Source organism: Papio anubis, chromosome 3 (genome assembly GCF_008728515.1).
Source record: "Papio anubis isolate 15944 chromosome 3, Panubis1.0, whole genome shotgun sequence".
In the NCBI taxonomy this organism is placed as follows: domain Eukaryota; kingdom Metazoa; phylum Chordata; class Mammalia; order Primates; family Cercopithecidae; genus Papio; species Papio anubis.
The window spans coordinates 33410003-33482091 of NC_044978.1; the positions used below are offsets into that span (position 1 = coordinate 33410003).

The following is a 72089-nucleotide window of genomic DNA, read 5'->3' on the forward strand; positions in this document are numbered from 1 at the left end:
TTCCACTCAATCATTTCATATTTATAAGAGCTCGTTCTCTAACAGGAACATGTTCCTGTTTCCAGGACATATTCACAAGGAAGTGCACATAGAAAGCTTGAAATGTGGTGAGGTAACATGTGAAAATTGCATTAACAGAACGCCTGATATAGAATTACGAGCTCACAGAATGTTCAATTATTTTTTAATTATGTACAATACTCTTTCATTTAATGATTAATATTCACCATGTTGGTTAGGCTGGTCTCAAACTCCTGACCTCGGGTGATCCACCTGCCGCGGCCTCCCAAAGTGCTAGGATTACAGGCATGAGCCACTGCACCCAGCCCTATATTCACTCTTAGTCATGGCATGAATAAAGAGATAAAGCATGTTGCCATAACAAATGAGTACCAGTTTTCTAAGCAGTTCTAACTTTATCACTTGTGAGTGTGAATAGATCTATTTGAAGTTTGTAATTCAGGAAAACGTTTACAGGTTTATAACTTTATGTATGACTTCCTGGGATAGATGAACAATTACTGTGTTTTAAATTCCATAAAGGAAAATAAATGGAGTAAGTCAAGTTTTAAAAGTGAGAGGGGCTTATCCACTCAACAAGGCACCCAAAAATATCAGAAGGCGGTGGACAGTAGGAGGCGGGATACTTTGTAAACCCCTGGTTCTCCAAGGGCCAGCTCTGTGATTTTAGGAGCATGTTCATCTTACTAGGAAACTTCTCATCTGCAAATTAAAGAGGTGGGCTATAGGATTTGGACATGCTCTGCTAGCCTCCACATTCCATTTATTTCGTAATCCCAAAAGTCTTAGGTTCTGAGCCACGTTCTTTCCTTGCGCCGCTTTGTTGAATTATACCACAGTCACTCCCTGGCTGTGTGGATTAACCTTCAGAAAGCTCCCATGGGAGGAGGACTTGCGCTTGGTTAGGCTTTGTTTAACTTACTTTCCTATTTCTTAACCACCTCGGTAAGACTCGAAGTTAATGGTCTTATCTCTGCCCATTATAACCGAATGCCAGAGCACGTGCCATTAGAACCTCTTCTTAAAGCACTGTGCAGATACAGGAAGCTAGCAATTCCACCCCAGTTACTATTCTCTCTCCCCAAATTCCACGGCAGAAATCATACGTCCCTCTATGCCATGCACATTACCTCTCTTTTCTATTCCAAAGCCCCAAACCTTATTTCCCAAAACATCTCTAACCTTAGAAACATAACCTTAAACAAAAATTCTCTGAGTCTCCTGGATCAGCGAGAATATCTAAAAAGAAATTATGGCTAGGGATGAATTACTGTATTTATAAAACCTAAACAAGTAAAGTCATTAGAAAAGTACCATATTTCTCCAGTATTAATGATAGCTATCTCTAATATGATATAATTATTAATGCAATGTTAGCAAAGAAAATCTTTAAGAAGCAGAACAGACAGGGAAGGGCTATGATCCTCAAATATAAAATTATTTTTGTCCAAGGACCTATCAATGAAGAGAGTAATGTCTAATAATGTTGATCCTAAATCTTACCACAAAAGGAAACTGTATCGCCAATTATAGTTGCCATTATGAATGAACGCCTATGATGCAAGCATTCTGTATTCATTGTCTCTGACCTTCAGAACACCAACAGAGCTAGAAATTATCATTTCCAATTTACAGGTAATGAAATAGAAGCTCAAGAAGGATAACTAACATTCCGAAGGTCACAAAAGCCAGTAAACAAACAAGCAGAAGAACCCATGTTAATTGGAATTCAATAATGTGTTGTATCTACTATATTATGTTGTTTGACATGACCTGGGGTCTTAGCCCGAAGATTACCTTAGAGACTATGAGGTGGCCCACTATGATATTTAAAATGATGATCAAATAAAAATCATTTAAACCAAATAGTTCTTCAAAGCAATGAAACAAACTTTGTCTTTTTTTTTTTTTTTTTTTTTTTTGACAAGGTCTCACTCTGTTGCCCAGGCTGGAGTGCAGGGGTGCAGTCTTGGCTTTCTGTAGCCTTGATCTCCTGGGCTCAAGAGTTCCTTCCACCTCAGCCACCCGAGTAGCTGGGACTAGAGGTTTGCACCACTATGCCCGAAATAAAATTTTTCTAGAGCTAACTGCATCTGTGGCTCTTTCGCATATGCTGCCTGAGCTACAGGGTTTTCTATAATTGTTAGTTGGAAGGCAGGATTTACAATTAAGATGGGTCACCTTCTTTTATGTGAATTCCATCTAAAGCCAGTTTTATCTATGTGTATGTCTTCCCTGTGAGTCTTGCTTTCTGTTGCATCCCTCCTTTGGAATAATGTGATTTTTGCTCAGGCAACAGAAGTCAAAAGGTGTGTAATTCTTGCAGGCTCCATCTAACTTGAGGGAAACGAAGGGCTGTTAAAGCAGAATGGAGCATTAGCATTAATGACATGCATTAGTGTTAATGACACCTTAAAGATATCGGAGTTGCTTCTTAGATCATGAAAATGACAAATTTTGGCTCTTTAAAATTTTTACATGAGTAGGAAAGGGAGTTTTGGAGCCTACAAAATAGTAGTCATGTCAAAAGTGTTCTTTTTGCCTACTGATCCCAGATTTTTCAGAAGTACTTAAGACTGCGGAATAGTCTAAGTCTATGAGGGGAGAAGTGATGCGATTGTGCTCTGAGTAGTTAATAATGGTTCTAAGATAAACCCATTAGGGCTGTCTCCACAGTGTGTAGTGGGACTGAGCTAAAGCATGTGTCGGCTCACATTTATTCAAATGTCAGCAGAATAGAAATGGATTGAGGTTTCCATAGAAACTGCTCTTGAGTTCAGGTGTTTCTTGGGGCTTTTTGTTCCATTAACTGTTTGGAGAAAGAGGTATACGTTATGGCTTTTCATTTATGCTATTTACTTTGTTGTTAGAAGTTGGCTGGTGGAGTTACCATGTCCTTTGTTTTATGGCATTTTTGCGAACCCCTCTTACAGCCTTTCCTCTCCAGCTGAGAAACCGGAAGGAGCAATTTCTACTACCTGACAAATCCTGCCCCTTAGCAGTGTCTGTTCAGGCAGCATTTCTTCAATTTCAGCCAGAAAGGAAGTTTGAACATCTCTTACCTAGAAATTTATGTAATTCATTTTCTTATTCAAGATTTACATTATCCCTATGGAATGTCACCATTATAAGATGTTAAGAACAAAGCAATGACTATGAACTTAATTAACAACCACAATAAAAAAAGGATTTCTTGGCATTAGTAAAATATTCAGGTGTAAAATCTAAGATTAAAGATAATCAACCTTTTCAACTCACACACAATCCAAATAGCTTCCTGGAGAAATAATGTCCCTTCCCATGATATAGGAAAAAAATTTAAAAGGGGAAAAAAAACCCTGAACAATTCAACTTAGAGGGACTACAATGACTCATGTCTATTACTGAATGTCACGCTTGCCTGTAAATTAAACTAGAACATAAAAAGCTCACAGTGTACTCCCAAAGGTATGTTAATAAAGAAAAGCCAATATAAAATAGAAATAGTAATGACAAATAGCAAGATAGGCCTTGGATTTCCCTAGAGCAGGCTGGTGTAGAAGAAAACCCAAGCATGAGCTCTGAAGTCTGACAGCTCAATTTACATCTCACCATGGCCACTTACTACTTAGGATCTTGAATAAGACCCTAATCGCTACACATGTCAGTTCCCTCATGTGTAAAGTGAGAACAATAATTTCTGCCTTCCTGGGTTGTTGTAAGGATTAGCGGTAATAGACATGGTTCCTTCTTATCAGTGTATTAAACATCTGAAATCCTGCAATCATGAGGTTGTGGGGATGCAAAATTCTTCATATCGTGAAAAACTCACTAAATACCTAATCTCTTATACAATTGGTATTCATTCCAATATTTTCCCCAGATTAACCCTAGCATTTTTCTCAGTTTATGTTTCAAATTATTGAATCATCTCTAGCTGATTGTATGAGGTTTCCAATATCTCACGCACTTAGTACTTAACTTTTCTCTGCCTCGGTTTTCTCGTCTATAAAACAGAAATGATGATAATACTACCTTCTGCAAGGAGGAATTAAGGTTAATATTTGCAAAATGCTTAGTACAGTGGTAAATCATAACAAACACATGAATGTGTTGTGTATCAAGTAAAAATAAAAACAAGGCTGGGTGCAGTGGCTCACACCTGTAATCCTAGCACTTTGGGAGGCTGAGGTGGGCAGATCACCTGAGGTCAGTTGTTTGAGACCAGCCTTGCCAACATGGTAAAACCTCGTTTCTACTAAAAATACAAAAAATTAGCCAGGCGTGGTGGCACCTGCCTGTAATCCCAGCTACCCGGTAGGCTGAGGCTGCAGTGAGCCGAGATGGCGCCACTGCACTCCAGCCTGAGCGAGAGATACTCTGTCTCAAAAAAAAAAAAGGTTAAAAAAGAAACAAAGAAACAAAATAACTCTATAGCAAAGTCACTGAAACATGAAATAGCATGATTAAAAGTAGAAGAAAACCCAGAAGGTGCATAACGGTATAAAAACAACAGTAAATATTGATATGTGTGTCATAAAGGTTGAGAGGCATTTGTGAAAATGGTTAGTCCTGGAGTACTTTAACACATAAAGAAATGACTGCGTTTGTTATGGAGCTTATAATGTCCAACATGAGGTTGTGGTAGTGGGCCTCCAAGATGGCACCTGATGACCCCACCCTACGTCAGCTCCACCTCTCACATCTTACCAAACTGGCTCTGTGTAACCAATGGCAGAAGAGATGATATGTTTCAAGATAAGGTTATAAAAAGACACTGCTACTCCCACCTCTGTCATTTCCTGGTCCACTGCCTCAATTTCTCCAGTCACTTGTTCTGCAGGAACAAAGAGCAGTCTGGAAAAGCCCAGCCTTCTGATAAGATCCTGAGAATTTTGTCCAAAGGCCTAAGAGGAACCGAGGACTCCCGCTAACAGTCACATGAGCTTGAAATTGAATCCTTTAACCCTGGGAAACCATCAGAGAATTGCAGCCATATGCAACAGCTTGTCTGCGACCTCCTGAGACACTTTGAGCTAGAACCACCCAGATAAGCTGCTCCTGCCAGGTCCACAGAAACTGTATAAGAAAAATTCATATGTTTACGATGCTAAGTTTGAGGGTTATATTTTATGTGGTAACAGATATCTAATACAGAGTTGAAGGAAGTTCCATGTGCTATTCTGCAAATTTGATGAAAAAAGTACATCTCCACATATACATGCAATTTGTAGTGTTTATTCTAAGAATTAGCAGATACTTGCCACTTTCACTTTTCAAGACACTTTTCAAAAACTTTGTTTTACTATGTAATAGATGATTCTGATCTCCCTTTTAACTGACCCAAAATTCTTTACAATCTGCGTGCTTCTTATTTATCCCATATTCTACTCTCCTCCCATCCTCTTTTTTTTCCTTTACTCGATACATGCTGACTTCTTTTACGTTTCTGGAACATGCCAAGCAAACTTCCATCTCAAGGCCTTAGTGTTGACAATTCTCTCTATCTTAGCTTCTCTTTCCCTGGATATCTGAATATCCATGTGGGTCATTTTCTTCTCCTTCAAATCTTTGCTCAAAAGTCTCCTCATCAGTGAGGACAGTATTAAACAGCTTATTTAAAATAGCAATACCACCCCTCAAACTCATGACTCTCCTTATCTGGATTTATTGTCCTTTAACACATGTACAGGTTGAGCATCTCTAATCCAAACACCCAAAATGCTCCAAAATCTATAACTTATTGAGTATTGACATGATGTCACACCTAGAAAATTTCACACCTGACTTCTTGTGGTGGTTCATAGTCAAAACGCATTCAAAACTTTGTTTTATGCATAAAATTATCTAAAATAGTAAAATTACCTTCAGGATATGTGCATCAGTGTATATGAAACACAAATGAATTTCGTAATTTAGAGTTGGGTCTCATCGCCAAGAGATCTCATTATGTATATGCAAATATTCCAAAATCTGGAGGAAAAAAGTCTGAAATCTGAAACACTTCCAGTCCCAGGTATTGTGGATAAGGGATCCTCCACCTGTAGTAATTTTATTGCGGCTCTCCCCTCACTGAAATACCAGCTCCAGGAGGGTGGGGCTTTTCATCTCTTTAGTCACTTATGCACTTGATGTGTCCTGATGACTTAGAACAATGCCTGACACTTAGGAAGTACTCAATAAATATTTGTTGATGTAAATCCATTGAAATACCAGCCCCATAAGGATGGGGATTTTCATCTCTTTAGTCACTTATGCACTTACTTGATAAATCCTCATTACCTAGAACAATGCCTGACACTTAGCAGGTACTCAACAAATACTTGATGCGAGCTCATGAAGTGAGTTTAGTTCAAGTGGTTTTTTACAATAGCAATTATCCTACAGTAAGGATGACTGCCTATATTTAAATTTCCTGACTCGGTAGGTTGTCAATAAACGGGGACTATGATCTGAAAGCAAACCTCAGTTGAAAAAGAAAAGCATGTGCTTGTATGAGTTACAAGAAAGGGCTAAGTGCAAAAGAACTGCTGAGGTTAACATGAACATTGTTCTGTGAACTTATGGTTTAAATAAAATCTTTATCATCACACTTTCCAAGAGCAATATTTCTTATCATGGATGTACATAAAAAACTCTCGTGTCTTTCCTCTTAATACCCAGAACATTATTTTTATTTTATTTTTATTTTTATTACCGATTTTGCATCAGAGAATATTGTAACTCACTGCACCTAGGTAAAAACTAAAGACATAAATCTGATGTTAGTGTTTGGGTGAGGGAGAAGGGACAAGATGGAGGAAGGTGAACAAGATGGAGCAGTCCCTGTTGTTTCCGGGTTCTTCATCACAGATTTTCCCGCGCCCGGGATAAGAACCAAATCAACTGAGCATGCGGAGAGTGACATCAAGCCGGGGACACCGAAATACAAGAAGCCACTCCTACACACACGCCCCAAACTCCTCCCCTTCCACCTCCCAGGCAAAAAAGTCAGCCGCTGGTAAGTGCCGGTGTGACTTCTTCGGCCCCCGCATTCGTGGACTGGAGAACATCACCGGAGAGCGCCGGGGGGGCTTCCCTGGCCCCCCACACCTGAGGACCAGAGAACCTAGCCGGAGAGTGTGTGCATATTTGCAATAAAAGACTGCCACTTTCTTACGTACTTTGGCCTCATGTTTAATTACTTAGCTCTCCTAAATTAAGTTACATTAAATTAAATTAAAACAGTTAGTTCTAAAAATCCACAAGGGTAATGATATGAATTTCAGAGACATGGAAGCCTTGTTCAGAATAGATTATAACAGAAAGGCTCAGTAGAGTCAGGTTCATGAGTGTGTGACCTGTTCAGAAGTGGTTGCTTAGAAGGATCATGGCTTGGGTTAATGCTCTGCTGCTACCGTCTTGAAATCCTTAACAATTTATAAACAAGTGAACTTCATTTTCAGTTTACACGGGGCCCTGCAAATTATGTACCTGGCTCTATCTTCCTTTGTAAATGGAGAAACAGACTCCAAGAGTTTTGAAACTGCCATAATAATAGATCCAACAATTGTGTAGGCATTTCACAACTGTACAATTTTGTTACGTATTTATAAACATCTGCTGAATGGATGACTATGTATTGGCCCTCCTCACTTCGGAACCAGGTCTTGAACTTAGGGATTGTGGCAAGAAGGAACAAGGCACGTTCCGGGGGCTCACAGGGCAGGCCAGGTGGCTCACACTTGTGATCCCAGCACTTTGGGAGGCCAAGGCGGGCGGATCACTAGAGGCCAGGAGTTCGAGACCAGCCCGGGCAATACGGCAAGATTCTATCTCTACTAAAAACACAAAAATAGCCTGGCGTGGTGGCATGCGCCTGTAGTCCCAGCTACTCTGGAGGCTGAGGCAGGAGGATCACTTGAACCTGGGAGGTCGAGGCTGCAGTGAGCCCTGATCTCAACACACACACACACACAAAGAATGACTCTCGGGCTTCTTTTTTTTCTAATGGATGGAGGTAAAACCTCGAAAGCCCATGGTCAAGTGCCTTCCAAAAACAAAAACAAAAAACTAGCCTCAATGAGGAGGTCCATAGCCTCCAGCTAACCGCATTTTCAGTCACAGTGCACCGGGGACCTAAAAAAGGGTCAATCTCAGCACCATGCACTCCACCGGGTTCCTTCCGCCCCTCGAGCCCAGGATGGGAGGAGCCGAGGAACCGAAAGAGAAAACAGGCCGCGCAGGCCGCGGAGGAGCCGGGCGCCTTAATGGAGCTCCGGTCGCTGCTGTGGCTGCTGTGGCTGCTGTGGCTTCTGTGCCGGGGCGGCGGCGATGCGGACTCCCACGCCCCCTTCACCCCGACCTGGCAGCGGAGCCGCGAGCATGAGGCCGCCGCCTTCCGGGTACCAAGCGCGCGCCTCCCCGGGTCTGTCCCTGCTCCCCCACTTCCTGTCCCGGGTCTGGGCTGCGGAAGAGGGCCCCCGAGAGGCGACCCTGCTAGTGGGCACCCGTGGCTCTGCGATGCGTCTGGGGCACTGAGCTGCAGGTGCAAAAGCCAGCTTCTCTCTCCCCTCCCCTTGTGCCATGGTGTCGCTCCCCCATGCCTTTGCTCACCAAACGATTTGATTTTCCAGAAAAGATTTGCCGCTATGAATTTTTGGGACGCATCCAAATGAATAAATAGATACGTCCAAAGTGTTCTTGGTGGGAAGAAGCACCCCCTTTTAGCAATCCCCTCGATCGTTGCCACTGGCTTCCAAAGCTCCTCTATTTCTCATTTATGAGAACCAGAAACAGGGAGCAGCCTGTTGGTGGAAGGAACCTGTCGTTTTTTTTCTTCCCGAGGAGGGCGCTAGTGATCGGAAGTTAGAGACAAAGAGCCTGCCTTTAGCCTGGTTAAAGAATCCGGATGGTTAATGATTCTCCTTAAACTAACGCACCACCTTAAAAGTTCTTCCTGCCTTGTTGGAGACTGAGTTGGAGAAAAGAGAAACATTTAATTTCCTTTTCTTATTATTATGAAAATCCTTTTATAATAAATGCTTAGATTTGAGTCTAGCATGAAATCTCTGGAAGGGACCGGTTAGCTGAGCACAAATAATGATTTTCCTGAAAGCAAGGAGACTGCAAGAGATGCCGCTTTCGTGCTTGCCTCACTATGTTCTAGATATGTGATACCATTTAACACGTTTTTAAATTCGTGAAAGATGCCATTATCATGATATAATTTATTAGAAAAGAACATTCATTCTGAATCAAACGTAAGTCTGAGTTCAGTAATATTGCTCAAGAGAGTGTATCTTTTTTCCTGGTGTTTGTTGGAATTTCTCACAGGATTTCATAGCTAAGCTCATCCCCCCCCCCCACCCCCGGAAAGCCCCAATGTTTAGGAAGGCCAGCCTTCCCTGATTCTGTCCACTCTTACGTTTCGTCCAAACCGAGATGTGTACTGTTATCTCTACTTTATTATTCTTGAGTTCAGTTCTGGTTTTCAAAACTGGAAGTCCTCTTACTCTTTCAAGAACAAAATTCTGGCCTGTATTCTACCCTTATTCTGAACTTAGGTTCGTTTTCCTGGTAAATCAAACCCATTAGGGGAAAAGTCAGTCTCACCTTTATTGATAACATATTCATTGGCTACATAAATAAACACACTGTCAGGCTCCTAAAAATTAATATTTCAGGACAAAGCTCAAAGAGCTAGACTTATAAATATATTTTAACGGTTATTTAGATTTTAGATAATTTGTAAATATATATGTATATAATTTATGTAGTGACTCATACTGGTCCTGTAAAGAGGCTATACCCAGATGAACGTCTAGAAAATGTAACTTTTCTCAGGAGAAATACAAAGATCCAGGTTGAAAGATGGAAAGTTGGAAGTGGAGGAGGATGGAATTATGAAGACACTTAGTACATTTTAAAAACCTTGGGTTAAGAAATACCGAAAAAGTTTTCAAAGCAATTGCTGCCTGTAGGAATTTTCTTCATGAGAGGGATACACAGAAAGGAGAACAGTGAGGCTTCAAAGCACAGTTGCTGGAAACTGAACATCTCTTGGTGCTTAGTTGGACTTTATTCAAGAATGCTTTAAAACCGATTTTCTACCTTAGCGGTCCCCAATCTTTTTGGCACTAGGGACCGATTTCACAGAAGACAGTATTTCCATGGACGGTGGGGGTGGAGGAGGGAAGTAGGGGGATGGATGGTTTGGGGATGAAACTCTTTCATCTCAGATCATCAGACATTAGTCAGATTAGTTAGCTGGGGATTGCTGTTTGGACTTGGGATAGAGAGCTGGACACAGGGAAAGGTGGAAAGGGCCCTGCCTCCTTGGTAACCATGAAACTTCTTGTTGAAATCAAGTGAATTCATTGGTGAATTGATGACACAGGGGTTTGCAGCTGAAGATCTGGTTCAAGAAAGTCCTTGATTAATTAGTAACGTCTTTCATGATCATGGGTTTAGAGAATGGTGAAGGTTTTTAATTTGTTTTAATCATAGCCTTAGATAGTTTTGTAAGTTTCCTGGGAATGCACCTTACATGAAAGTTAAGTTAGTCCATGACTTTCCCACAGAATATTATATTCTGTTCAGTGAAACCTAGACTCCTCTATAGTTTATTATGGGATGCCTCACAAGATACCTGACTTTGGATGACACCCCTTGTCTCTGCGCTTTCACTACTTTAGAAACTTCTAGTGCTCAGGAAGCTCTTAACTATTGAATTCAGCCTACTACTTTCCTTTGTGCCAAAACCTAGATTTGCCCTTATATTTACTGATACTCATTATTTTACCACAGATCATTTGGCATTCTTATCCTTTGGGAGGCGAAGACCCAATATTGGATCCAATAAAAGTTTGATACTGTCACTTTAGAATAGTATCTATGCCAAAGCACATGTGATTTTACATAAAATTTCAGAAGCTTCACCTTAAGACCAGTTGCCATAATGACACAGGTTATATTATTATGAGATTATACATTTAGGAATGTTTATTTATGTATAAATAGATGGCCGTAGCATCTTTATAACAAGTGATCCTAACTAATGAGCTACTTATATGTGCTTGCCATAATCAGCCCCTTGAAATCTGGAATTAGGTCCTCCAAATAGGCTTTATCCAAGAAAACTTTAAAACCTATTTTTTACCTCAGTGGTCCCCAAACTTTTTGGCACCAGGGATTGGTTTCATGGAAGACAGTTTTTCCACGGACTGAGGTGTGGGGGTGGGGTGAGAAGGATGCGGATGATTTCAGGATGAAGCTGTTCCACCCCAGATCATCAAGCATAGATTCACATAAGGATGGAGCAAACTAGATCCCTCACATGCGCCGTTCCCAGTAGGGTTTGTGCTCCTATGATAATCTAATGCTGCTGCTGATCTGACAGAAGGTGGAGCTCAGGTGGTAATGCTCGCTCGCAGGCCCCTCACCACCTGCTGTGCAGCCCGGTCCTTAACAGGCCACAGACCAGTACTGGTCCATGGCCAAGGGGTTTGAGACCCATGTTCTACCTTATATAAAGATAAAAACATGAATTTGATGTTAGATAATGTTGTTCTGCAGACTTTTTCTGACAATTTTTACTTAAAGTATACATTGGCTAAATGGAAACATAAACTTAAAATCATAGATTATAATTCATTCATTCATTTGTTCATTCATCTTCCCATACATTCATCCAATACTTTATTTAATTTCTATTGTGTCTAAAGAACTGGTCTGGGTTTTCTGAGGGATACAGTGGAGAATAAGACATGTGCTATGCTCTAAGAAATGTACACAAAAAATGACTATCATTATGTTTAAACATTGTATTATCCATTTTCCTGTAAATAGAAAGAAGAATATAAACACTTACACACTAGAGAAATAGATTGTCCCAAGTAGTTCACAAAAGAATGTATTTTTAATTCAATCTTTTTGTGTGCATGCTCACACAAATACTGACTACACAGTTCTTATCATACATAGTAAATATATATCTGCATTATGTTTATACAGAGTTCAGTACACTGTATAGAAAATACTTTGTCTAAGAAACTTTTCAAAAGTGATTTATAAAAATGTATCCTTTAAAAAGCTTTTATTGTTCTAATCCAGGGCTTCTCAACAGTGGTACTATTGACATTTGAGAATGGATAGTGATTTGGTGTGGGGGGCCTTCCTCTTCATTGTAGGGTGAGTAGCAGCATTCATGGGCTCTATGCACCAGATGCCAGTGGCATCCCACCAGTGTAACAATCCCCAGTATGACAAATGAGGGACAAAATTATCCTCAGTTAGAATCACTGATCTAAAGTTTACAACTCCTAAGTCTTCCAAGAAATTCTCGGCAATGCTTTAATATTGTATACAAATATTTTACCTTTTTGCTCATCCTCAGATTTACTGCAATTTCCAGAAACTAAAGCACTCCCAAGGAGAACATTTTAAATCTATGTGTACAATTTATGATTTATCCTATGAAACTTCAAAATCTGCAAATGAAAGTTGTTAAAAGTCTGAGTAATGGAATGCAAGACAAACAATGAGTTTAAAGTGCCAAAGATAAAGTGATCTTCCGAAGTACCTTAGGCATCTCTGATAATTTCAATATAAAACTCATCCCATGGATACATGGGATTCACTGTAAGGGAATACACACATCTTTGCATATGTTGATAAGGGCAAATAAATCCTCATGATTAGTGGAAGGAAACCTAGATATCAATGGGGAAAAAATAATAGATGTTCACTGCCTTTTCAGCTGATAAAACAGACATGAAGTCCCTTAAAGTTTATGTCCCTTCGGTGGATTTCTTGCAGGCCAAATAACTATACCCCTCCACCAAGTACTAGTTGTGTGACCTTAGGCAAATCATGTATCTGTTTCTCAGATTTTTTCATATGTGAAGAGCGGGTAATGTTAGCAATTACCTTTATACAGTACTAAGTTAATTCATATAAAACACTTGGAATGAATACTTGCATTCAATTTAACAATCCTTTCAACCCTTTGTATTAAGTGCATTCAGTGGCCGAGAACTAACTTTGTAGAGAAATGAAAACAGTTTGCTCGTAAAGGATTCGCTTAGTCCTTTAGAAACAGTTGAGTACATGCAAGAAGAAAATACATGATTCCATTTATTCTTACTTAGTGGCAGTCTGTGAGAAAGATTTCACAGACTTTTCCCCTCAGGGAAGTAGATTAAGGAAATGTCTGAGAACCCCTCAAGCCACCCTCCAGGGGTTTCTGCTCTTAGATGGTTTTGAACATGACCATTTTCCTCTTAACTTACCCTAACCCGAGCATTGTCTAAGACTGTGGTTACCCATAGCTGGAAAGGTAAGAGGGCCAAGATGCCTGAGATTGCTGGAAGGACTTTCTGATCCTGTAAGAAAAATATTGGTTTCCGAGGAATTTTAAAACTGCAGCCTCACCTCCTCATGAGACTGGTTCAAGTCTCTTGTCAATAGTTATTCTGTTTTATGATCAGACTGAACCCATCCTCTGTTTGTTGTTTGGCCTTGCTGGGATGCTTCATGACTGACTACTCTGCAGTTCTTATCAATCTCCTTTGGCGTAGTTATGAAGCATCCTAGCTAGGCTAACAGGCAGGAAATTAGAATATGGAAGACACTGCTTCGAAACATATTACATTTAAATCACAGTTCAAATATGTGATCACCTCCAGTGCATGTGCACACACACACACACAAAGGCAGCTTTAAGAGATTCTACCTCTTAGAAGGATGGCTGCTAGAAGTCATAATAAGGATAGCTTTAGGGACAGAGTCTTACAGGGACAGGGTCCTAGGTATAAAGTTGAGAGGTTGTACCTGTAATAAATAGAGATTTAGTAGCACAAGATCTACCGATGCCCAAGGGACACGTTTTTCCTGGTTTTATAATCAGGATAATTTCCTCAAGCTCTTAGGTTCTGAGTTACCTTCTGTTCGGGAATCTGGTATCTCCCTTTATAACTCATTCAATTAAACACATTTAACAACAACAATAACAACAAAAAGGTGAAGGTAGTTATTTTTCACCAAATCTGTTCAAAGACTGTTCTGACTTACCAGCTCTAATTTTTCTCATGTAAGATCTAATTTTTAAACATCTGCACTTTTCCAAAGCATCAATGAGATGTTTCCTATGTATTCATCAAAACTTTACGTTTTTCCTCTCATAAATGAAGTGAAGGTTCAGGTCTTTAATATTCTATATGACTTTAGAGACGGCTACTCTAAATGTGCTCACTATCATATCCTCTGTTGAGAACATCTGCTCACTGATCCTTTACCTACCGGAGGATGTTGGATGTAATGAGCAGCAAGGGCCTCATACAAACTCTCAGTATGTGATGCTTCTATGAAATCTTTAATAGCTAGAATCAAGAGAGACCGGAAAAGTCACTTAAGAGAATTGATAATTCAAGAAATGAAATATAGGTCTTTTTAAATTTTAAATGATGCGAAACCCAGGTTAGTCAACTTGATAAGTGTATAGCAAATAAAAGAATAAATAAATGAGAATAAATATTCTTGGATATACTGATAGTATTATTTTACCATGAAAGCAACAGATTGCTTTCAATAGATAATATTGATCCTCATTTCTAATGCCATGAGAAATACTTGCTCCAAGTGAATCTGAAAGTATGGTCTTTGAGCGCCATTTCTATAATCCAAATACTCTGTTTAAAGGAAAAGGAAGATAGAGGATGAGAGTATTTTAACTGAGCATTTATTTTGCCAGTCTGTAATATGTGTTTTCCAATTATTATTTTATTTAATCCTTACATTCTGCCAGATCAGTATTACTCCATTTGTTGACTGAAATAAAGCTCAGAGAGGTTGAGTATATAGCCAAAAGTTGCACAGCAATGGTAAGACATTTCAAATTGTTGCAAAATTAAAAAGAGGCCGGGCGTGGTGACTTATGCCTGTAATCCTAGCACTTTGGGAGGCTGAGGCAGGCAGATCACGAGGTCAGGAGATTGAGACCATCCTGCGTAACACGGTGAAACTCCATCTCTACCAAAAAAAAAAAAAAAAATACAAAAAAATTAGCCGGGCGTGGTGGCAGACGCCTGTAGTCCCAGCTACTCAGGAGGCTGAGGCAGGAGAATGGCGTTAACCCGGGAGGCGGAGCTTGCAGTGAGCGGAGATCGCGCCACTGCACTCCAGCCTGCGCTACAGAGCCAGACTCCATCTCAAAATAATAACAACAACAATAATAATTATAATTATTATTATTATTATGCTGTGTTCAGAAGCCGCCAGGAAAGTACTTTTAATGTTATTAATGGTTTTGCAAAATCAAAACAAGTGGGTAGGGATTAGTGGTAGGGAGAAGAGGAAGCAGAGCATTTAGTGGTTTAGAGTATTTTGCTCTTGGCAAGAAGTCCACAATTCGTATAAAGATTGAGTAGTCCTGACATGGGCTATGGAGAGCTGTCGAAAGACAGGAGTCATTACACCGGAATGGCAAATGGAATTATTTTAGAAGTTGTCTCCTGGTTGAACAAGTGGAAGACAGCAACATTTTCAGAAGTCCTGCAGATACTGGTGCTGCTGACATAAATCAAAGAACAGTATATCAAGTGATAACAAATAGAAAATATATGTGGAGAGATTTGGCTTTTCAAACACATGGCACAAGAGCAAAACCAAGTAACTGTTACTGGAATCATCATTGAAAAATAGGGACATAAATATATAAAATAAATAAATAATATATTAATTTATTTCATTATTAAATTAGTGTTATTATAACTACTTCACAACCAGAACACCTAAACTTTGGATGGTGAAATGACACTCATAAGGCAACACAAAAATTAAGAGAAGTACAGGGGAATTCCCTGACAACGATATATAAGTTTGTTTCATCTGGCATTTGCCAACTTGAGTGGCAATATATTGTTTTACTGGTTGATGTCACAAATGATCTAGTAAGACAAACTTGCATTAGCTCTCCAACTAAATAGAGTATATGGTTCAACTACTGCCTCACCTCGCAGACACATGTGTAGAACGAACATGTATAGCATTGCCTACAATCAAGAGTCTAAAATGCATTCCTAAAATTAGATTTTCTTAATTAAACAATTTGTGTAATTTTAAGGATCTCCAAAGGGTGTACCAGCCTCTACCTCATGTGCATGCATGTGTGTGTGTGGTATATTCCTTTTTGGTTCTGCTAATATGATGTACCATACTGATGATTGATTTTGAAATTTTAAACCAACCTAGCATTTCTGAATAAACTTCACTTGGTCACAATGTATTGTCGTTTACATATATTGCTAGATTTGGTTTGCTATGAAGGATTTTGCATCTACAGCATATTTATGAGGGATACTGGTATGTAGTTCTATTTTATTTAGATATATTTTTCTGTTAGAATCAGGGTAACACTGTTCCTATTTAAGTTGCAGCTTGTTCCCTTCTTCTTGACTTTCTCAAAGGATAATATTGGTATTACTTCTTTCTTCATTGTATAAAGTTCACCAAAAAACCATCTGGGCCTGAAGTTTTCTTTGTGTTTTCACTTACAAATTTAATGCCTTTAGCTGATAAAAGGCTGCTCAAATTTTCTGTTTCTCCTTTCATCTTTGGCAGTCTGTGCCTTTCAAAAAGTTTGTCCATATTGTACAGTTTGCCAAGTTATTGTCATAAAGTTGTCAAAATATTATTCTTCTAATGCCTGAAGCATCTGTAATCATGGCTCTTCTTTCATTTCTAATATTGGTAAATTGGTTATTCATGTCTTCTCATTCTTTTTTTTTTTTTTTTTTTTTTGAGTTGGAGACTTGCTCTGTCATCCAGGTTGGAGTGCGGTGGTGTGATCTCAGCTCACTGCAACCTCCGCCTCCTGGCTTCAAATGATTTTCCTGCCTCAGCCCCCTGAGTAGCTGGGATTACAGGCATGAACCACCACGCCCAGCTAATTTTTGTATTTTTAGTAGAGACAGGCTTTCACCATGTTGGTGAGGCTGGTCTCGAACTCCTGACCTCAGGTAATCCACCCACCTCGGCCTCCCAGAGTGCTGGGATTACAGGCGTGAGCCACCGCACCCAGCCTTTTTTTCTTTTTTCTTTTTTTTTTAATCAATCACAGGAGCAATTCCTGTGAACGAATAGGGAGAGGTCCAGGTAGAGCTATCTGATTGCAATGTAATTCTAACCCTGAGTGAAGGAAAAAGGGAAGGAAGGTTGGGGAAGAGTTCCATGCTGTCTCACAGTCCAAGGAAAGTTTGGTTTGGCAAGGTCATCAGGGAGTCATTAATTAAAAACCAGCTTTCAGGGGAGTCCCATTAGTCCCCCAAATAGCAAGCCTTAGCATTCAGTCATGAGCTAGGTGCAGCCCGTAAGAACTGTGGCTTCCCTTGGTGTGATCATGGAGATTCAACTAGCAGCAACTAAACTCCCTATAGAAAGAAGGCTGAGAGGCATTCTCATGGCTGCCACATTCTCTCCTGTGCATTCTTAACATCCTGCATTCTCAGTGCCTTCCTGACTACTCCAGCTCACAAAGATGGCCAGGCGGTACTTACTAATTGAATGAATCCTCTGCATTCCTTAGCAGTTAATAATTTCTGGCTTACATTTGTCATTTGCCATATACAGAATTACTTTGTATTCTAGTTCTATTTTTACGTTTATATATCCAGGTTATATTGAAAGCTTTGCTTCGTCAAGATTATTTTTAAGTACCTCAAAAACTTTATTAATTTGTTGATTAGCAATCTTCCTAGGTATGCACAGAAGGAAAAAAAAATAAGATTATGACAAGTTCCAGAAATAATTTACTTAAAAATAAACAGCTTACAGTTGTTAAGGGCATGATATGGAAAATTTCACTTATCTACTTATTCACCAACAAATACTTATCAAGGATTTATTGAGTGCCAGGCATGTGCTATGTGAGGGTATCACTGTAAGGAATAAGACATATAAGGAGTCATCATTTTGCTTATAGGTTTTTGAGACAGACATACAATAAACACAGAAGTACATAGACAAATACTTAGAAGCACTAGGGTTGAAAAGGTACCAAATTGATAGCCCCCTGAAATTTTATTTATTCTATGTAATTGGTTAGTATTACAAAACTGAAGCATGTTTATATAAAAGATAAGCTTAAGATAAATTATCACAAAATTCAAAGTTCAGAAATCAGTAAATAATGGTCACATTTCCCCTCCAGATAGAGAAACCAGGCTGTCTTCAAATATTTCCAGAATTGCATCTGTCACAGAGCCGTTGTACCCTACATGAGATAGAGATATCTATAAAGCTTTAATAAAATCAGATTGATTTATTAATTTATTTACTCAGTCTGTTTTTCATGCTTCATTACTTAGTTCTGGGAAACACAAAGGTGAAGAGGACATATTCCATATTCATAATTGTTTAACCACATGAGTGAATGTCTATAGGTGACAATTTGCTTCTAGTGTCCAGTGTTTATTTGCAGTCTATTTCTTTTTTCCCACTATGTCAATACTTTAATAGCTGTATATGGAATGCTTGCAACAAGCCTGGTGATGGGGAATTATAAATGAATAAAATACACTTTTCTCAGCCTCAAAAAATGCCTGAAATTAGATAATAATTCTAATAGAAAATGTTTATGAATTTCCTATGGATATCTTATACAACTTTACATTGTAGTCTGAAGGAAATCAACCTTTAACTTTATAATGGAAAAATATCTCCAAGTTAGTTATACACAAATTTACTTTGGAAAACTGACATAGTAGATATGAAATAGTTTTTGTTTTTCTTCTAGGAAAGCCTTAATAGACATCGATACTTGAATTCTTTATCTCCCGGTGAAAACTCCACCGCCTTCTATGGAATAAATCAGTTTTCCTATTTGTTTCCTGAAGAGTTTAAAGGTATGGTGCGATGGTACTATTTGAGTGATTCCCTGATTTTAATTTGCTTGCTTAACTTTTGATAAATATTTAATTGTAAATCTAATAAATTGAGTAATAGTTAACATTTATTAACTATTTACCTACTAAGTGTCAGGCATGTACCATGTGCTCACATAAGAAAATAAATTCATGGCCACTGTCTTCTAATTACTGCTTAAGAAATGAATATTATAATTACGCACATTTCCATGTGGCTCTTAAGGGTAATTGTCTAATCACTTCTGCAGGTTTCTAGTGCTATTTCTGTTCGGGGCACACATGGTTCCATGGGTTATGATAGAAAAAAATGATGTCAATTATACTTATTTTTATTATTGACCTGGCTTTATCAAACAAGTCATTTTATGTGTCAACTCCAGCCTTATTGTAGGAATTCTCTTTTGTAGTTTTTAATGAATGCATTTTATATTATAGAAAAGCACAAAGGAAAAATCTAAAATAGCAGGTCTACTAGAAGGCTACTGTTTCTTCTTTAAAAGTTCCTCCCAAAGAATCCCAAGGATATAATAAAATATAATATTGGTTGTCTTTTAATATAATATTGGTTGTCTCTCTGTAATATAATGTAATATTGATTGTCTTTATATATAACAAATATATATTACATATAATATGATACATTGTGATATAATATTGGTTGTCTTTTCATTTTATGTTTCTACTCAGCCATTTATTTAAGAAGCAAACCTTCCAAGTTTCCCAGATACTCAGCAGAAGTACATAGGTCCATCCCCAATGTGTCTTGGCCATTAAGATTTGACTGGAGGGACAAGCATGTTGTGACACAAGTGAGAAACCAGCAGACGGTAAGTTTAAATCCCTCTTCTTTTCTAATCATCTAAGCATTGAAAGGCAGCTTTGATGTCAAATTTAATCAAACTTGTAATGGAACCCATCATTTCTCCAGGGAAATCACATCTAAGTCATCCAAAATGACAATGAAAGGAGAATCTCTAGAGGAATGAGAGGCAAATGTTAAAGCCCTGACTTTTATTCCTGAAGCTGTGTCCTCTTACTAATTGTTATTGCCACCAACACAGTAACTCAGGGATACTTCCCAGTAGCTGTATCACAGATACCAAGCTTTCTTTACAATAGCAGATGGAAGACTGGAGAAGGTAAACATGAGCATTAAAGGCTTAAATGGTTCAAGAAAAAAAAAGTGAAAAAGTAAAATGAAAATGGATAAATTTACCAACAGTGTGGCTGAATCTCCTGGGTTCTCAAGCCTCATCTTGCAAGCTCTATCAGAAAACCTGCCCCCATCTTCACAGGATCATATGCCTTTGAATCCGTGGGTCTTTATAAAAGTATAGTCAGTAGTCAGTTCAGCCATAACGTGACACATATATTCCAGAAAATCACCACCTATGCGGAATTGAGCAGTAACATGACAGGGATTATGGGAGAAATGAGGTTAGGTCACGCTACCTAGGAACTTAATCAATGACCTATTTTTTAAAAGACAGAAAGCTAATAGACACAGTAGCACAGTTTAAACATGCTTACTGATTAAGAAATACGTAAATACTGTAATGAATATAGCAATTGACCTTGAAAAAAGACTCAAAGTTTGCTGAGGACATGGGAGTTGGAAGGGCTACAGCTTGTGAGTTATTCTGAAGTGGTGGAAGGAGGTGCCTTTGAAATAGGAAGGAAAGTGGTAAGAGCAGATGTGGGTGGGAATGACCTATAATGCGTAGTGAACCCACCTAGCTGGCAGATGTTTGAGGGGTGCGTGCATGCTTTGCTGACATCCCCTACCTGTCTGCACCCCTCACTGTTGGCATAGGGAATAGCTGCCAACTAGGGAAAGTCAAACCCGTAACGAGAGGTGGATAGTCTCAATTTGTCTGCAGTGGAAACCTCAACAGATCATTCAGCCTTCCCTCGTACGGAAAGTGTTTCTGTCCCAGCAGTTTCTCAGTCAATGTCTAGTTAGAATGATTTTTGCTTCTCAGATTCTATCTTCATTTTTGTACATTAAGTTTTACCACCGAATCATTTGCTTTATTACTGGATTTGTAATAACATGTGAATTAGACATAAATAGAATCCTTTCAAAAATGGTCCACAGTGTATTAAAGAGGGAACTTTTAATTAGGGATCTTTAATTAAAGGAATATTCGAGAGACTCTTTTTTTTTTAAGCAGAAACTGCCCTTGTGGCTTGACTAAAACTGGCCATAGGGGTGGTGTCAGCAGCTTGTATTCACCTTTTTTCTTTTTCTTTTTTTGTTTTTTTGAGATAGAGTCTCGCTCTGTCACCCAGGCTGGAGCGCAGTGGTGTGATCTCGGCTCACTGCAACCTCCACCTCCTAGGTTCAAGCGATTGTCCTGCCTCAGCCTCCTGAGTAGCTGGGATTACAGGTGCGCCCCACCATGCCCAGCTAATTTTTGTATTTTTAGTAGAAACAGGTTTTCACCATGTTGGTCAGGCTCGTCTTGAACTCCTGACCTCATGATCTGCCTGCCTTGGCCTCCCAAAGTGCTGGGATTACAGGCGTGAGCCACCCTGTATTCACCTTTGTTGAAGTTTGGAGACCCTGCTGTATAGTGAGTGTTTTTACTATGCCATAGGCACGAGAGATATAACCTTTAAAAGAGCACTTAAAGCCATAAAGTTGCTCAAAATGTAACTCTGCAAAGATATCCAATTGTCATTCCTTTTTTTTTTTTTTTTTTTTTTTTGATCTAAGTCTGCCACACATGGCCCTCTGGTTATGTCAGGTTCATCCAATCTCAAATCTACTCTCCTCTGCCTTCTCTGTGGATCCTTCTTCCTTTTACGGGATCCTATGATCCCTGATTTCATTCCTTTTGTCTCCTCTCTTTCTTTCAGGACTAGTTCTTTTATTCTTTTGTTCTAGTTTGTTAAGTGAAAGCAAGTTAATAGATCCACTATCAGCATGATCGGCAGCCAATACTGGAGTAATGACTAATATGGGTTTATATCCTTAGGACATTTCATGTGCATCCACTATAAGCATACTTAATAGGGTATCTTTATAGCCTAAAAAGTAATTCATTAATATTTATTAATTCTCTTATCTCCATCAGCTATAATGAGCACAACATACATCTTTCCCCTCCTCACCCTTAGGATGGAAGTGGTATATGACCATGGAAGCAGAGTGTCCTGAAAAAAGCAAGGGGGATGGAAGGATGGAGTGGGAGTCAGCACACGCTCTCCAGCAGAAAAGCCACCTACAAAGAGAAGTCACATATTCAGTGAACTGAATAGTCTTTTAGAAGATCATCAGTTAGCCCAAATATTTCCTCAGTCTCTAAAAATTCACCCTTACCTTGCATTGCCAAATTTAGAATAGTAATAATGCTGACAACATGAACTAATAATTAAATGATGCTCAGAAGAGACTTTTGGTTTTCTCTTTTTTTCAATTTAAAAATCTAGAGGATAGGTATATATACCATGTAGGTTTCCAGATTCTGGAAACCTTACTTGATTTGATAACGTTATATTTAGAGATGTTGGGAAGTTGATTTAAACCCTATAAATACTACCCCTTTTTCTATTTTTAAACAGTGTGGAGGATGCTGGGCCTTCAGCGTGGTGGGGGCAGTGGAATCTGCATATGCAATAAAAGGGAAGCCCCTGGAAGACCTAAGTGTCCAGCAGGTCATTGACTGTTCGTATACTAATTATGGCTGCAATGGAGGCTCTACTCTCAATGCTTTGAACTGGTTAAACAAGGTAACTAGTCTCTCAGCCTTTTAAACTCTTTATTTCCTTTTTTGCTTGTTTACTGTGTGTTCAAAATTCAGACAGTTTGTTCACATATATTAAATAATGTTTCCATGCTCAGAAATGTAGATGATCAAAGTTTGAAGTAATTAATCAGAATATTTAAAAAGAATCATTTCTAGGCAAAGCAATTGTCAAGAAATCAAAAGGGGAAAAATCTGAAGTCTGTCTTCAGAGAAATATTTATATTTATTTCTTGACATTTCTTAGTATATACATGCTTTTTTGCAGATCTGAGTATCTCATAATTCCCCAGAAAGTTGAGAATATATGATTTTTTTATTTTCATGGAATTTCTGAATGTTAAGGTTAAAAGGGAATTAGAGACTAACTAATCTTTTACCTCTTTTTTTTTTTTTTTTTTTTTTTTTTTTGAGACAGCATCTCACTCTGTCACCCAGGCTGGAGTACACTGGCACAATCTTGGCTCATTGCAATCTCTGCTTCCCGGGTTCAAGCAATTCTGCTGCCTCAGCCTCCTGAGTAGCTAGGACTACAGGTGCCCATTACCACACTCGGCTAATTTTTTTGGTGGTTTTTTTTGTTTTGTTTTCTTTTTTTAGTAGAGATGTGGTTTCATCATATTGGCCAGGCTGATCTCGAACTCCTGACCTTGTGATCCACCCGCCTCAGCCTCCCAAAGTACTGGGATTACAGGCATGAGCCACCATGCCCAGCCTGTATCTCTTTTTATAGATGAAGAAATGAAGCCTGAGATGTGAGATCATGTTGCCAAGTCAGTAGCTGAGATGGAGTTGTACCTTCATTCCCCGACCTCTCACAGTAGGATTTGCTCAGTATACCCCAGTGTCCCTCAGTGTTCTTAGGACTTGCCCTGACAGTGTCCCAGATCCGATATCAACTGCATGAAATTTGCCAATAAGGGTGCTGTTGGGTTCTGTAAAACGTCATCAAGCCAGAGTTTCCCAAACCTGAATTCTCTTCCATTATCCATTGGTTGCATTTTTAATCACGTATTCCAGGAGCTGCTCTGTACACATTGTAGACAGCAATGAATTATGAGTCTCCTCCCTTTCATTAGCCTAGCATTCAAAAAGGGAGGATTTTGTACAGATAACTATGAAGTATTTGACACATGCTATATGAATGGCATAAAAGTGAAGTGATAGAAAGAATGCTTGGCTTACCCATTGCCTGTGTATAAACCACCGAATGGAGTCTGAAGGACTTGGCAGAACCAGAAGCACTGGGAGGAAAGTGAGCTGTCCTATAGCACCGTCAGGAGAAAGATGACAAGATTGTTATTAGATCCATGGAGGATCTACAAAAGGATGCTGTAAGATACAGAGAAGTAAGGGAGAAGGAAAGATATTGACTCCAAATGTCTAGGCTATCCAGAACAAGGTGCTTGTTCTGGATAGATTTAATTTATAATGTTAAAAGCCCAAAGTATAGGCTGGGCACAATGCCTCACGCCTATAATCCCAGTATTTCGGGAGGCCAAGGCAGGTGGATTTGTTGAGTCCAGGAGTTTAAGACCAGCCTGGGCAACAGAGTGAGACCCCGTCTTTACAAAAAATACAAAAAATTAGCCTGATGTGGTGGCTCATACCTGTAGTCACAGCTACTGGGGAGACGGAGCCCAGGAGGTGGAGGTTGCAGTGAGACAAGATCGAGCCACTGCACTCCAGCCTGAACAACAGAACAAGACTCTGTCTCAAGAAAGAAAAGCGAAAGAATGCAAAGTATATGCACATGATGGAGGTGTGTGAAACTGAATCTGTTTTGACACAGTGAAGCAAGTTCTATTTGATTTACAAAACAATTGACAGTAAACATTTTCAGTGATTGTTTTCTTTTAGATGCAAGTAAAACTGGTGAAAGATTCAGAATATCCTTTTAAAGCACAAAATGGTCTGTGCCATTACTTTTCTGGTTCACATTCTGGATTTTCAATCAAAGGTTATTCTGCATATGACTTCAGGTAAATGTCTTATTGTATCACGTTTTTCTTTATATATTTTAAATTTATGATCTGTTGACTAGTTAATAATTTGATTGAAGGCATCAGTGCATACTCTTAATCGTTGTAAAACCTGCTTTTTACTAGAAAGAGTAGCAATTACAATGAAATGTTGTAAATGTTGTTTCTTAATTATAATCTACTTAATTTTATAGTAGATTATATATTTACTATATAATTTTATATATAGTATATTATATATTTTATATATATAATATATATATTAAGTAGATATACTTAATTATATAGTAGATATGTTGTTTCTTAATTATAATCTACTTAAGTGTCATTGCAATAGAAATGAAAAATGAAAAATTTAAATTCTGTTTAAGGAATAATTTATATGTATATTTATTTGTTATGTTTTATATTTTATTATACTTATAAATTATTGGTGCATAATTTATATTTATATTTATCACCTTCATCTTATCAAATTTAGGTGTTATAATACCATTAGCATATTTCAATCTTAATGGTGAGTCCATCCAGAATTGCTTTGTGTGGCTAATATCATACAGGCTACATATCAGGAAGCATATTTTAAATACCATTTATGTTCTTTGCATTTTTCAAGACATCAGCCATTTGAAAAATATAACACAAAAATTCAGATTAGAAACAAGAGGGAAGCGTATATTACTGAAGATAAATTATGTAGCATACACTATAAGCATGATGGGAATGTAGGGATAGATAAAGACAGGCTGAGGGAAAGGACTTGTGTTGAGACTGAAGGGCAAGATAACTTTGGATAGTTTGGGGGGGAAACAATCATTAAAAATGCTTTAAAAACACATGAAAAACACAGAGCTGGCTGGAGACTCATCATGACCATTTGATAGAGTTCATGGGCGAAAAGGACAAAGAGAGACCCAACCAACTCCCGGCTTCATTAAGAAAATATATGATGGGAACTTTGCAGTCTTTTGAAACAGAGAAAACAGAGGAACTAAATTAAATTTGGATAAGGTAACACAATGCCCTATGACTTAGTGGTCCTGAATATAAAAGAATCCCTTGATCCAGATGGTATCTACCCAGGGGATCTGAAAGAAATCAAGGGTGAAATTGCATCCTTGAACAAAATGTACCCGTTTAAATGAGCATAAGTGTGCCAGAGAACTGGCAGGTTGTCAACACAACTCTGGTCTGCAACAAGGGTCCTCAGGGTGACCCTAGGAACCATGTACCAGGCAGCCTTAATTCCACAGCTGGCAGGCTACGTAGGACTTATAATGAAACGTTCAGGGTCACTGAGTACCTTGGTCAACATCTCCTTTGGGGGTAAAGGTAATGTGCTTTCTAAAATGAGAAAGTATGCCCTATAAACTGTGACTTCCTTGAGAGTATAAGGGAAGGATGTGTACAAGAAAAAACTAGATTTACAAAATATCATTAAAAGGGATTAAGGGAATCCCTTGTCATGGTAGGAAATTGAAGAATAATAGGCATTAGTCTGAATTAAGGGAAAGAGAGAATGCAGGAGTTATTGGCATTGGGCCTTTAATTAGGAAGGAAGAGGTCCCGATCAAAATCTCTTGTTTATATTGAAGATTAAACTCTAACAATACAATGCTAAGCTGATAGCATTTGACTGCAGGAAGATCTTTCTTTGATTTATGTATTCATTCAGATATTTACTGACTTTTTTTTAAGTTCAGGGAATTTGGCAAAGAACAAAACAGACAAAAACCTTGTCTTCATTAGTAATTGAGACAGACAATCAACGAAAAATAAAAATGCATATGGCATGTTAACTGTAATAATTTCCAAAGAGAACAAAAGAAAACAGTGGGAGGAAGAGGAAAGATCTGGTGGTAGGGGGAGTGTACAATTTGAGAAAGGGTTGCCTAGCAGAGTCTCACTCACTGAAAAGGTTATGTTCAAGTGAAGACGTGGAGAAGTGTGTGGACTTAACCACACAGATATCTGGGGGAAAATTGTTCCAAGCAGAGAGGCTGTAAATGCAAAGATCATGAAGCAGAAACATGTCTCGCATGTTAGAACAATGATGAAGCCACTGTGGCTGCAGTGTGGAGAAAAAAGACAAGACTAGTAGGAGATCAGGTCATACTGTCCCTGTATTAGTCTGTTTTCATACTGCTGATAAAGACATACCCAAGACTGGGAAGAAAAAGAGGTTTAATTGGACTTACAGTTCCACATGGCTGAGGAGCCCTCAGAATCATGGCGGGAGGCAAAAGGCACTTCTTACGTGGTAGCAGCAAGAGGAAATGAGGAAGAAGCAAAAGCAGAATCCCCTGATAAACCTATAAGATCTTGTGAGACTTATTCACTGTCACGAGAATAGCATGGGAAAGACCAGCCCCCATGAATTCAATTACCTCCCTCTGGGTCCCTCCACAACATATGGGAATTCTGGGAGATACAATTCAAGTTGAGACTTGGGTGGGGGCACAGTCAAACCATATCATTCCATCCCTGGCCCCTCCAAATCTCATGTCCTCACACTTCAAAACCAATCATGCCTTCCCAACAGTCCCCCAAAGTCTTAACTCATTTCAGCATTAACCCAAAAGTCCACAGTCCAAAGTGTCATCTGAGAAAAGAGAAGTCCCTTCTGCCGATGAGCCTGTAAAATCAAAAGCAAGCTAATTACTTCCTAGATACAATAGGGATACAGGTACTGGGTAAATACAGCCATTGGAGAAATTGGCCAAAACAGTGGGGTTACAGGCCCATGCAATGCCAAAATCCAGCAGGCAGTCAAATTTTGAAGTTCCAAAATGATCTCCTTTGATTCCAGATCTCACATCCAGGTCATGCTGATGCAAGATGTGGGTTCCCATGGTCTTGGGCAGCTCTACCTCTGTGCTTTGCAGGGTACAGCCTCCCTCCAGGCTGCTTTCATGGTCTGGCATTGAGTGGCTGTGGCTTTTCCAGGTGCATGGTGCAAGCTGTCAGTGGATCTACCATTCTGGGGACTGGAGGACAGTGGCCCTCTTTTCACAACTCCCGTGGGACTCTTTCGGGGTCAGACACCGCACGTTTTTCTTCTGCACTGCCCAAGCAGAGGTTTTCCTGAAGGCCCTGCTCCTGCAGCAAACTTTTGCCTGTGCATCCAGGCATTTCCGTACATCTTCTGAAATCTAGGTGGAGGTTCCCAAATCTCAGTTCTTGGCTTCTGTGCACCCACAGACTCAACCCCAAATGGAAGCTGCCAAGGCCACATCCTGAGCTCTATGTTGGCCCCTTTGAGCCATGGCTGGAGCATCTGGGACACAGGGCACTAAGTCCCTAGGCTGCACACAGCATGAGGACCCTAGGCCTAGCCCACGAAACCACATTTTCCTCCTGGGCCTCCAGGCCTGTGATGGGAGGGGCTGCCATGAAGGTATCTGACATAACCTGCAGACATTTTCCCCATGATGTTGGGGATTAACATTAGGCTCCTTGCTACTTATGCAAATTTCTGCAGCTGGCTTGAATTTCTCCTCAAAAAATGGGTTTTTCTTTTCTACTGCATCATCAGGTTGCAAATTTTCTGAACTTTTATGCTCTTTTTATGTTTCCCTTTTAAAATGGAATGCTTTTAACAGCACCCAAGTCACCTTTTGAATGCTTTGCTGCTTAGAAATTTCTTCCACCAGATACCCTAAATCATCTCTCCCAAGTTCAAAGTTCCACAAATCTCTATGGCAGTGGCAAAATGCTGCCAGTCTATTTCCTAAAACATAACAAGAGTCACCTTTGCTCCATTTCCCACAAGTTTCTTATCTCCATCTGAAACCACCTCAGCTTGGACCTAATTATTGTCCATATCACTATTGGCATTTTGGGCAAAGCCATTCAACAAGTCTCTAGGAAGTTCCAAACTTTCCCACATTTTCCTTCTTCTTCTGAGCCCTTGAAATTGTTCCAGCCCTCTGCCTATTACCCAGTTCGAAAGTCACTTCCACATTTTTGGGTATCTTTCCAGCAATGCCCCACTCTACTAATACCAAGTTACTGTATTAGTCCATTTTCATGCTGCTGATAAAGACATACCCGAGACTGGGAAGAAAAAGAGATTTAATTGGACTTACAGTTCCACATGACTGGGGAGACCTTAGAATCATGGTGGGAGGTGAAAGGCACTTCTTACACTTCTTACATGGCAGTGGCAAGAGAAATTGAGGAAGAAGCAAAAGCGGACACTCCTGATGAAACCATCAGATCTCATGAGACTTATTTACTATCACGAGAATAGCACTGGAAAGACTGGCCCCCATGATTGAATTACCTCACCCTGGCTTCCTCCCACAGCACGTGGGAATTCTGGGAGATACAGTTCAATTTGAGACTTGGGTGGAGACACAGCCAAACCATATCAGTCCCCAGGCAGTAGCAGCCTTAGAACAGGGTATTAGAAGAATGGCCTTGGAGATGAGAGATGAGGGGTATGTATAGATTCATACCCTAAACAGAGGGTAAAGCCCTACACAGTTTTTTATTGGAGAGGAGATAAGAGGGAAGGGAGTCTAGGAGGATTCCCGGCCTTTTGATCTGAATGACTGAAAAATAGAATTACCATTAATGAAACTTGAAAGTCTAAGACAGGAACAGATTTAGAAGGAGACAGCAAGAGTTCAGTTGGAACACCTAGGAAGTGATCCCAGGAAAGATTGGTAGTGGGGTGGGAAAATGAGAGAACCAGGGCAGCAGGGTTTCTTGATTAAGCCAGTTAGTGCTGTGGCTAACCTCGTGCTTAGTCCTGCTGGGGAACTCTGGCGGCCAGGGTAAAATGTACACTTCAGTGCCATCCCACCCAAATTGATGATTGTTGTCTTCCCTGGTTCATTAGTTGAGGGTGCAGCTGGGGATAGAGATGGGGACTGGGCTTGCTTTCCGGGCTCTAGGAGGAAAACAGCTCAGGGAAAGGGCTGCAGGATCTCATTGTTGCAAGTTGGGTGAGTGTGCATTGCATTGGTGACACCCTGAGGATGTGGGAAGGTCTTCCAAAGCATTTGCTCAAATTGGGCACAAGACCTGGTCCTTTGTACTTCAATATATTATTTCCATATAGGATGGATGCCTGAGACTCAGGGAGGGCCATACAGCTCATAAACTGTGGAGTCAGATTAGAACTCGTATCTGTTCAACTCTAAAGCTTGTGTTTTTACTCCCAACACTATTGGTAAGGTCATGAGGTCTTAGGTTTTCAGCCAAACACTCTTTAAAACATTATACAGAACCCGAACACATCTAAGAAGAGAAAAAAATCCTCTAAAACATAAAAATAGAATCTAATTTTAAAGCAAAATGATCCCCAGGGTTCTTCGTGAATTTTTATCAGACCCCAGAAATTTCAGAACTCAAACTAGAATATGAGAATGACTATGTAAATAAACAAAAACTGTAGGAACCTACTACATATAACAATAGTCAGAAAAATTCAGACACAGTGTAACGCACTGAATTCTAGGGAAGATGAGATGGAAATCTACATCATGAACTGTCGGTAAGAGGTCAGACTTGCCTTCATTGCCGCATCTTGATGACAATAAAATTTAGGAAAATTCTTTGAAGACTGTAGGTTTTGGAAATTATTAATCTGTGAAATGAATAGTAAACTCATGGAATCAATGTTTGATAATATAGCCATTATCAAGAATGTACATGTTGATAGTAGTTCTATATTGGGTTAATAATGAAAATTAAAATGCTGTCTGGAGCATATTTGAACTCTCTAAAACCTGACATCTTTCTGAAAGACAAATGATAGCAATGCCACTCAATTCTGGGGCCAAATGGAACATTTGCCTCTGCTTATGACTGAGGCTTGTCATTCTATTTCTTACTTCTAATCTTTGATATCTTTTCTTCAGCTCTAACCCAAATCAGGGATTATTACTAAATTGTTTCTTTGATTCTGCAATGTCAGTTACCCTTTGCATTCTAAAAATATTCCTTCTTCTTGATCTTTCTGCTTTTCTCCTGATGTCCCTGAAACTGGATCTTTGATGAGATGAACTTCCAGTAATCCTTTGTTATCTCAAATTGGTGGAGACAGCTGTGTTCTGGTTGATAGAGAGATTATTATATATATATCATGTTTAAATCAGGAAATACTCAAAGAATTTTGATACAATAAGATGTACTTTATACACTAAATCCTATGGGGAACAAAATTAGTTATTAGATAAGTTAGAAATGAGGGAAATAAATAATCCTTATTGTAAACTTCGAGTATAACTTATATGCTGGGCATGCTACATAATTCATGTCTTGCAAAATTATATCCCATAATTTTATCCTTATATTGATTCTGCACAGTAGGTTGAAGGGCTGCAGTGTATAGTTGGAATCTGAACCCAGGTGTGGGATAATTAAAAACCTGTAACCTATCATGACCCTTTTAAAAACTTTACAATTTTGCCTGTCTCAGGATCATCTTAGTTAATATGAACTGTGTTACAGTAGCAAAAATTAGAAATGTCTGCTTATGTCAAAAAGCAGATATTCGTGCTAATAGATAACATGAATAAATGTATAAAATGAGTATATAGTTTCTATTTCAACAAATTCCATTATTATGCAGTCAACTTTTTGCTCCTCTGTGGACAAAATATTCCCTCTCTAGAAATTGGTCTCCAGCTGGTCATCATGAAAGATTATTTACTCTTTCAAGCCACTAATCCACCCCTGGCTTGCTGTAGCAGTAAACTACAAAATGCTATCTTACTGGCTTGAACTACTAGGAACTTGTTTCAGTATCCTTCATCCAGAAAGCAGTCCTTTGAAAAATGTCAATAATGATTTGATCACTCACTTGTAAGATCGATGAAGGACAAATGTTGTATAATATGAGACTTTATGTCCGTACGTGAAAACAATAATTGTGTATTTTGCAGTCTTCACAGTCTAACACCTAGTTCATCTGGCATCCTAACATTTCTTGTCTTTTTAAAATATTTGTTTAACATTTCTACTATTGTATAATTATATTAGCCACTTTTGGGTAGCCCTTCCCTATAATTTCTATATTTGAAAGTGACTAACATAAGTTAGTCTCTTGATTCTCACGGTATGGCAGAGATGGCAAGTTATCTCCAAATATCCAGTCTTTCCACTTTCCTTAATAAAAGAAGCCCTATATCTTCACTGACTTTCCAGCCAGCTACAGAACTCATTCCCCATCTTCCTTTAAGCTAGACTTAGTCATATGACTGAGTTCTGGCCAATGAAATCTGTGAAGATATATGTGGAAGTGTTGTGTGTTATTTCTGGGAAGTCTTTTCAACAGAGATGTACCACTTCTCCTTTCTACTGTCTTAAATATGGGTTAAATGACTGGAGTCCCAGCAGCCATCTTGGACCATGAATGGACCCTGAAAATGGAGACCTTTGAATAGCAACACAATGATAGAGAAAGAGCTTGGATTCTTGATATCCTGTAACCCTATCCCAACCATAGACTACCAATCTCTCCGACTTAGCTTCCATTGTTTAGGTCCTTTGTAACTGCAACCAAACCTACTCAGAATCATACACAGATTATATAAATCATTGTTATTTTTACCTTAAAAACTAAATTTTCTAACCAAATATTTCCTCTTTTGGTAGTAACCAAGAAGATGAAATGGCAAAAGCACTTCTTACCTTTGGCCCTTTGGTAGTCATAGTAGATGCAGTGAGCTGGCAAGATTATCTGGGAGGCATTATACAGCATCACTGCTCTAGTGGAGAAGCAAATCATGCAGTTCTCATAACTGGGTTTGATAAAACAGGTAAGTGCTGATAAGATTCAGTTGATTGCTTTCCAGCTTGGATGCTGACCGCAACATGATCACCATCCTGTACAACGTTGAAATTTGGTTCTGCTATGGCTAAGTCCTCATAAGACCTTCACAACTTCTCAACAATCTTTTAGGTGTAAATGTGCTGAGCCCAGCTTGGTCGTGGAGACCCTAACCCAGTGGCACTAGAGGAATTAAAGACACACACACAAAATACAGAGTGTGGAGTGGGAAATCAGGGGTGTCAGAGCCTTCAAAGCTGAGAGCCCTGAACAGAGCTTTACCCACATATTTATTGACTGCAAGCCAATGATAAGCATTGTTTCTGTAGATTATAGGTTAACTAAAAGTATTCCTTATGGGAAATAAAGGCATGGGCTGAAATAAAGGGATGGGTCTGGCTAGTTATCTGCAGCAGGAGCATGTCCTCAAGGAACAGATTGCTCATGCTATTATTGTGGTTTAAGAATGCCTTTAAGCAGTTTCCTGCCCTGGGTTCGGCCAGGTTTTCCTTGCCCTCATTCCGGTAAACCCACAACCTTCCAGCGTGGGTGTCATGGCCATCACAAACATGTCACAGTGCTGCAGAGATTTTGTTTATGGCCAGTTTAGGGGCCAGTTTATCGCCAGATTTGGGGGACCTGTTCCCAATATAAATGTCTTGTCAGATTCCACCTGTCAACTTTTGGGTGGATATCTTGTTAAAATGATGATAATTTTTATCAATATAAAACTATCTGGAATATTTAGAATAATTGTTGGGAAAAGGTAAGTGCATATTATTTTATCATATGTATGTATCAGTTCTTTGTTTCTTTTTCTCATTCATTGGAAATTGGTGTTTGTTTTCATTTTATGCAGTCCCTGTATAAAGGGAAGTGAATTCAAGCATATATTTCTACTGACTGGAGTGTGTCCCGAAGTACTGCTCAGGTTTACTTAGTTAAAATAAAGTAGTTTAAGTTACATTACATTTTTAATCTTCTTCTCAGAGCTACTATCCTTATCAAGAATCCAACTTAAAATAAAGAAACTTAAACATTCATAACGAAGTTGAGTTTTCAGAATTTGTTACCATTTATGTTTCATTGTAGGAAGCACTCCATATTGGATTGTGCGGAATTCTTGGGGAAGTTCATGGGGAGTAGATGGTTACGCCCATGTCAAAATGGGAAGTAATGTTTGTGGTAAGTCATAAATTTGTGTTTAGAACCTCGAGATAAATATTAAGGAGATTATTTGAATATTTTAGAGTTACAATATACTCAAATCACTTTAGCAGTAATAGTTTTTGTCCTTTAACCAAATGATGAACAAAAAAAGTATTTTACAAGAGGAACTGTTAAACATATTAGTATTTGAAAAAGGAAGAGGGACCTTAGTAAAAAATATATGTTACATGTATATCTTAAAACATAAGATAAAGTAATAATTTACCAAGGTTAATTACTTTAAAAACGAGATAAACACAAAGCTTAGGAGAGTGGACTCCTGCAGAAATGTCTTCTTGTTCCAAATTTATATTTCATAACTATAACGTTTTCTTAATTTGTGTATTGTAATATCTGCTCAATGACTATCAAAAGTTTTTCTGTGTTTTCAAATATATTGAAACTGAGCATTAGCATTGTTTGTGACTTCATATGCCCCTTGCCATCTACAAAATTCTAGCAAAACACCCACTAGAATTGAGAGGCTTAGGCAAATACCAAACATGCTTTTTTATTGAATGACAACTTTTTTTTCTTTTTGAGATGGAGTCTCACTCTGTCTCCCAGGCTGGAATGCAGTGGTGCGATCTCGGCTCACTGCCACCTCCGCCTCCTGGGTTCACACCATTCTCCTGCCTCAGCCTCCTGATTACCTGGGACTACAGAGGCCCACCACCACGCCCGGCTAATTTTTTGTTTTTGTATTTTCAGTGGAGACAGGGTTTCACCATGTTAGCCAGGATGGTCTCGATCTCCTGACCTCGTGATCCGCCCTCCTCGGCCTCCCAAAGTGCTGGGATTACAGGCGTGAGCCACCATGCCCGGCCTGAATGACAACTTTTTAAATGGACCACCAACCAAACTAAAATAGCTGGTTAAGAATTTTAACTATGTTATAAAACTATATTCAAACCTATATTCTAAAACTTTTGGTTTAGAAATCAGCGTATTTTCTGAATCAAGCTAGACCCAAACTGAGTTACATATTAGAGCAATCATGTCATTTCTCATTATAATTTGTTCCAACATATATACAATTTTTTAAAAATGCAGAATTTTTCAGATTATGAGACTGATTAGTTCCAGAAAAATTTGAAAGTTTATGTTTAATGATTATTATCCAATCATTCCATAAGGCAGAATCCATGAGAGTTCATGAGTGATCTATTTTGTCACCCTGATGAGACAGTTTTAATAAGTTACTCATTGAAAAAAGTCAACATCACAGAAATATATTGGCCAGAGCACTAGCAACCCCATCAGGCCTCCACTTTTCAGCATTACTGGGAGCTTGTACATCTTTGGAACTTGCAGATAAATTACTGATGTTGGCCGGGCGCAGTGACTCACGCCCGTAATCCCAGCACTTTGGGAGGCCGAGGCGGGCGGATCACAAGGTCTGGAGTTCAAGACCAGCCTGACCAACATGATGAAATCCCGTCTCTACTAAAAATACAAAACTTAGCCAGGCATGGTGGTGCGCGCCTGTAATCCCAGCTACTTGGGAGGCTGAGGCAGGAGAATCGCTTGAACCTGGGAGACGGAGGTTGCAGTGAGCCAAGATCAGGTCTCTGCACTCCAGCTGGGCAACAGAACAAAACCCTGTCTCAGAAAAAAAAAAAAAAAAAAAAAAAAATTACTGATGCTAATCATTGAACTCTTGCTGGTAAACATATATTATGTCTGACTGCAGCAGTGGTGGATCTTGGATTTGGGCTGAGGGGTGACTGCTTTCAAACCTCTGACAGGAGTGTTAAAATAACATAATTCAAATATTGGTTATAATTGCCTCAGTTATAACTACATCCCTCACCACAGCCTTTCTCCATCCCTCAGCTACTAAGGGTGAGTGGAGATCATTTCTGCTCTTCACCTGCTTTCATAATATAAATCTTTAAGGGCATGCCTGGTTAGTGATCATACAAGGATTGAAATTCTTCCTGAAAGTGAATATGCCCTGAAAGTTACAATGATGTCATATTACTCTTATGAACAATGGTATAAGGCAGATAGTATTTCATAGCTGCAAGAGATTTCGAAGATATGGTAAGTTACAATAAAAACCAGTCTTCGGATAGGCTAGTTATTGCTTTTGCCATGATTTTGCAGTCTGTGTTCTTGTGTGTAAAGAAAGCATAGCACACTTGTGATTTATTAAAGTTTTACCCACATTCAAATTTTAGAATTTGAGTTATGAAATTGCATTTAAAATAATTTCTTAAGTTATTTTGCCTCTAAGAAATAATGTATTAGTTCAATACAGATTCCAGATGCATACATTTATTCAGTTAACAAGTAGTTTTTGTTGTCGATTTTTAAAATCTTTAAAATTATTTTAGTTTCTTAAAACGAAAATATTAGGCATACTTCTAATATGCCTAATCTCTTCTAATATCTGCCTTTGATGATACCATGTTTACATGGACAAGCTGTGATAAGTATTACATTATTTTCTTAGTAGGTACTAACTCTTTCTGAACCCAAATGAAAAATTGCTTTATTTTACAATTTCAAAAGCATCTAAAGAGGAAATAGACCAATGATTCCTTTTTTCCCCTTAGGTATTGCAGATTCTGTTTCTTCTATATTTGTGTGACATGTTGGGCAGATGAAGAGACAGCTACAAAATGAAGGTTTTCATAATGCAGTGTAACATAGTACTTCAAAGTGTTATTCAACTTCAAGTTTCAGCAACTAACTACAAAAGATTCTAAGACCCGGTAGTATTTAACCTAAGTTTCAGAATGTTACCTTCTTGTAGGGAGATGGACAACCAAAGTCAGTGGGACACACTCCAGCGCAGAAGGCTGCAAGGAAGCCGATGGAAGAGTTTCCTGCCCTGAGATGAAATTCAGATTAGGAAATATTTTAGGTCACTGCAACTGGGGGAGGCTGCTGTTTACTTTTGTTTGCTTGTTATTTATTTGATTGTTTATTATGAGATATTTCAGGTGGGATCAAAGAGGTCATAAGAATTTATTTTCTTTTGTGGGGTATAATTACTAGCTTTAGGTTACCCCTATACACAAGAACGGCCAACCTAAAATTTTGTGTTCCTTGTACAGTTCATCATATTAGCAGCCCTCTGAGATGGTATATTGGAAGGATTTGCAACACCAATTGCTTTACGCAAACAAATGGTGCTTACTCTTTGAACAGCAGAGTGACCACGTAGAAGGAAGGAAAAGGGTAAAATCCCTTCAGTTAAACTGAAATTAAATGAACAATAAGGCAACTACAGAAGTAACTTCTAGTAGCATTGTCTAAGAGACAACTTACTGTTTGATAATTTTCATTGTGAATAGGAATCCAATAGATCATATTTCTTACTTTGTTCTTTTTATACTGGAGAATAATATTTTGTTCTCTAGTATATCAAAATATCAAAATATCATCTCATATTCTCTCCCTCTCTTTCTCTTACTCTTTCTCAAGTTTTCCTGGTGGCTTTGCTTCCCTGACTAAAGAATTAAGTCTCATTTTTGCTTTCCATTTCTATTTTCTGGCCACTTAGTTGGCTCCCTTTGTCTCTATACTTTTACCAACATTAGGATCTCACCTCTTCCTTCCTCCCCTAATTCATAGGCACCACTCCTATCAAAGTCCCATCTCTTACCCCTGGGTATCAGTCAATCTGTGAGTTTTCCAGACTCTGTTTCCCAGTTTTCCCCTTAGCTTTCCCGGTCTCCCATCTGAACTGCTTCTTTGTGCACCTGTTTTCCTTTCCCTTGGCTCCCGGTCTTGATTCCTGTGATCACTCTTGCATCACTAATTGCACAAGTGATTTCAGGTGCAATTTGCATCTGTGCAGTGATCAATAATCCAGTGTGCCTAGAAGGGACACTGTGTGCTGTTCATGACCTGCAACCAGGAAACAAGCCATTTCTTGTTAGCAGTGTGAGAACCTTATAGCAAAAGAGTTGACCTTCTGGTTGAATATAAGTACAACCATATTAAATGAGTCAATACAAGAAAATTATTTCTGATACTATGTACGTACATATTTCTTCTCTAAACTTTGTCATTCTTTTCTAATGTATATGATCTAACAAAAATGAAACATGAAATGCAGCAGCAACCACTAAAAAAATTCAAGGACATCTAATTTTTTCTGTCACTTTTGCCCTTTGTTTATCCTTCCCTGTGATTAGATAAACAAAATAAAAAAACAAAATGCTGTATTTCTCTTCTTACACCAATCAGAACCAATCCCAAAAGAATGTTTGTTGACTCAGGTTTAGAGGTGTTCCAAAAAGACAGATATTGACATTTTAATTGATAAATATTTTTATTATTCAGGCATGCCAGAAAAGAACTATGTCCTGCTTGTCTAGTTTGTATTTGCTACTGACTTTCTATGTGATATAAATGCATTTCTAATACTCTTTCTCAAGTTCTAAAGGATTTTTAAATTTCAAAATGATTAATATGTTTCTGCTGTTGTGGATTTTGATGATATTTACAATAAAACAACCTACATTTGACTTTGGTTTAAAAAGAACCTCTTCTTAAGTGTATGGCTTACATTTCATCAACACAGTATTAACGTGTTTTATATTTACCGTGTTTTCTCAGCTCTAAATTAATATATCCAGCTTTTGGTTTTCTCCATAGGCACTTTAACCTCAGTGTTTCCAAAACTCCATTCATCATCCTCCCTAACTCCTCCCACCGCTCCCAACAAAAATCTCCTTTACCTCCTAGAGCGTCTATTTTGGTTAACAGAATCAACATTATGGAATCACCCAATCAATAAAATTAAGACAAATCCTAAACGTTTAAGCAGGTCATCTACACCTTGGTAACCCATCAATGAATTACCTACCTCCTGTGGCTACTGTCATTTCTTAGTTGCAATGTTCTTTAGTGTCATTTATCTCCATTTTTCAGTAGCCTACCCATTATACTCTATGTCCCTTAATCCAGACTCAGAGTCCGCTGATTCAGATCAATGTTCTCATAGTCCATCTACTTTGTTCCCCCTGCATTTACATTTCTCAAAGATATCAATTTTTCCGTTCACAACCATTCAAGGGTTCCCAGTGCCTATGATACCATGCGAGCTCTTTTAAGTGAGCTTTCATGAAGAAGCTCCTCTCTACCTTTTCAACCATGATTGCTGCTGTGCTGCATAGTTCAATCACTCTTATGCTGTGCTCCAGCCATAACAAACTGCTTAAGTCAAAGCAACAAAATCCTTATCTAATAATTAGAAGTCATAATGAAAGTCATCAACATGTTTCTGGATGTAGTTTCACAAAGATCTCAAAGTGGATACTAAATTAGCCAACCTTACAGTGATTTTCTAACCCATTTAAAAGTTATAAAGTGAGTCTTCAGCACTAGAAGCAAGTGTGACTGGGCAAGGGTGGGAACTTGCAGTCTAAATTATTTTGATTTTTATGTTAAGAATAACTGATATATCCTTTGATAAAACTCTTGCAACTTCTAGCTTAGTCACACCAAGAAATATAGATGTAAAGAATGAAATATAACCGTATAGTCTATGATATGATTTGGCTGTGTCTTAACCCAAATCTCACCTTGAATTGTAATAATCCCCACATGTCAAGGGCAGAGCCAGGTGCAGATAATTGAATCATGAGGGGGGTTTCCCCCTACTGTTCTCATGGTAGTGAATAAGTCTCATGAGATCTGATGGTTTTATAAATGGGAGTTTCCCTGCACAAGTTCTCTTGCCTGCCACCATGTAAAACATGCCTTTGCTTCTCCTCTGCTTTCCACCATGATTGTGAAGCCTCCCCAACCATGTGGAATTGTGAGTTCATTAAACCTCTTTCCTTTATGACTTACCCAGTCTCAGGTATGTCTTTATTAGCAGCATAACAATAGACTAATACAACAGGCTAAGAAGGGAGTTACAGATTGGCCAGGGTGATTGACCAGGACTATCAAGATGAAATCAGTCTACTACTCCACAATGGAGGTAAGGGAGAGTAGGCTTGGAGCACAGGAGATCCCTTGGAGTATCTCTTAGTATTGCCATGTCCTGTGATTAATGTCAGTGGGAAACTCCAACAGCCCAATCCTGGCAGGACTGCAAATGGTCCAGACACTTCAGGAATGAAGGTTTGCGTCACTCCACCAGGTAAGAAACCAGGACCTGCTGAAGTTCTTGCTGAAGGCAAAGAGAATAAGGAATGGGGGTAGTGGAATAAGGTAGTCATCAATAGCAGCTTCAGCCATGTGACAAGTTGCAGAAATGAGGACTGTAATTGTCATGAGTATTTCCTCCTTATTTTGTTGAGAACATGTTTGCACATATATACACTTGTACTAAGAAAATATATTCATTTTATTTCCTTTCTTTTTGCTTTATCATGTGATGTCAGATTTGTTTACTTCATATCAACATTTAAGTGTTGTTAACTTTATGTAATAGCATTTGGGTTGGGGATTGGTGCACTTCCAGTTGTACAAAGGATAGCTGTACTGTATTAGGTGTAATTATGACCTTATTATTGTCTTTATTTGAAGATTATGTATGATTTCAGGAGATGTGGATGGGTTCAAGCTGACAAAGTTGTGATGGTTAATATTGAGTGTCAACTTGATTGGATTAAAGGATGTAAAGTATTGTTACTGGATGTGTTTGTGAGGGTGTTGCCAAAGGAGATTAACATTTGAGTCAGTGGACTGTGAGTGGCAGACCCACCCTCAGCCTGGGTGGGCACCGTCTTATCAGCTGCCAGTGTGAAAGCAGGCATGGAAAGAACAGACCTGCTGAGTCTTCTGGCCTCCATCTTTCTCCCATGCTGGAGACTTCCTGCCCTGGAACATCAGACTCCAAGTTCTTCAGCTTTTGGACACTTGGACTTACACCAGTGATTTGCCAGGGGCTCTGGGGCCTTCAGCCGCAGACTGAAGGCTACATTATTGGCTTCCCTACTTTTGAGGTATTGGGACTTGGACTGGCTTCCTGCTTGCAGACCTATTGTGGGACTTCATCTTGTAATTGTGTAAGTCAATACTCCTTAATAAACTCCCCTTCATATATACATCTATCCTATTAGTTTTGTCCCTTTGGAGAATCCCGACTAATACAGTCTATTAAAATAATGATAAACGTTGACAAATAACATTTGCACCAATATTCTAAGGCACTTTGGTGACAGAACATCTATTAACATATTTTTTTCCTAAGAAATAGCAAAGCTTATAAAATAAGTACTTTTACCCCCAGATGGATAGGAAACTAGGCTTCAACTGATGATTGTACCAGATAGTTAATAAATGGCAGAGCCAGAATTTGCCCTCGAGCTTGTTGATTTCAAAGCTAGTGCCTTTTAGCCACCATGCCATTTGACTCTGTATTATATCAGCCTAGTCGCCATCAGATACTGTGTATACACACATACATGAGCACACAACAGTCATGGAGGCAAAAGCAATTATATACAATTCTGAGACAAACTAGATGATATGATCCTTATAAGAAAAAAACGCAATTGAAACCAAAGAATAGTTCAATTCCATCAAGAACTTACTGCTTGCTAGTGATAATGACTCTAGGTCAAGGTTGACATACATTTTAGATTTTTAAAATAATATTATGTATTTCCTCCCATAACAAAAATTTAAGTTTTCACAATAACCTGGCCAAGCTAGAAAAAGAAGACTAAAACTCATGTCTGATCGAAACTCTTAGCCTAATTAATGTCTTATTAGAAATGAACTGGGTCACTGCTCAGTCTGTGTCCTTTCTTCTGGAAAACACATCTTCTTTGAGGGGACTTCTTGCTCCTGCCTCAGTTCTGCATGCATTAGAGTTCACTGCACCTCCCAGATCACAAGCATGGGAGCTGGGGGAAAGAGAAGGTTTGCCCTGTGTGAGTCCAGTGGTGCTGGAAACTGGGACCCAGCCTGAGACAGAAGCTGTTCTACTACAGGAAAGAATAAAGCCAACATCTACAGAGAAGAGATGAGACAAAAAAGATCTCAGAGTGTTCCGGGAATATAGCACTCCAGGAACTGGACCCAGTCCTTGTGGCATCAGAGTTTCCAGGCTCCTCTTTCAAGGCTTTTTGGGCAGTGTTCATTTGAATTCTGCAAGCTGGTAATCCTCTAGTATATCCCCTCTAGACAAACTGCAGATAGGTTTCTGTCTTTGGTCATTAAGATTCCTAACAAATACAATCAATATTTCAAAAACAATACAAGGAGAAAGATTAATACTTTATTATTATTAAAATTTTATTTGAAAGTCTTTGTACAGAATAACATATTGTACTGCATAAAATACTTGAAATAGCTGAAGTTTACAAGTTTATAAAGATGAAACAATGAGATAATGATTACATTAAGTGGTTACATTAATTCTCAGGGGAAATTGAATTTTTAATAGGAAAACACCCTATGTACAATGTTACTATTTAAATGAATTCTTTCTCATCTTATTGCTTAGTCTTGCCACAAACAAGCGGTAACAAAATTATTTCTAGAATTAAATCAGAGCATCGTGGTGCTGAACAACACATGTATACATATATTAAAACTATTTATGAAAATTCATAGAAAATAAAAAATAGACTGTGAAACCAGTATTCTTCATAGATTTTGCAGATGATTTTAATCTGATTCATCACTGCTGAAGTAGGAGCTATCACAGTATTCAGCTGTATATAGAAATTTGTGAATGGTTGGGTTCATCTTCGGTATCCAGTGTCGGGGAATCAGGTATGTTGAAAGATTAAATAAATCTACGAATACCTTATACCTATCACTGGAAAAACACATACATAAAGATGTGTTACATTGGTTGACATGAAATATTTAAAATTTTCAATTAGAAAATTTATTTCTCTGGTATTTTCCATAATTAATTAGTATTCAATATTATAATATACATCACATGTTGTATATATCATATATTAAATTAGGTATTATGTAGTATTAGTATTGATTGCCTACTTTTTATTCCATTTTCAAAGTTTATGCCCACAAAACAGTATTATGTGTTTTAGAACAGGGTGTTTCATATTAAAACTGAGAGTCTTATTGCTGGCACCTTCATAAAGATAAAGATGTGTTCTCACTTCCTACTTCTGAAGGATGGTATGCAAGGTAATACATGTAACGCATACAGAGTCTTAGATGCTCATTTGGAAATATTTCCAACTGAAAAGCTGCCAAATAACTGCCCTAAGGGTTTAATGGACTCATAATAAATGTCTACGAAGTAGTTTTAACACTAAAATTGCATTTGTGTTGTTAGTCAACAATTTTAACTGTTACAGTTTTATGGAGGAAGAACATTTGCCTTTGAAGTCAAATAAATCTGGGTTCAAATTCTGGATCTGTCACCTACAATTCAAGGACCTTTGACAAGTTGTTTAAACTTCAATGCCCCAGTTTCTAACTCTGTAAAATGAAAACTTCAGTCCTTCCTTTTGGTCAGGGCTTTTTTTTTTTTTTTTTTCAATACTTTAAGTTCTAGGGTACATGTGCACAACGTGCAAGTTTGTTACATATATATACATGTGCCATGTTGGTGTGCTGCACCCATTAACTCATCATTTACATTAGGTATATCTCCTAATGCTATTCCTCTCCCCTCCCCCCTCCCCACAATAGGACCCGGTGTGTGATGTTCCCCTTCCTGTGTCCAAGTGATCTCATTGTTCAATTCCCACCTATGAGTGAGAACATACGGTATTTGGTTTTCTGTTCTTACAATAGTTTGCTGAGAATGATGGTTTCCAGCTGCATCCATGTCCCTACAAAGGACATGAACTCATCCTTTTTTATGGTGGCATAGTATTCCATGGTGTATATGTACCACATTTTCTTAATCCAGTCTGTCACTGATGGACATATGGGTTGATTCCAAGTCTTTGCTATTGTGAATAGTGCTGCAATAAACATACGTGTGCGTGTATCTTTATAGCAGCATGACTTATAATCCTTTGGGTATATCCCCAGTAATGGGATGGCTGACAGTAACTGAAACAGCATGGTACTGGTACCAAAACAGAGATATAGACCAACGGAACAGAACAGAGCCCTCAGAAATAATACCACACATCTACAGCCATCTGATCTTTGACAAACCTGACAAAAACAAGAAATGGGGGAAGGATTCCTTATTTAATAAATGGTGCTGGGAAAATAAGTAGAAAGGATTCCCTATTTAATAAATGGTGCTGGGAAAATAAGTAGAAAGCTGAAACTGGATCCTGTCCTTTCTCCTTATACAAAAATTAATTCAAGATGGATTAGAGACGTAAATATTAGACCTAAAACCATAAAAACCCTAGAAGGAAACCTAGGTAATACCATTCAGGATATAGGCATGGGCAAGGACTTCACGTCTAAAACACCAAAAGCAATGGCAACAAAAGCCAAAATTGACAAATGGGATCTAATTAAACTAAAGAGCTTCTGCACAGCAAAAGGTCAGGTCTTTTTAAAACTGAGGTAACAACACACTAGAGATGCTGTTTGTGTTAATTATTCCCACCACCCACTGATATGTGTGCTCATTTGGTATAGGCAGTTATTGATTGTTTTGTGCTTACAGAATTTATTTCCAGGGAAAGTGAAAATGTCTAAAAATCATGAAAATTTAAACCTGTTTATTTTAGAAACCAACCAATCTGATAATAACAGTAGGGATGAAATCAATGTACTGTAAAGATTTGAGGGGGTGCTAAATGCAAATGTCTAATTTATTCTTGAATTGATTCTTCTTTTTCAAGGGACCGTAGAAGTTTTTCAGTTTCCAGATGTATCCATTTGTCCATTTATCTATGATATTGTGAATATCAAAATAAGAATGTACGTCCCTTAGAAACCTCTCTAGCATATTTTAAATCCTTAATAAATGTTGATCTCTTTCCTTGTAAACACTTTAAAAAGGGCACTCTCTGGAGAGATGGAAATAGTTTTATAATATAGAGTCACATCAGAAAACAAGATGCTACTTTAACTGTGTCGTTTATCTAGCCAGGAAGACATTTGTAGAATTAATGATAAATGTTTTTGTCTAGTCAAAACTTGAGCCACAATGAGTTGAAGACTTTTCTGCCTGGATGTAAGCACTGTTAAACACTTTGTTTCCTCACATATCATGCAGGCATTGATACCATACCCCTTTTCATACAGGATCAAAGCAGTGAAGGTTCATAATTAAAGATTTTATAAAATTACTTCCAAAAGACCGAACTGGAATATTCTAACTACAAATGTGTTGTTAGTAGTTCAGACAGGAGCAAATAAAATGACTTTTTAAAGTTAATCAGCGTATAGATGGAGAAACAAATTGTTGGTGACTGCCACCAGGAAGAAAGGAGAATTTCCCCACCTACCTCACGGTTGAGCGCAGGTAGTGATAGCCTGAGGAACCACCGGTGCCAGCTTTGCTGCCCAGCATTCTGTGCACCATGCACACATGGTTATCTAGGCAAACACACAAATTTACTGCATGGATATTTTTCCACCATTAGTTCCACAATGTTCTAACAATAAGGGCTTGGTAATGATTATTGCTTCTGAGAAAATGCTGACAACGAACACTTGGCCATATGGAAGGCTCATACATGAGAGCCGGATGAGACTGTGAGGTTGCCTAGCGCTCCACTTGCTTCAGGCTACATGCATTTCACTCCCTCCTTCATTGCATTTAGCCCATGGACACAATAGAAGAGACCAGGGCCATAACATGACTCATGAGCCCATGCCACCTTTGCCTTCATGGCAAATTCCTTCATTTAAAAAAATTAAAAACCATTTAAATTAAAAATTTATAACTGCATTGGCATAATGGCAAATATATTACTCTTACATAATAAAACTTTTTTTGACCTAAGGTTTATTTTTTCCTTCAGATTTTAAAATAAAATATGTTCATGAGCTCCCAAAAGTATTGTGGGCCTTAGGTACTGTGCCTAGCATGCATATGGATCAGTTGGCCCTGGGAGAGAGTGATGGCCAAGCTGGTATGTATGAAAGAACGCACCCACACACAAAGGAGGGGGGAAGAGAGAAAGTGGGCACGAGGGCACACCGAAGACCAAGACAAAGAGCACAGGAACAGCATGTGGGGAAGCAGCATGGGATGAGCGGGAAGGACTTACATCTCCATTTGGTCATCAGTGAATCTATGTCCATAAGAGAAGTCAGCAACTGAAAAGGCACCTGGAACCTAGGCTCTTCCCTAAAGGAAAAAGAAGAATATATTCAAGTAAATCGAGTGCGTTAGAAGGAGCATGAGTTTGACAATCAGTTGGCCCTGGAAACAAATGTCAGCTTTGCCTGTGAGGAGCTGTGGCAGCTTTGGCTTATTCTCTCAGTCTCAGTTTATTCGTCTTAAAGATGAAATAATACTACTCAACTTGCGGTGTTTGAAGTCTAGAAAATTCCATGTAATATACATGAAGTAATCACCCAGAGTCACATCTAACATTGGTTCTTATTAAAAGGAGACAGATGCACTATGCACAGATTTCCCAGCCAAAAGTAGTCAAACACTTTTAGGCAAAGATATTAAAACACAAAAGGAAAAACCACTTTTTAATTCTTTTCATCTATTTGGTTTTTTTAATTTGTTTTTTTTGTGTTGTTTTTGTTTTGTTTTGTTTTTACATGTATTTCTTCAACTTTCTCAGTATATTTTCTACTTAGGACGCATATGCCTGACTGGCATACATTTACTTGAGTTTAGGAAAAGAGTCAGAAGATTTTGTTTATGTTGCCATTTTGAAGAAAGACTTGAAAAGATTTTAAAAATTAAATACACAGAAGCATGACAGCCTGTCAATATAGATATTTTTTACTAATGTGATATTTATTGTTCTGAAATATTTAATTCACCAACCCTGAGGATGGGACCTTTATACAACAGAGTAGGAATGAGTCAACATTTAAGGAATACTTCAAACATTTTAGACCATGAAGATAATTTTAATTGAAATTGCTGAATAAGTGGTATAGTTTGCAAGTTATTTTCACTTCATGCATTTTTTATTTTCTTAAACAGTAATAATCTTACAACATTGTTTAATGATAGAACACATTTCATGAGTGAGTCTCTGAGAGAGTAAACTTTGGCCATTTTGGACACTTAGTGTTACATAGTGCTTTGTAGAATTCAGTTAAAAAGGATATTTGATTAATTTGTGCAGTGTTTAACACCATTTAACCCTGTTCAGGGAAAAAAGTTATGCTTTTACTATTTAAAAGAAAAAAAAGGGGGATCATAAAACTTCATTACTAATTATTTTCTAAGTTTTCTCTAAAAACTAAATTACTGCATTGAACTATGCTTATAAATTTTAGGCTTTATACTGGATATGTTATCCATATCCACCCCTCAATTTTAACGTCAGTCTCTCTTCTGATTTGTTTTACCTGTAAAAATATATCATCAATGCTCCCTGAAGTGCTCTGTATGACAGCCGTCTTTCACCTGCAAAATACGTTGCAAATTTAAATTTATTAGGTAATTTAAGGTAATTTTATATTAATTCGGCATCATCATCTTAAAAAATTTAATGGATTACATGTGTTTAGAAATCAATATAAGTTTCAGTTTACATTTTTTATCCCTTAGATTGAATTTATAAACATATCACTTAAAATACAATTTTAACATTGGAGTTTTTAAAACAAACTAAAAATGTACATATTTTAAATTTTCAAAACCTTCAAATAGCATGTTAAGAAAACCTGATTTTTCTAGAAAATACTTGACTTTCATAACAAAATTCATTTTCCAAGTAAAATAGTATGTCTTTCATTTCAAAAAAGTAGAGATGCGTTATAAGCATCATTTCAAAGTAGTTTTCACTAATTCACTTGAAATTAGCTAACTTGTTTTTAATGAGCACAATTATGTAAAATCGTATATGTGTGCTCTAATGAAAGACTTTCTCCTTGCTTCAGGAAAACAAGATTTTGTTATTCTTTACTGAGGTTTTTTTTTTGTTGTTGTTGTTTTAAGAAAACAGAAGCTAACAACCTTTAAGCTTATTAAACTTAATACCAATTTCATATATTGCTTTGTTTTGTACTTGTGTTATAAAAATTAATTTTTACTTTTATTCTGCCTATTTCCATAAAGGTTTAAGATGCTTTACAATGAAAGTTCTAAGTCAAAATGAACACAAAAGTTTAGAAATGAAAGTACTGATTTTATGGCTCAATAAGTTTCAGGAACTAATAGCTCAGTACCAATTGTGCCAAAAGTCTAAATGTATGCGTTTCCTGGTCTCCTGGTCAGTCAAGCAGATTTGTATGAAAGAGCTCACCCACACACAAAGGAGGGAGGAAGAGAGAAAGAGGGCAGGAATATACCATGTAATTGGAATGTAAGAACATTCCAAGCCCAGAGAACACGTAAAAAGACTCCTTGGTGATAAATCCAAATAACCAAACTTAGCTAATAAAAGAAAATTAGTATGGCTGGACAACACAAATATGAGATCATAAAAGGCCTTATAGACCATGTTAAAGATTTTGTCTTAATCCTAAAACAATGGGGTAACATCAATACTTGCTCTCACAGTAGCTATTCCTTCCTTTTCTTACCTCTACCATAGTCTTTACTATTACAACGATTTGTCTTCATTTCTGTTCCTATTAGGCCGTGAACTATTTGAGAAACTATACGCAGTTGATCTTGATATCCCTTGTATCTGGCATAGACTACACAAATTTTTTTTCTAATGTTTTTGAAATAATCTGGGCATAGAAACCTGTTAAAATAGATTTATCACTGAAAACATTTACTCCATTTTTGTTTCTATCAGTAGAATATCACTTTTCATTCTATTTCTCCCAAGCAAGGCTTGATAGGCTTATAAAATGATGTTCTGATCTCATATTCACACATTTCAAGAAAAAGATTCATAAAATAAAAATACCTACCTTTACTAAGGAGATGTTCATGACGTTTCTCATCAAATAAGGACAGTAGCACCTCTTTTTGCTTCTGAAATTCAGCCACCTGTTCCTCTTTTTCTTCAGACTCTTCCTTAGCCTTTAGGAAAAATATGGCATTAATAACCCTGAGAGAGAATAAATAGATTGATATTTTAGAAAACTTTGCTTACAAGGAAGAGAGTTGTGGTTGCAGAAATGATGTACTTTTAATATTTACTGTATCATCTAATAATTACTATTTGGAAATTATGTCTTATGAAAAGGAATCTTCCACACACTCAGTGGCTCTATCCTTTCATTTAAGTTTAAATGATTTCTCAATATTAAATATTATCTTCATAAATGTAATGAACAATGAACCCAGATGGACAAAAGCAGAGATAACTACCAGCAGTTAATAATGACCTAATTTTAAACAAGAATTATTTAACACAGGAAGTAAGGTAACTTCACTTAGAAAAAGTTAAGAATTCCTAGTCAGAAGAACTATTAACTCTATTGAAATTCTATATTCAGTATTGAAATACTGATAATAAAAAACTGTAAATACAATTTCTTAGATATTTCTCACTCATGTTTTCTTCATTTTCTCTCTATCTATTGATTGGTTGAAGAAAATTCTTATTTTTTCTGCCTACAACACATATTCTGTTTATAAGCCAATTAATTGAGCTAGGGCAAATTATTTAACCCAATTATTTCCAATTCATCAGAACAACGACCCTATGTAGTACTAACCTATATGTATATTATTTCCAATTAATTATTTATTCAATACATGTCATGCTAAGATGATAGAGATAAAATTGTGAGCAAAACTCGAGAGTTGTGATATTGTACAGGAGTTATCTGGTAGGAATAAGACATTGAACAAATAATCACTCAGTCATTAAATTACAACCTTAGACTATGCTATACAGAAGCAGTATTGGCATCATAACTTAAAGTAATAAGGAGTTTAGGAAAGACCTTCCTAAAGAAGTTTTCCTTGAACCAAGATCTTAAGAATCGGAAGGAGTTAGTTGGGGAAGAACATTCCAAATCCAGAGAAGAACACATAAAAGGACTCCTTGGTGATAAATGCAAAGAACTAAACTTAGCTAACAAAGAAACTCAGTATGGCTCGACCACATGAATGTGCGATCATAAAGGCCTTATAGACCAGGTTAAAGTTTTTATCTTAATTCTAAAAACAATGAGGCAACATCAAAAGGCTTTACACAAGAGGGAGATGTGATCAGATTTGCCTTCTGAAAAGATTATTCAGACTGCAATGTGGAGACTAAAGTAGAATAGAAGCATACTGGGAAGGTGGAGGAGAACAGTTCAGAGATTATTATAGTCCCGGTGAAAAACGATGGCAGGTTACACTTGAGTGGTAGTGGTAGATTAAAGGATGATACTTGAGAACTAAATAGGTAACATCAGTAGGACTTGATGATAGCTTGAAGAAGTGGTGAAACAAGAGGGCGGAGCCAAGGATCACTGATAGAAGTCTGACGACAGCCCAGATGAATTATAGGAGAAAAAGTTCTTTAATGCAGAGAAGACAATGTTGGTACAAGAGTGGATGGAAGGAGTAATGTTCAAGCTTGGTTTTATTGGTGTGTTTTTGAGAGGACCAGGAGGAAATATCAAGTAAGGTATTATACACATGTTCTGAAATTTAAAGGGATATATAAACCAGAGATAAATGTTTGAGAATTATGTTAGCTAAGTAGATATTGAAGCAGTGGGTATAAATGACACCATCTAATGAAAGAGTGTAGAGATAGAACAGAAAGGATCTAAGCCAATGGACTACAAAACTCTATCATTTATTGGTCTAAGAGAGAAATAAGAGCAAGTAAAAGAGATAGAGAAATAAGGGCCAGAGAATTAGAAGCAAACATAATGGTATGTACTAAATCCAAGAGAAAAGAATGTTCAAGAAAGAATAAGTCGTAATCATTAGTATTGAATGTTTCTGCGAGGTCAACTAAGTTAAGACTAAAAATGTACATGAAGACCACATGAGAATGACGGTACAGGAAGACAGCTTGAAGTAAGCTGAGGATTAGATGAGAGATAAATAATTATTCTGACTTCTGTTCTCAATGCTTTACAAGTATTTATTTAATTTCCTGTCATAATAATCTTATGAGTTAGATATTCTTATTTTTCTATTTTGCCAATGCTGAAAGAGAGGCAAAGAGAGGTGCAGTCACTTGTTCTCTGTCACACAGTTGTTTAAGAAGTGGAAGTGGGACTGGAACCCAAGTAGCGTGACTTCAAAGTATATGCTTTCAGCACTACCTGATGCAACCTCTCAAGATGTAGAATTTAAACAACTCTTCCAGGAAATTTAGTCATGCAAAGAGGATGAGAGACCTGAAAGATCAGGGCAATGAGAAATCAACAGTATCTTTTAAGTAGGAGAAAACTGACATTGTCTGAGAGCTGCCAGAAAGCACCCAGTAAATATACAAGAGCAAAAGCAAAGCTACAGGGCTACATAGATTTGGTTCGTTGGTTCACTGTGGGCCTAGTTCTGTCTAGAATTGGTCCTAATATAGAATTTTCAATAGAAATGAAAAAATAATATTAATCTCAGCTACTTATCATAGATAAAATTCTCCCTTGCAATGAAGGTCTTATTTTAGTATAATATTTATCGCACATAAAGAAAATGAAATCAATCATGTAATATAGTCCAAGAAAATACCTTTGTGAAAGAAAAAAATATGAGAAAAATGAAAGGTTAAGAGAAAAGTTTAAATCATTAAATTTTGAATATTTCTGTATTAAATTTACATTAACTGATGTCATCTAAATACCTGAATACTTATGAATTCCTCTTCCAGGCCTCTGGTGATATTTTTTTTGAGCTTTCCCCAGAAGTTAAATCCATGTGGCTCTAAACCTGGGGTTCTTTCCAGCCATGCCTTGAATAAACATTATTTTTTAAGTGAGTACATGGTAAAATTTAAATTATGTAAAATGCATTGTAACTGACATGTATAAACTTGAAACAAGAAATCTTCATGGTTTCCAGAAACGTACGCTACAAGTTTTATTTGTAAATGTTTTTTATTTCTCTTCAATTTCTTCACTTATGAAATAATTAATATATTCAATTTCCTTAATTTTATGGCAACCATTAATAATGTTTACTCTTTATTTCTTAAGAAATATGTGATTACAGAAATTCCAGTTGTCTTCTAGAAATCTATACACCTATCTAAACATATGTTCTATCTAAACATATTTAAAGAGTATATTCTTAATAATTATTTTACTGATATCTTCTGGTTTATTCTCAAGTTACTTTATATCTTCGGAGCTGAAGAAATGATGATGTGTATAAGATACAATCTCCTCTAAATTCATGGGAACTGTATACTTAGTAACTTTGAAATTAATCATCCATGCAATTACTTTGAGATTTTAAAATATTTTTAAATCTAGAAATAAAACTAAATTCATGTACCTCTGTGAGTTCTCATTTAACCCATACTTATTATAATTCTGAAATTAGCTTTAGAATTCTTTTTCTCCCTATTCTTATATGCCATTATTTAACATTATATATAATGCATTAACCTAAATCCACATTTACATTACCCAGAGGATTAATGAGCAGAGTATAATTCAACACAAGAAAAGCTGATTTGCAGAAGAAAAGGCTTTGCAATGGAAACCAAGACAATGCAATCTTTGTTTAGTAATCTATTTTTGAAGAAAAAATTAATAATTCCTAAAAGCTACTTGTAGACCTTTAGGGAATTTGGATACGAAGGGAACATTTTCGGAGGTGTATATTCTTAGTAATTTAGTTCAGCTAAGAAAAATACTAAATAACCGAAAATTTTCAATTACAGAATATTTTAAAACAATAAAGCTCACTAAATAATCACACTCAGTCTAAAAATCAGCTAAATTAAGCATTACTTAGTAGGGATATTTAAGGAATTGTTTTATTGAGATGACAAGGTTATTAAATATTAACATACAATTAATTACATAAGTATATCTGACGTTCTCAGCAGGGTTCTTGACATTTTCAATATTTCAGTAACATGAATTTACAAATTCATGTATTTTTATGAATTCTTTCTATCCTTATTTCCACTGAATGTAACTCAATTTTGATGAGTTTTAAAAATTCTGTTTAGCAAAAGCTAAATTAAGAAGATGTATTGAGTTAAACTTTAGAAATTGTATGAATCCATACCTCCACTAATTCCAGAAGTGTCTTTTCCTGCTCAGACTTAAGTAGCAGTTCATTCTCTTCTCCTTTGAAGTTATCACGATAATGTCTTCTGTTATAAGGGACTCTCATGTTCTGAAGAACACCTATCTTGTTTTCTAATAGTCGGAATTGCAAACTCTGGAAGCCTGATGCTGGAGATAAGTACTCTCTTTGAGATTAAATGGGGGAAGGAAAGGCAAGGGAAGGGAAAGAGATGATAGGAGAATAGCAGAGAGGAGGGGAGGGGAGAGGAGGGGAGGGAAGAGGAGAGGAGAGGGGAGGGGAGGGGAGGGGAGGGGAGAGGACAGGGGGAGGGGAAGAGAGGAGAGGAAAGGAAGGGTTCACATTATCAATCACCATAATGGTTTCTTCTATTGTAAGAGGTTGTCAGTTTTGCTCTCTTGGATATCAAGAGCAGATACACACAACTGTCTAGAGTTAGACCTGTGATTTGACTCATTGAAATCAGAAAAATGAGCTACTTAAACATTGTTGGGCATCAAAAATGTTATTACTCCCACTCCCCCTATTACATCTTTGTGAATGTCTTTCATTTCGCTGCTGCTAAGACTTTAACGTTTTAAATTCACCACAAATTCTACTTTTCCTTTGTCAGACATGTTCAGTACATTGCTTGTTACATCCTGCACCCAATGGAAGAGTTTTAAACTTTTTTCTTCTTATATTTTGGTAAGAAAAAAAGTTATCTATATGGTATTGCCTTGAAATGTACAGGTAAAATTTATGGTTTAATCCATAACTTCTACTTTGATTGACATGCTTCTGTATATATCGCTCCTGTTTTGAGTTTTTATATTTTTTAAATTTAATTACATGTATTTTATTAGCTATTTTAGTCAATGTGCTAAGTTGTCTAAAGTTCTTTTTGGAGAAAAACAGGACACACAGTGATGAATTTAAATTAATCGATCATATTATGCTTACATGTAAAACTTAATAATAAAATATTTTTAATAACTTCTCAGATGCTTTGTGACTGAAGACCCCTAAGTCCACATAGTAACAAAGTGTTAAGAAGACAGGCTCCTCATGGCACACAACACACACATGCTCCTTTTACCCACCAAAATGAGAAAGTAAACTCCATCACATTTTTTAAAATGTCAAAGGTGTGCACCTGAAGTCATTGAAGTCCAATGCTGTCATCGTCTCGAGAATGGAAAACTGCTGCACCAGCAGTTTCAGGATCACTGACACTCGGTGCATCCGAGAAACAACCTTAAGCATGTTCCTTTCATCTCTGACCTGATGGTTAAGAAATGAAACACTGCGTCAGCGATGCTGACCTCTAGAAAATACAAAATAGACAATGGCACTGCATTCCCATTAATTTTATCTCTAATTTTGTTTTAAAGGGAAACTTTGAAACTAAAATTTGCCAAGAGTATATGTTGAACTAATAACAGTTCTGAATTGTGTGCAAGGAATTTCTGCAAAATAAGAAGTTTTTTCTTTCTTTGACAATAGAAAACTATATAGAAGCAAAGTAGAAGTAAATTCTAGAATACAATCCCCCATTGATTTCAAAACAAGCTTCTCTTTTAGTTTTGTGTCAAAGGAGAGAGGTCAAGATAACACAGGAACTTCGGGTGAGGATTAAACAACATGTGGATCAATCTACTCTTTACTGAGGGCCAAAGTTGCCACTGACATAAATGGGAAGTGGATCCACACAGGCAGGAAGAGTCCCATCTGTATGTGTGTGCTCTTTCTCCTAGCCCTTCCTGGAGCAGGGGCTCAGAGGTAGAGGACCCAAGGAAGGATCCTCAGAGCCATGGCAAGAGAAAGCAGGGTGGGAGATGGAGAAGTGCAGCTCAAACTCCTGCCATCACCAGAAGCTTTCCCTCCTCTCCTCTCACTCTTTGTCCTCCTATCCTTTTCTTCCCCATTCCCTCATTCCTCTTTCCTCCTTTTCTTCCTCTTTTTCTTCCTCCCACTATTTCTCTACTGCTTCCTTCTCTTCCTTTATCACTTTCCTTATTATTGCTCCCATCTTCCCGCAGCTAATATTCAGTAGAAATACAACTCTGATAGCTGTTAATTAAAGGATCCCCATTAGTTTGGTAATCCACCATCATTTATAACATCTTTGTGTGTGGAAATGAGTTCTAAACAAGGGACTTGAAACTAAAATTTGAAAGGAACCTTAAAGTCACATGTAATTTTGCAGTGGCAATGGGAAAATATGACTGAACTCCTCATTCATTCAGAAAATGTCTTGTTTGTTTTATCATTAAACATTAAGACCACCACTTGGTGTTAATGTTTTTCTCTCATTAATAATACTTTCCATATCTTCCAAAAATATATATGAAACCAATATTGTGACATAAGAACTTACATGGCCATTCTGAAAGATCTCTCGAACAGAATCCAATTCCCAGAGGATTTGCTTAAACCAGAGTTCGTAAGCTGTAATAAGGAAATCATTGTCAATTGGAAAGTTATGGGAGCCTTTTTGGCCATTATTATATGAAAGATATGTTTAACATATTGAAAGAGAAATTAAAATATTACCTTAAATCAATAAATGTAAATATAGTCCCATTGTACGCCAGAAATAAATGTTAATGTTAAAGTTGTAATAGCCTCCTTTTATTAAATGTTTTAATATGCTAGGCATGTTACCTAATGCTTCATATTCATTATTATTACACTAATTCCTCTCAACAAATGCGTTTTTAGGTCTTTGAGGATATAGCACCTAACCTAATTCTAGCTTCCTCTATGGAAGCTGGAAGTATGTGAGGAAGCAGAAGTAATAATCAACTTCAACCAAACTGAGAAATTAATATTTCCTAACCTAAATGAAAGACTGTAGGATTTTAAGAACTTGAAAATACAAAGCTAAGTTACGTAAAATGCAGCATTTTGTCTGTTTGTTTTATTTGTGAAAATCCTAGCAACTCATAGACTTAGCACATATGGGAAAGCAGCCAGACGTTTGCGGTGAAAGGAAAACGACAAAGCTTCATATTACTGTGACAGCTAATTCCCAGGGGCAACTTTGTTGCAGTTGAGTCCACATTATCCAGTAGATCATCTTTCAGAATTTCCGTGAGTCCAAGGTTTATTTGTTTAAACCTACCTGAATTCTGCCAAAGCTTTTCTGTTGAAGGATTAAGTTTGTTCTCCCCCTTTACTAGGGGTTGTCAAACAATTAACATTGGCATTAAAGAAAAGTGATATAGTAGGCCTGGTGCGGTGACTCAAGCCTGTAATCCCAGCACTTTGGGAGTCCGAGGAGAGCAGATCACGAGGTCAGGAGATCGAGACCATCCTGGCTAACACAGTGAAACCGCGTCTCCACTAAAAATAGAAAAAATTAGCAGGGAGTGATGGCAGGCGCCTGTAGTCCCAGCTACTCGGGAGGCTGAGGCAGGAGAATGGCGTGAACCTGGGAGGCAGAGCTTGCAGTGAGCCGAGATCGCGCCACCGCACTCCAGCCTGGGCAACAGAGCAGATTCTGTCTCAAAAAAAAAAAAAAAAAAAAGGTAAAAGTGATATAGTAATGACATTCTGGAAGAAGCATAGTTGGAATCAATCTATCTGAAGTTACTGGCTGTGTCAGTTGGGACAAAACTATTTTCTTTAACTTCAGTTGACTCATTTGTAAAATAATCAGTTACCCACCTACAATTGGAAACTTATGATTCAAAACCCTAAGACTTACAGCAGTATGATAGATAGACATGGATAAACATTTTGACTCCTTTGTGTTACTAGATGATTCATAGCAAATATAAATGGTTCTCCCCATTGGCTTAATCTTCCCATAATATTCTATGCCACTGGAAACTAAGGACTCACTCATATTCATCCATTTTTCTTCAGTACCTAGCATAGTGTCAGGCACAAAGTAAATATTTAGTGATTGTTTTATGAATAAATTAAATAGACAATGTAATAATTAGATGAGCATAGGAAGTCAATAATCTTAGAGATCTGCAGTGCCTCCTATTTGGTTCTATCCTATGGATAAGGCAATGTTTCCATACTAATTAAGAGAATTTCATTATAAGTCTAAGTTATGTTTAAGGATACTTTGGAGGAACTAAATTTTATATATGAGCAAAGAACAATCAAATATATATTGATCAGTTTATGTGTATCTTTTTTAACCCTATGTAACCACTGTCTAAATGTTATAACTAAAGAATAGAAGAAAAGTGTTTTTATAAAATAATGATAGCTACCATTGGTTGCATGTTTATTATGTGCTATATCTCGGGCTAAGTGCTTAATGCACATTATCTCATTCATCTTCATAGGAACTCAGTACGTGAGAGCATCAGCAATTCCCTCCATTTTACATATGGTAACGTGGAGGTCCTGAGATCTAAGCAACTGACCAGAGTCACACAATTAATAACAATAGAATTGAGGTTTTAAACAATTTTTAATTCCTAATTTATGCTCCTATACCATTATTCTTCTCCTATTGATATTGCCTTGGTAGAAGCCACCAATAAAAGTATAAACATAAAAACAGGAGAACTGACACATTAAGCCAATTTTTTAACTTTTAATTTATTTTCTAGAAAGACTTTGTTAATTTAGTCAATCACTTTGGAAAGCACCCATTTGCAGAAAGGACACAAAGAATTGGTAAGGCGAGGAAACATGTCTAGATGTGGGGCACTGGCAGGCAACAGTGATTGGGCTCCAGTCATTCAGAGGTCAGTATAGTGGCGCTGAAAAGCTTAGAGTAAATGTTACTAATATTTTGGGGTCACAGACGTCTTTAAGATAATATTCATGAAAATTTGCACATAATTTCGGAGCTCAGGAGCCTTCTAAACTTCTGAAGTCATGAAAACATAGGCTACAAATAACACACTGCCCAGAAATTATTATAGAAATCAGGAAAAGATAAACATACATTTTCGGACAAAATTTACATTTTTGTTTATTACCAGATTTGTATAAGATTATGTCAATCCAGCATAAATTTCAATGACCTTGAAAATAGTTTCTTAGTGTTCCCAAGTGAGAAACAGTAACATCTTCACTTGCGAATTCTTTGTGAAATTCCGAGAGGCAGAAAGTCCCCTGGGAGTTCAGAACAAAGCTAAAGTCCTACTTTGCCTATTAGCAGTGGAGTAACATAAAGAAGACTATTTAAATCCTTATATAAGTCCTATGAGAATTTATCTGGCAGCAAAATATTCTCAAACATTTCTAACAGAGGTGAGTCCATGATCTTTCATCATTTTGTAGTTTAAAAAATGGTAGCTTTCCTTGTTATCAATGAGAAATGCCCGTGGAATAATTATTGTACAAAACTTTTGTGCAACTTACCTTGATGAGTTATGATAAAAAGATGTTCATCATGGATTTTATTTCCTTTTATTTCACTTTGCAGTTCTTGTGCATTCAAAACTTTTTCCAACTTGAAATGAAAAATAAAAAGCCAGTCTGAAATTGCGGAAGTTGGTTTTTATCAACTTTAGTAAGAAGTAGAATATGATAATGAAAAACGCTCCTCCAAACCCAAAATTCTCAGAAACCAATCTCTTTTCTTTTAAACAATGGATGAATCTCCTTATAAAGAGTGAATTGAATTTGTGATTTTTATTCTTCTCAGAAAATTTCTATTTGGTAAGATTTTATCATAATAAATCCTATTAAGCTCTTTGAGACATCATATCCCTTTTCATGAAATGAATATGATGAAAGCTTGAAAACTTGCTGAGCTGACTATGCATTTGGCATTCTTTTATTCCCCTAAAGAGCCTATTCTAAGAATATTTTAACGTCCTTTATCAGTTCATCCTTAGAAACTCATCGATGAAGACATCAAGGACTCTGATCGTTTTGCCTCTTAAAAAAAAAAACAAAAACAAAAACAGAAGACAAACAGGCTGAAACTTGGCCCAGAATAATCTCCCAATACCTCATTCGTTAACATCCCTCTTTACATGTTAATGATTTCAAGAAAATTCTCCGTGTGCCTTTAACATTCCTACTTTATGATAAGAGATTTAAAGGATAATTTTTTCAAAATGCATTTGCGGTTATCTAGGCTGACATTTATTAACCATGTCTTATTTATACAAGTTGCACAATGCCTGCGAATTGTCCACAGTGTATCTTATCATGTATCCACCTCTGCCCAGATTCTGGATTCTCTGCTTTTACTTCCACTGGAGAGATGAATTTTCTGCTATAAGTCTCTTGAGTTACTCTAACAAAAGTTGAAAACGTAAAAATGTTTATGAATAAAAATATCCTTAGGTCCAGAAAACAAATGGTGATTGAGAAAAACAAATTCTGAGAAACAAAATCATAAAAAGTCGCTTTGCAGAATTGAGTGCCTAGCAATGGACACCAAACCCTATAAGGACCCTGCCACTTACATGCAGGTAGTTTCCATAGATAAGACCTCCTTTGCTGGCTCTATTCACACCAGTTTGTGATTTGTCTTCTTCACTGCCTTCTACAGGGAGTTTTTTAAAAGCACATCTGCAAATTTAATAAATCAAGAGAGAAAAATAGTGCATTAGAAAACACAGTTAACTAATGATATGGGTGATTAAAATTGTAATTGTAAATTTTCTTTAGAGTAGATTGTTAGACAAAAGAATAAAGGTGACAGTTTTCAATGCTCCTTAAATTCAGGAATCAAAAGGCTCACACTTGATACTTCTAATAGCCTAAATCCACTTAGAATAAAGGCAAATACTCACCCAAAGTTGTTTCCTAAAAATGGGCACCCACTCATGGTGAAAAGGCACTGTCTGAGAAGCACGGAAGTTTGACTCTAGGCAGATGCTATCATTGACCTTCCCAGATGTTCTTCAGCTGCCTTTTATGTATCCTGCTTACCCTGCACCATCCAATCAGCACACTTCTTGTAGTCTTAGCTAACTCTCATTTCCACTGGTACAGAAGAGAACCTCTGTAAACTTTAGAGTGGATTTATGTTGGGCACAGTTCATTTGCTAAGAGTGAGTGATCTGCCAAATTGAGTCGTAGGACTTGCCAAGTTCTGCTTTTATATCCAAAGTAACAAACATCCAATGAATCAACAGAGGCCAAGTTAAAAAAATTACATTTATTCAATCCCAAGAAAACATTTGGCATAGTATTAGGATACATAAGACAATAAGCTTGTAAAAAACAAATATGTATTCTCTCAAATTTAAATATTCTTACAGCTTCTAGACCAAAAACTGAAATTTAACACCTCTAGGGAAATTAACTGTAAAATAAAGTCTGGGTACCTGCTCAAAGCCCACTTCCATTCAATCATCAGAGTTCTTCTGACCTAAATATCATCTAATAATCAGCAGCAGTTAAGCTCTCAACACACTGTATTGGAATTTAAACGAATATTATCAGTTTACTGTTCATCTGTGGCATACCAATGACAGCGTAGCTAGGAGTCATCCACATTGCCTATATAGAATTTTAAAACAATAGTTCAAGACCAGCCTGGCCAACGTAGTGAAACCCCATCTCTACTAAAAATACAAAAAAATTAGCAGGGCGTGGTGGCTTGTGTCTGTAGTCCCAGCTACTGTGGAGGCTGAGGCAGGAGACTCACTTGAACCCAGGAGGTGGAGGTTGCTGTAAGCCAAGATTGTGCCATTGCACTCCAACTTGGGCAACAGAGTGAGACTTCATCTCAAAATAACAACAACAAAAAAAGAAACAAAAACAAAGCAACGACAACAAAAACCAATAATAGCCATGTGTCCATAATTCTATACAATGTCAGTGATAAGAATATTCGTCCTTGAAACATCATTTATTAATCTAAGCTCTAAACAATTGCCCCGAGGACTATTAAGCCAGGATAGAAGCTTCATGGCCTTATCCTTAGCATGCCACTACTACTCACTAAGAACTATATGCAGAAACAGCACTTAGCCTTTATTTAATCATCTACCATGATGGAATTTTGCCTAATTAGCCAAAGTCATTAGAAGTCAGAAACCTCATTTCTAGTCTTGGCTGTATGACTACGTTTGCAATATGAGAAAACCTCACTTAATTTCTGTACATATCAATTTCCTCACCAAAATAAAAAGTGTTTAAGTTGATTGTAGTCTTCAAGATCCTGACGCAGGTTAAAAATATTGATTTTATTACTGAATAATAAATTATGTATCTAATACAGAAAGATAAACAACATGCAAATGCCATGTTATAATTGAACTAGAAAATCATCAACACTATATGCTATACCTGTCACATTTCCCTTGAGTTTTTATGAATGATCCTGGAAATTGTCTCCACACTGGGTAGGGACCTTATCTGAGAGAGGGGTGGAGTCACTGCTGCTTTTCCTGGTGTCCTGGCTTAGAGTGTTTGGAAGCAGAGAATAGTTAACAGCCCCTCTTTCTCTACATAGTTGTTCAACTGGGTATGTGTTTACACAGAATAATGCTAAATAATTTATTCCACTCTCTTTAAGACTTTTGAGCTGAGAAGTTTTCTTCACTTATTGGTCAACATACTAGTAAAACAAATAAGGAAACAAATTTTCCTATGAATTGGAAAAAATAGACATTATAGAAACAAAAAAAAATGTTTTTTAAAGAAATGACATTTCACTCCTAAGTAGTAGTATCAATTCAATATTTGCTTTTATGTCACAAGAACTGATAATTGAAAGACTTGAGTTTGGGGCATCAGAGAAATTGCAAGCTAATCTAAAAATAACTTATTTTCTTCATCCAGCAGAGTAACTACAGTGGAAGGCCCCCATACACACACATTCTTATTATTTTTTGCAATAGAAAGCATTATCAAATGTATTACTAGTTATATTCTAGTCATCATCTTGTCAATACTTAAATTTTGCCACTTGGAACCCAGTTTGTCTATCTGATGATAATCTAATTAGGAAACTTTTCTTTATAATCATATTTAGAATTTATTTCTTATTTTATTTTTATTTTTATTTTTATAGATGGGGTTTCATTATGTTGACCAGGCTGGTCTTGAACTTCTGGCCTCAAGCAATCCTTCCATCTCAGCCTCCCAAAGTTCTGGGATTACAGGTGTGAGCCACTGCTCCCAGGCACAGATTTAAAATTTTTATAACTATAATATCCACAGCTCCCAATTTATTTATATACTGAATATTTTACACAGACCTTCTGGAAATATACTTTAACTCAAATAATAGAACGTAATAGAACCTCAGACATTTAAAAGATCAAGAAAGGAGATTCTACGGGTACAGGCAATGATCTGCAGTAACCTTCTAAACCCACTTTATTTCCATATGCACATAACTCTGTGCACACATGGCTTAGAGAAGGAAGATGCTGGAGGCAACACTGGTTGATAAGCATGTTTAAGAAGATGCAAATCATAACTAATTCTGGGCCTAAAAGGGACCCTAGAAACCACCTAATCTATATTCAGAAGTAAAAATACTGGAAAGCTAAGAGATGTAACAACTTTCTTTTTCAGACATGTAGTAAAAGAATATGAACATCAGATATAAAGCATTATAACAAAAATCTTTGTCTCTAGGTCTTTCCTCATGATTTCTAAGGTTAGGGTGCAGAAAAGAGTGAGCCTGTGAGAGTAGAGCAATGAGAATTAGCGGGAACTTGTATTGTACTAAACTCTGAACTTGAATAGGAGTTTATAAAGATCATCCCTTCGGCCATCACAATATTTCTTTCTACAAAGCACCACATGTGCTCTTCCATAAGATGTTACCCCTTTTTTCCCCATCTACCCTTCACAGCTTAAAATTGCTACAATATCTTCCTGTCTGCCAATGCAATTTTCCATTCTTTTTCTTACTCAACAGTGGTAGATTGTGGCAGACACAGAAACCCTGACTTAGAAGGGGAATTCTGAAAGAATTCTGCACCTTTCTTTAAATAGCCCACAGCAATCCCCAGTTGCTCCTGGCATTGACCTCAATAATTTATTTATGGCTCTTTTCCTGTCTCAACTTCCTTAGTCCCTCACTACTTTCTGGAAACATCTCCCAAATAAATCCCCTTCCCCTAAATCCTTATCTCAAGACTCAGGCTTTCTCATGCGGAAGCCAATCAAATACATAGAGCTCTTGTTCATCAGGAGCTATATATATTTAAGAATTGAATAATTACTTTTTTTTTTTTTTTAACAGATTTTTCCTTTCTAAGCCAAGAAGCATCTGTAAACCTAGCAGCCATTCAATAAACTTTAGTTGACAGGATAAATTGCCATTTGTTCTGTGAAGTAGTTTTTTTCTTGTCCTTGCTTTGTTGTTTTAACGTTTTCTTTGATTCCCATAGATGGGAATCTGAATAGAGTTAAAATTCCTTAGCTAGGATTTAAATTTAGTAGGAGGTTTTCAAAGTCTCTTTGATAAAACTCAGAAACAGCCATCAACAACTAACCTTTGCTCAGTTGTAATTATGGCAGACTTGAGAAAAAGCAGAAAACAAACTTAGGACACCAATTTCAAGGGAAGAAATTATGGACCAATGAAGGGACTATTTCATTTATCTATGTGGATTTAGGATGACTAGTTTTCAAGGGAAAAATAAAGGACACTCTTGGAAGATGTATGTAAATAAGGTTACAATAAACACTCTTGTAGTTAAGGAAACTGGCCTGCCTCACACATGGAACACATCACAAAGAAACCAGGAACCAGGAGACCCCAGGAACCAGGAGACCCTGGGCTTTGGAGAAATGCCTACAGATAAATTTTATTTCTTTATTTATTAAAAAACATGAACATTTTAATAAAAATAATTCCATTGAGATTCTAAATAAGTTCCAGCAATTTCAGACACGAGGTAATGAAAACTGTTTTTTGCCCACTATTGATGGTATATAAACATGTTAACATTCATTTTTCCCTAGATCAACATGATATATTATCATTGAAAATTTGAAAATAAATGCTTTTCATTATATAATTTAATAGTATTTTTAAAAACAAGTGTTATATTTGTAAATAAGAAGGGGTACCAATTATTTTAATAGTATAAATTATATTAAATAAACTTTATAATATAATCATAGTGTATTCTATAATTTTTTAAAAGTACTAAGTAGCATATTTTATTATCAATTACATAAAAAACATTAAAATGATTTAAAAAGTTTAGGTATTATTGTGATAACATACAGTTTGAATCATATGAAATTGATGCTCTCGTAGGTTGGAATCGTTAAATAGCAATAATTTTATAGAATTCATATTATTACTATTAAAGTAAATACTAAATACTAAAAATACTATTAAAGGTAGTTCACAAGTCAGAAAAAATTGCAAAATACTCAAATAGAAATGTCTGTTCTTTAAAAGGGAAGGGGGAAGCAAATTCTGATGCTAGCATGTTACATTGATTTCTTTAAATGTTCAACAAAATCTGCATACTACCCAAATTTATTAACAGAAAACTCAAGAGTTCTCACACAACAGATTGTATAATTTTCAGATCTCATTTCCCATGACTTCCCACGCAAACACCTAGTGATAAATCTAGAGCATAGGAACTAAGTCCTGGAATCTTCTTTACATTTTCCATGCTTAGAGTGACCTCCCCACCTCTCCACCTCCAGAACTCTCACTCATTCTTTAAGAAACACTTCAAATAGTACTTCCTCTGGGATGCTTTCCATGACATCAAAAAGAGAAATTTCTTCCTCTGCAGTGCTTCAACAAGACTTTGTTCTTGTTTAAAATTCTTAGCACTTAATACATTTAACTGTCCTTTTTTGGTTTTGTGCATGACATGCTTACTAGGCTATAATTTCTTATGGGTAATACTGAGTGTTTCTTCTCTTTAAATATTCTGCACCCAACATAGATAAGGTAAATAAGAAAACGATAAACACTTCTCAACAAAATTAAATTTAATCTTTCCAACGCCCGTTGTACAACCAGAGTCAAAGATGAATCCATGCAGGGCGCGGTGGCTCACGCCTATCATCCCAGCACTTTGGGAGACTGAGGCGGGTGGATCACCTGAGGTCAGGAGTTCGAGACCAACCTGACCATATGGAGAAACCCTGTCTCTACTAAAAATACAAAATTAGCCAGGTATTGTGGCACATGCCTGTAATCCCAGCTACTCGGGGAGGCTGAGGCAGGAGAATCGCTTGAATCTGGGAGATGGAGGTTGTGATGAGCCGAGATCTCACCATTGCACTCTAGCCTGGGCAACAAGAGTGAAACTCCTTCTCAAACAAACAAACAAACAAACAAACAAAAAACCGATGAATCCAAATGTGTAGGTGTCTAGCAGAGAAGTAGCATATTAATGGCATTTTGAAATATGGGAAGGATAGCCAATGAAGAAAGTCAATGAGTTTTGTTTCAAAGTCATGAAGCATCAAATGTCATGAATTGTACTATATTTATATCCAAATATTTGCACACATGCGTGTCAGTAAATCAAGAATTTTTGTTGAGCACTCTCAAAAAACGTTCAAGTGCAGTAAATTATCTCTGACACATTTAGAATTTTCATGAATCCAAGACTAAATTGACCACTCCCAAACAATTGACCAGTATTTATGAAATTACTTGCCCAAATGAAAAAAATAATTAATAAAGAAGAATAAAGGGCCGGGCACAGTGGCTCATTCTTGTAATCCCAGCACTTTGGGAGACTGAGGTGGGCAAATCTTGAGGTCAGGAGTTCAAGACTAGCCTGGTCAACAAGGTGAAACCCCATCTCTACTAAAAATACAAAAATTAGCTGGGCGTGGTGGCTCGTGCCTGTAGTTTCAGCTACTCAGGAGGCTGAGGCAGGAGAATAGCTTGAACCAGGGAGGCAGAGCTTGCAGTGAGCTGAGGTTGCTCCACTCCAGCCTGGACGACAGAGCGAGACTCTATCTCAAAAAAGAAGAAGGAGAAGGAGAAGGAGAAGGAGAAGAACAAGAAGAAAGAACTATGTTTTCAAAATACCTACCACATGTCAGACATTTTGCTAGGGTGTTGCACATGGTCATGCATTTAGCCTTTCTGAGAAAGGCTGGTAATTGACAGAGTGAGGGTACAAGCCAAGAACTCTTTCACTCTAAAGTCTTTACTCTTTCTCCTACACAGGCTGCCTTATAATTCCCAACTGTTAGACTTTAATAACATATCTTTCCTGATTATCTTCTTTATCAAAGATAAAACCCTATGTTTTACACGCTGTAAATCTAGAAATACCTTTAATTATCCCTTACATAATAAGGAAATTAAATTTTTACAGAAATTATGTGTTAATTTGACTTTGATTTCAAATTGTATCTTGTTACACAGACAAAATTGCAATATTCAGAATCTGACCCATATGACAAATTTATTAGTGTCTATAGGAAGTAAGGTATTTGTAAAAGAATGAGTCTGGCTAGTTCCAAATTTGCTTTATGCCTGGGGCTTGTTTAAGCAGCCAAATTGGAAGAAATGCACCTGAAGTTAATAGGATAAAATCAATAGGACAACTAAAGACTCATATAATAACAAGGAAGGACTTAGTGTTTCCTACATATTATTTACTCCTCAAGGATCTAGAACCAGAAATACCATTTGACCCAGCAATCCCATTACTGGATATATTCCCAAGGGATTATAAACCATTCTACTATAGACACATGCACACCTTTGTTTATTGCAGCAATGTTCACAATAGCAAAGACTTAGAACCAACCCAAATGTCCATCAATGATAGACTGCATAAAGAAAATGTGTCACATATACATCACGGAATACTATGCAGTCATAAAAAGAGATGAATTCATGTCCTTTGCTGGAACGTGGATGAAGCTGGAAAACATCATTCTCAGCAAACTAACACAGGAACAGAAAACCAAACACCACATGTTCTTACTCATAAATGGGAGTTGAACAATGAGAACACATGGACACAGGGAGGGAAACATCACACATTGGGGCTTTTCAGTGGGTTGGGGACTAGAGGAGGGAGAGCATTAGGAGAAATACCTAATGTAGATGATGGGTTGATGGGTGCAGCAAATCACCATAGCATGCATATACTTATGGAACAAACCTGCACGTTCTGCACATGTATCCCAGAACATAAAGTATAATAATTTAAAAATATATATTTGAACAAAATTAGAAAATAAGATGATTTTTAGATCACAATTAGGGCTACAAAAAAAAAAAAAAGCAGGATTATGGAACAGGGAATAGTGGAGAAGAAGGTGAAGGGAAAGCTCCTCTGAGAGGGAGACACCAGTGGAATCCAAATGGTGAGAAATCAGCCAGGCACAGATCTGGGTGAATATAAGATCAAATATAAAGTTGCTTGTACCTTTTACAGAATTTTAATTCCAAAGCAAATTTATAAAAACATACAAATAAAATAATATGTTCAATATGCTTAAATTTACAAATCTAATTTAATGTTCTATTGAAACTGAAGTATCAGCCACAGTGTGATTATTTACAACTGTTTTAACACAGGTTTTCTGAGTCTTGCTGGTCTACAATGACAGAGCCGTGTGATGCCTCAATTTCTTGAACTCTTTTGTCTATTCATAAAATCCTACAACATCTGTTCCAATAGAACACAGTGATAACATCCAGCATTTGCTTGGTGTGAACAGTCATATACCTATGAAGCTCACCTGTGTTATTTTCTAATTTGCCTAGAACAGAAGTTAGAAAAGTACTGGGTGATGACAGGCATGTAAACGAATGCATATCTTCTTCTATAACTGGTGAAATGTAATGGAGCTTCCTTTTGCCAACATAGAAGCACTCTCAAGGCTGGGAGGAGGGAGGAAAACTCCTCATCAGCTCTGACCTACTGCAGTAGAACATTCTGGTCATAAGCATGTGCAACGCAGTTGGCTAAAATTCTGAAACAAATTCGTGCAAAAATATTTACATTTAATGGGAACAAATTATTTTCAACATATAATTTTTCAACTCTTTTTTATGCTAGTTTCAGAAAAAAAATGTTTAAAACAGAAGAATAATATAGATGCCATTTTTGAATTTTTTCTATCTATTCATTTCACTTCAGATATTGGAAATGAGTCTGTTTTTAAAAACAATTCTGATTAAATAAAAAATTTTTCTTCTTCTGCCAAACAAATCTATAAGATAATATCTATTTAAATGACAACCAAATTGTTAGCTAACTCTAATTGCCCACATATCTTAGCCCAGCCATGTTTCTTCCTTATGTCTGACTGAAGCTAGCCCCATCTTTTTCTACTCTTTCTACAGCTGGCAGAAGTTGCTTTATGTCTCCTGCCAAAACAACTTTGTCTGTAATCTTTAACCAAGGCTGTCTATTTCTAACTGACTCACTTCACAGATGGGAAACGGAAGTCCAGAGAATTTCAAAATATTGCCTAAGTGCATCAGCTAATTAGAGGTGAAATTGGGACAAAGCCATTTAAAAGTCTCATGCCTCCAACAATGCAATGATCATTCCCTTATGTTTCAAAACTTCTTTAAAAGAAGAGTGGGCTCATTAAACAAAATGCATACAAGATAGTTTGTTAAAATATTATTATTTGTTTATAACCTTCCTGTTCCAAAAGAAAAAAATACTTAAAAACTTTAAAATAGACCTTCAATGGATATGAAAAAATGCAGCTAGAAACAGGAAGATAGGGAGAACAGGGCAAAAGAAAAATGCATGTAGTAAAATATTATTAAGCCAGGAATGAGATTATTACAACATGATCTGTAAGAATCAAGAGAGTTGTTAGACATGGGTCAAAATTTGGCCCCAAGTTTTCTAGCAGCCAACATAAAGAAGGAAATTACATAAGTACATAATCTACAGTCCCACTAAAATAAAAATAAACTAGTTTTCAGGAATATCACAAGCAGCCCTGGAAAAGAGAAAATCCCTTTATTCTAATATAAGACTACCTAGAATGTCAGTGAGTTGAGCACTAATCTCAATTGATATTTAGGCACATCATAATTCTCAATCAATAGATTGTGCCTTAATATCTATTCTCATCAATAGATTGAGAATTATGATGTGCCTAAATTGCCTATGAAGTTTTTTAAATATGCTTCAGTTTTAACTCAGCACTTTAGGAAGCGGTCTAAAACAGAATTTCTGCCATTGATTTATTAGGGGTAATAAAGGAAAGTTTCTGTAATCAAAGGCTGGCTGTACACAAGCCAATTTAGATGCTTCAAAGCTTCTTAAAACCTTTAAAGCTGCTAAAATGCATGGTGAATCTCAAATTTAGGTGATGTTTAAAAAATCAAAGAAATTTATCATTGGACTGGTATTATATAGAACACAATCTGAGAAGTCCTCTGCTAGATATCTGAAACACTGCCTAACTCACATTAGAATCTGGAAATTAACTTTACTGTGCAAACTTGGTAAAATAAAAGAAAATACAAGAAGAAGCATGATGATATGCAATAGATAGTGACTGGTGATTGGGTATTGTAATTTTCATCCAGGAAGCAGAAGGAAAAAGTGGGGCTAGAGTTTTCACTGGAGATGTCAGAGGTGTTTGAACCAGAGTGACCTCATCTTGAATAGGGGCTAGGTAAAATAAGGCTGAGATCTGCTGGGCTGCATTGTCAATAGGTTAGGCATTCTTAGTAACAGGATGAGATAGGAGGCACAAGATACAGGTTATAAAGACCTCACTGATAAAACTGGTTGCAGTAAAGGAGCCGGCCCAAACCCTCCAAATCCAAGATGGCGTCAAAAGTGACTTCTGGTGGTCCTCACTGCTCACTGTACGCTAACTGTGATGCATTGCATGCTAAAAGACACTCCCACCAGCACCATGACAGTTTACAAATGCCGTGGCAACATCAGGAAATTACCCTAAATGGTCTAGAAAGGAGAGGAACCCTTAGCTCTGGGAATTGTTCACCCTTTTCCCAGAAAATACATGAATAATCCACTCCTTGTTTAGCATGTAATCAAGAAATAACTATAAGAATACTCAGTTGAGCAGCCCATGCCACTGCTCTGCCTATGGAGTAGCCATTCTTTATTTCTTTATTTTTATTTATTTATTTTTTCTTTTTTTTGAGACGAGCCTCACTCTGTCACCAGGCTCATGCCTGTAATCCTAGCACTTCGGGAGGCAGAGGCAGGTGGATCACCTGAAGTCAGGATTGTGAGATCAACCTGGCCAACATGGTGACATTCCATCTTTACTAAAAATACAAAAATTAGCCGGGTATGGTGGTGCACATCTGTAGTCCCAGCTACTCAGGAGGCCGAGGCAAGAGAATCTCTTGAACCCGGGAGGTGGAAGTTGCAGTGAGCCGAGATCGCACCACTGTACCCCAGCCTCGGCTACAGAGTAAGACTCTGTCTCAAAAAAAAAATTAAATTTTACTTATTTCTTTCTACATTTTTACATCTACAGGAAAATCCAAAATTATATATGTGCCTCGAACTACATTTCTATTGGATGGCTCTAGCCTGGAGTTTTCTACAACAAATAACTGTCACTCTTCCTAATTTTAACTTCCTGCACACCATTTTCTACCCACCACCTTTCTGTTTACAGCTTATTTGTTTTACCATCCTGACCTCAGCAATCTTTCTGATTCTCTGAGGCACTGAACTAACTACCGTTTCTCTGTCCTTCACCCCTTGAGTGTGCTTGCCCCACTCTCACCTTGTTACACTTGGTGATTAATGATTAGTGATTTCAGTCACTTCTTGCCATTTACTCTCAGTTCCCTTGTTCTGTCTCACTTGGTCACACATCTAGAGCCAAAATTCTACCCTGGCTAAATTGCATTCTCCAGTGACTCAGTGCCGGCTCTCTGGCAACTGAATGTGGCTGGAGAAAAAACAAATGAACAAAAACTCAAAACCAAACTTACTAGGTTCACTTTAAAATCGTAACCATGAATGTCAAGTGGACTCTCCACATTGCTAGAACATCACGTGTTACATTTTGAGACCATTCTTTTGTTTTTGTTTTTTGAGACAGCATCACGTCTCTCTCTGTCACACAGTCTGGAGTACAGTGGCACAGTCACAGGTCACTCTAGTCTCTGCTTCCCAAGTTCAAGCGATTCTTGTGCCTCAGCATCCTGAGTAGCTGGAACTACAGGTGCACGCAACCACATGTGGATAATTTTTGCATTTTTATTAGAGGTGGGGTTTTGCCATGTTGGCCAGGCTGATCTCAAACTCCTGGCCTCAAGTGACCCACCTGCCTTGGTCTCCCAAACTGTTGGGATTACAGAAGTGAGCCGCTGTGCCTGACCTACCAGATCATTGATTTTATCAATTTTCACACCGTAGCCTCTCTCTCAAACCTCTATTTCTACTTTCAGTTAATTACTTTGATATCTTTTTCACTAAGAAATTTCAAATAATCAGAGGAATATTACCATTTTGATATCGATAGCCTCCTAGTATGTATTCCCAAATAATCTGAATTCCTATGTTCATATCACAAATGAACTATCTATGCCAAACTCTCTATTTGGGCATTAAATCATGATTCATCGAACTCCTCAAGAATTGTGCTCTGATAAATAGGCCCTCTTCCTCCCACATATTTACTTTTTAGGGCATTTATACTTATGAATTTATAAATTTATAAATATGGTATTATGTCTGTAATTCATGAAAAAACTTTTATTGGTTACATTTTCCATGTCAGCACCATTTTACTGTTTTGCTTAGTAGTAAAACTCCTCAAGACAGTCGTCTGTTATTTGCTTCTACCACTTTTCTAAGGCAGAGCGCAGTGGTTCACGCCTGTAATCCTAGCACTTTGGGAGGCCGAGGCAGGTGGATCACGAGGTCAGGAGTTCAAGATCAGCCTGAACAACATGGTGAAACCCCATGTCTACTAAAAATACAAAAATTAGCCGGGAGTGGTGGCACATGCCTATAATCCCAGCTACTTAGGAGGCTGAGGCGGGAGAATCGCTTGAACCCGGGAGGCAGAGGTTGCAGTGAGCTGAGATGGTGCCACTGCACTCCAGCCTGGGCAACAGAGTGAGATTCTATCTCGAAAAACAAAAAAAAAGTACAAATGATTAGGATATATCCATGACACATTTAATAAATGTTTGTTGATAATGATGTCACAGGCATGTAATATTTTCCTATGTATATTACTCCTGTGCATATTATTTTTAAAAACAGTTGCTTCCTACATTTAAAGATCTAAGGATGAACATTTCATGCAATCAGTACATGAAAGTAAAAATCAGAAGAATTGGACGAGTTCAACATCTTGCTAGCTACAATCATGTATAAAAAATGGAATAAAGAAATAGGAAGTATATGATTCACTTCTGTTTTGACTCAAGAAGTTTAGGGCTTTGATTTGTAGTATATATGATAGAAAAGTATAAAATAAATATAACATAAGTAAATTGTTATTTAAAAAGACCATCCA

The 72089-nt window shown here is 37.3% G+C and overlaps 2 protein-coding genes across 2 annotated transcripts; one reads left to right on the forward strand and one right to left on the reverse strand.

The window, feature by feature from the left end:
- Nucleotides 1–8184: 8184 nt before the first annotated feature.
- Nucleotides 8185–38126, forward strand: CTSO (cathepsin O). Its single transcript, XM_003899297.2, has 8 exons — nt 8185–8384; nt 18773–18881; nt 19590–19729; nt 22470–22637; nt 24512–24633; nt 32242–32405; nt 33509–33601; nt 36187–38126. Exons 1-8 carry the CDS (start codon nt 8250–8252, stop codon nt 36219–36221), a joined length of 966 nt encoding a protein of 321 aa, XP_003899346.1. The 5' UTR covers nt 8185–8249; the 3' UTR covers nt 36222–38126.
- Nucleotides 38127–41809: 3683 nt separating this feature from the next.
- TDO2 (tryptophan 2,3-dioxygenase) lies at nt 41810–59587 on the reverse strand. The gene is made up of 12 exons (XM_003899296.4): nt 59468–59587; nt 59138–59243; nt 58080–58170; nt 55120–55190; nt 53896–54023; nt 52740–52926; nt 51343–51450; nt 48512–48623; nt 46994–47051; nt 45721–45800; nt 44953–45043; nt 41810–42368 (listed from the first exon to the last, which is right to left on the reverse strand). Exons 1-12 carry the CDS (start codon nt 59500–59502, stop codon nt 42215–42217), a joined length of 1221 nt encoding a protein of 406 aa, XP_003899345.2. The 5' UTR covers nt 59503–59587; the 3' UTR covers nt 41810–42214.
- Nucleotides 59588–72089: the final 12502 nt, after the last annotated feature.

What these genes read in the sequence shown, in the direction of transcription:
- CTSO (XM_003899297.2), top strand. Translation starts at nt 8,250, where the DNA reads ATGGAGCTCCGGTCGCTGCTGTGGCTGCTGTGGCTGCTGTGGCTTCTG. An exon ending in TATTCTGCATATGACTTCAG is followed by an intron (nt 24,634 to 32,241) that starts GTAAATGTCTTA and finishes CTCTTTTGGTAG; the next exon opens with TAACCAAGAAGATGAAATGG. An exon ending in AATGGGAAGTAATGTTTGTG is followed by an intron (nt 33,602 to 36,186) that starts GTAAGTCATAAA and finishes TTTTCCCCTTAG; the next exon opens with GTATTGCAGATTCTGTTTCT.
- TDO2 (XM_003899296.4), bottom strand. Translation starts at nt 59,502, where the DNA reads ATGAGTGGGTGCCCATTTTTAGGAAACAACTTTGG. An exon ending in TCTATGGAAACTACCTGCAT is followed by an intron (nt 58,171 to 59,137) that starts GTAAGTGGCAGG and finishes TTTCATTTCAAG; the next exon opens with TTGGAAAAAGTTTTGAATGC. An exon ending in TACCTGCGCTCAACCGTGAG is followed by an intron (nt 42,369 to 44,952) that starts GTAGGTGGGGAA and finishes GTGTTTTTCCAG; the next exon opens with TGATAGGTATAAGGTATTCG.